General features: G+C 39.9%; 1 protein-coding gene, 3 non-coding genes and 2 pseudogenes across 4 annotated transcripts; 2 read left to right on the top strand and 4 right to left on the bottom strand.

Annotated features, from left to right (window-relative positions):
- Positions 1-13,370: 13,370 nt before the first annotated feature.
- Positions 13,371-18,345, top strand: LOC126792111 (AUGMIN subunit 2-like; annotated as a pseudogene).
- LOC126792983 (small nucleolar RNA snoR77Y) lies at positions 14,193-14,274 on the bottom strand. The gene has a single exon (XR_007671975.1). It is a non-coding gene; the product is annotated as a small nucleolar RNA snoR77Y (small nucleolar RNA).
- On the bottom strand, positions 14,321-14,467 carry LOC126792988 (small nucleolar RNA snoR2/U65). The gene has a single exon (XR_007671980.1). It is a non-coding gene; the product is annotated as a small nucleolar RNA snoR2/U65 (small nucleolar RNA).
- Positions 18,346-46,635: 28,290 nt separating the features above from the next.
- Positions 46,636-66,284, top strand: LOC126792813 (aspartate carbamoyltransferase, chloroplastic-like; annotated as a pseudogene).
- LOC126793009 (small nucleolar RNA R71) lies at positions 57,681-57,787 on the bottom strand. The gene has a single exon (XR_007671996.1). It is a non-coding gene; the product is annotated as a small nucleolar RNA R71 (small nucleolar RNA).
- Positions 66,285-66,956: 672 nt separating the features above from the next.
- On the bottom strand, positions 66,957-71,315 carry LOC126792810 (4-coumarate--CoA ligase CCL1-like). The gene is made up of 5 exons (XM_050519291.1): positions 70,207-71,315; positions 69,243-69,441; positions 68,192-68,399; positions 67,993-68,095; positions 66,957-67,396 (listed from the first exon to the last, which is right to left on the bottom strand). The coding sequence occupies exons 1-5, from the start codon at positions 71,206-71,208 to the stop codon at positions 67,277-67,279; spliced, it is 1,632 nt and encodes a 543-aa protein (XP_050375248.1). The 5' UTR covers positions 71,209-71,315; the 3' UTR covers positions 66,957-67,276.
- Between the last annotated feature and the right edge of the window lie 774 nt (positions 71,316-72,089).

The raw sequence follows: 72,089 nt of genomic DNA, 5'->3' as shown, positions 1-72,089 counted from the left end.
GATTCCTTCACCTTGTAGGATTAACCTTCTCCTATTAGGATTACAGTTTCCTTGATCAACTAGGCTTCTTGTTTTCTGCGAAGAGTAGAAAAGTTAGAAATAAGGAGAGAACTAGAATAGGAAAGTTGAATCCTAGTCGAGCAAGGAATTATATCTCAATATGGATTTCTAATATTTAGCACGTTTTCATCAATAAATCACACATATTCGAGTTAAGCTATTTTTAAACACTTATCGTCAAAAAATGAACTAAAACACACTAAATAAAAAGTAACAAAGAATAAAAATATGGAATATAATCATTAAGAACGTCACATTTTGTGCTCCTATCATCGTGTCCTTGCTTCCCACATCATTTGGTATTAGAGCGGGTTTGCTGCTTCCTCAATTTTACCTTCATCTTATTATATTTGGTCCATTCTCGTTCTCCATCATATATTCTTGCATGTTCGAATTTACTTTAATTAAGTGATCATTTGTTTTTGTCAATTGGGTGTACAACTGTATGTTGTCGGCGTCGATAGAATGCATTAGTACTCTAATAAATTCTCCTTGAAAACCAAGTATGCACATGTTAGCCAATCTTAGTGCTTGTCAAGACACAGTGAAGGGCATATATCCTGGCATGACGATGGTTGCAAGGATTTGATAAGGAAACTGCCATAATGAACACTATAAGAGGCAAATTGATCGTCGAGTGCAAGATTCTGTCTATATATTGTTAAATCTAGAAATTACAGGTACGTATACGCCTATTAATATTCCCATTGTTTGCATATATATATGAAGGAAGTTTGTGTGATTACACGTACTACTAGTGTTAGGAAATTCGGGTTACCTTCCAAATTCTCTAGCCTAAGACCGAAACTGATTGAAGACAATAAACAATAACAATACAAGCGAACACAAGAATTAATAAGGTTCAGTAAAAAACAGTTGACCTACGTCCTCTGATGATGGTGATGGTGGATCCACTAAACAAAAAGAAGATTACAACTGAAGAACAATTTGATTTTCCACACACTTAAATAATTTCTCTTCTCACAACCTAAATTCTCATAGCAGAGAAATCTCTAAATCACCCAACTCTCAAAGCTTATATCTCTTTAGATATCTGAACTCTCAATTGATCCACAACAGATCATACTCGTAGAATTCCTCTAAACGCAGAGCCTCTCCAAGTTTTATACTCACCCTTGACATCTCTCGTCCCTAAACCAAGAGATACAATCTCTTAGAATGATTGCCTCGACTATGTCTCTGATGTACTATTTATAGATTTTACAATGTGTCAAACTTATAATAGTATTAAGATTCATAATAGGAATTTTAAACCTTCATTTCTAAGAAAAACTCTTAAGAATCCTAGATACACTAGAATAGCTTACCCAAATCATTCAGAAGTAATGACTAGTGCTTGCAATGTCAAATCATGTGTTCATAATAAATATGCATTCTCTTTAAAAAAAATGAATCTGCATGTGTTACGCTTATATTCTTACTTATGCATAAATATAATGCATAATGCATGGATGGTAAAGTGAATTGTGCTCTATACGTACATACGTATGTACGTACGAAAAATGTTCATGCTTGTTAGTTTGTTTTGCTAGCTTTCGTGTCGTGAATGATGAGCATAATGTGGGGGTGAGAACTGTTGCTACCACTATTGAAATCTTGGTACATTATGTGGGGGTCATATTTACTTAGCCTAAATTGTTTTCTGTTTTTATTATACGTTTTATATATTTGATAATCTATCTTAAGCATGCAGAAAATTGAGAAATGTACTTAGTGAGAATCAAAGTGATATGGTTAACACAAAGTTATATAATACTTCAAGAAAGAGATCCTCCCGTACATTCCTAAGGCATATTGCTATATTAATGTGCAAATAAGGAAAGGTATTTACTTTGAATGAGTATCGAGGGAAGAAAATTCCCGCGGAGTATTGTCACATGTACTCTTTGAGAACTCTACTAAGTGAGAGTAGTTGTGAGCCATAACTACGAGGGATGGGCTACTCTCTAGTAACTCTCATGAAAAATCAAGATTAAGTGCATGGCCATAAATAGCACTAACCTGCGCCAAGTTTATGTTTCGATTTTCATGTGTGTGATAATGTGTAATCTGATCAAAAGGGGTCTTGTAATAACCCAAATTTTTAATTTTTGTATTTTCTCGGGAATTATTAGAATGTTGATATGTGTAAATTGTTATTTCACGAATTATATTTAGTCATTATTTGAAGTGGAATTAGTTTTGAGTTTCTTAGACTCAAGGGTTGACTTTTGACTCATTTACGTATATTTGAAAACTTTTTTTCACGGATTGTAGAGCTCGGCGATACGAATTCGTAGATATGTGGCACGTGTGAAACGAATATCGTCTGAGAAAGTTACAACCAACTAAAGTTTAGCTTCTGATTTTAAAAGGTTATAAAAAGGGAAATTTTGTGGAAACCCTAAAAAAATTATATCATATCACAGCATCCACATTTTTTTTCATGGTACTGCTCATCTTCTTCCCTAAAAATTGCATCAAACTCTCTCTTCTTCGTTCTCCTCCGTCTAGCCACCAAATCAAGTGTCGTTTGTTCCGCTAGTTTCGTTTCGTCATCATCTTTCCACTGATACAGACTCAAGCAACGTGCGACTATGTGAAGAATAGCAACCACTGCAAGTTACAGCTCGAATTTAAGAGACAATGATTGTGTAGGAGTTGGAATTTGCAGATATTTCCCGGCCACTTCCTGACCAATTTGGAGCTCGTCTTAGGTATGAAAAATGTACATCTCATTGTGATCAATAAGTTCCATTTTAGGGTCGTGAGATTTTGAGCAATCTTGAGTTGGCAACTTTTGTGGGCAGAGCGTGGTCCCATCCGCAGCTGTTCTTGAGGACGTTTCTGGTCGAGTTGTGTAGTTTTGGTTCATGTTCGTGTTCTGTGTGATGTTGGCAATGGGTAGAGGTACTGCAATTTCATGTTTAATTAAAATATGGTTAGGGGCAAGTGGAGTTTACTTGGTTTAGATTTGTCAGAAACCATGTATGTGAGCTTGGCAAGACTTACTTTAGGTCATGATGAAGGTATTGGTGAGGTTGGGAAGTTGACAAATACTTTGGGAGTTGTTAGAATGAGAGTTAGTATAATTGAATTTGCTTAGATTATATTTTTACTAAATGAAGATTTTTCCACTTAGATGATTAAGTTGGAAGCTTGTACTTGACTTATTGATATAGAATACACAGCGGGATTAAAGGTGAGTAAAAATCACATCTTATGTGTTCATCATGAACAAGACATTTTATGGTTACAATTGAATGAGAACTCTTTTGTGCAAAATAAACATTTGTTCTAAAATTATATGAACTTCATTGTCAATGGTTCATGGATAAGTCAAATTGTTTCTTTTTAAAATGAGTTTTAGATTACTTGTTAATTGTGAACTATTGTTAATGTTGATTGAGGAATTGCTAATGATGGAGGATGGGACCGGGAAGAGAATAAAATGTACATTTCATTAATTTTGGTTTTTGGATGAGTTATTTGTTATAATGTGGGTAGTAGGTGGAGTCGTGTGTGACTGTTGTTGAGTCTTGTTATCTTGACCAAAGTGGTGATTGCCATGTAGCCAACTATTCATAGGGTAACGATGAGTCTTATTAGGCATGCATTCCAAACCACCCATTGGCCGTGTTAGTAGGGAGGATTAATTGGAACTTTAGTTGTGTTGCCAACTATTCATGGGTTAACGATTGAGTTACTGTAACTCATGAATATTTTATTTTTGTGTGTTGTGTTGCCAACTATTCATGGAGTAACCATTGAGTTGCTATAACTCATGAATAGTTTATTTTTGTATTGAGTAAATCCTTATGTCTATGCATTGAGGACATTGAACTTATTAATTGTGTCACTTATTTCCAGTTTTTGATATCATTTTTTTTGTTAGTTATTGGATTATTATTGTGATATTATGTTATTTATTTTTACTCATACAAGCTTCTATAAGATTACCAGGTTTGTTATCTACAATCTCGGTGCATTAATTAATGGTGCAAGAGATAATGCTGCATGTGATACTTAGCAGGGTTGAGACGAGGTTTGAGAGCGACAACGAGGTGTTGCTTAGCTTAATTTATCGTTATTAGTTTTGGTAAGATTCATAAGAGCTTTATAGACTCCATTTATTACAATGTGTAGATAATGGTTATGTAATTTCGATCTAAGTTGAGTCATATGTTTGAACTCAGTTTTGATACTTGGTTACTGTAAGATAATTTCAAAGTATTTGAGATTATTTTTAGAGTTTTCACAGCTTTGAATTTGAATTTGTATCGTTCAAAATTTGGGGTTGTGAGAGGTTTAGTTCAAGATATAGTTCACTATGGTTCATTCGGATGATAGTTGTTTACACTAAGTGTAGGTTCAAGTCCGAAAGACACCTACATCTATTATGTGGTATAAAAATTGCCCAAATTTCCTTTTTTTAATTCGTCCATATTTTTATAACTTATGAAGTTTTGAATCTTTGTGGGGTTATTGGTTTTTGTTTAATAATATAGATTCAAAACTCATATTTATTTAAATTGAAGAGTCACATCCTTTCTAAGAGTTGTGAAGAGTTCTATAAATACTTAACTCTAAGACAAAGAGATATAGAAGAATGTATTATATATTGCTCTCATTCTCTTACTCTTCATCTGTGGGCAATACGATAAACACTTATCACTCCGTCTACTTTTTAGTAGTGTAAAACAGATTAGACACTATATGAGATTACTAGAGTTTTATCTTGGAGTTTGTAGAAAATCGTCAATACCGGCACGAGGAGAGACATCTATGGCTTTAGGACAATGAGTGCCGTGACTCTCTTGTACTCACATATTAATTCTTCAATTCTCTTCTCATTTAATTTATATCATGTGTGTTTATATTACATGAATGCCTACTTAATTTAATTACTTAATTATACTTATTATTATGATTATGTGTTGAATATTTCCTATACAGTCAACATGATGTGAGATCATTTTATTACATTATTTCTATACATATGAATATCTAGCATACGGTTTTTTTATCTGACCACCGTACTTTGATTTACTACCTGAAATACATGCTTTTACAATTCTAGATCCACAACCAAAGTCTTGAATTAGATCTCCCAAGCTACTGTATGACATAGTACTATCTTACTTCCAGATTTCTTGATTGGGAAATTCAGCATAAGTTCTTCTCTTGGTCTTGGATGACTGTACATGAACATGGAAAGATAAAACAGTCATCCAAATGGAAAGTTTTTCTCTCAACATAACTTTGGACTAATCTGAGTTTGTTTCTCTTTACACTACATATTTAGGCTATCAAATGGTTCTCTACTTTGCTTATTGTCATTGATGAACACTCACTGAATTACAAGGATATTTTTTTTTCTACCAACAAAATTTGACTCCTACTGTTATAATTATTTTATTTTGCTTTTTGTATTTTGGTTATTGTCATTGCGATTGACTATAAGGGAAATTAGTAAGAGTGTTGTTAGTTATTAAAATTTGTGTATCCTATCGTGAAGTTTTGATCTTCAATATAATGCAGTTGAATGACTACTACATATTTCCATTTGACAAGACTGAAGACCCACCCCAAATTAAAAATCTTGAATGGAACCACATATCGCGGGAGAACTCTAAGAAAATCGAGCAATTAATATATTCTTCCTCCCCAAATTTGTCTTAAAAGAAAACTGAGGTCGGTGGTTTTTACTGCACCAAACACCGGTCCCGAACACGTGAGTTAAATGTTATAAAGTGGAATATAAATAAATAAATAAATTGCTTCTAAGTTCTTCTTTCTAGGCTCGTCCAACCCCGACTCAGTAAAATCTAAACTTCTCTACAAACAATATTAGAAATAGGTGGGTGAGCAAAACCACGTGCTCAGTGAGTATATCATGTAATATGTCAGTGAAACAATATCATTTTTACACATGCTATAAAATAATATATATATATTGTATACACATCGATCACAATAATTCATCACATTGCACAATCCCTTCTTATTGGATATCCTTTAATTTAGTGAATCTCACGGGCACCTAATGCACACAGCTCTATACTCCATGTGTCACATCATTACTTTGACATAACCAATCAAGAAGTTCACATATTCTATGATTTGTCACAAAATAGATCCAACACATAATATAATTATATAAATTTCACATATTTCGCAAATAAACATGCTTCACTTAAAAATAGAGAGATATTTCATAATAGATTTAAAACATTTTTTTCGACTATTTTAAAAGAATATAAGAATATTTGAAACACATTACATAAATCATTCATCTCGGCACGCTACCTAGTGTACCGAACATAAATAAATCTCTAAATTGAGCCTTCTAGAAACACTGTTGGATATAACTCAAACTTCTAGGATAGAAAGAGGACGTCGATATGAACTCGTAGCTACTCACGGGTTCAGAATCGGAATTATTGATCAAAAATTAGAATCCGCCAAATTTTAAGAGTAAAAAAATTGAAATATAGAAACTCTGAGAGAGATTTTTTGTGGAGAAGAACTGAACCGGGTCCGCATTTATAGGCTTAGTTCATCACCGACGTAAAGAGTCGGTTTAAAGAATAGGACCAATGGCGGGGAGACAAGTATCAAGATGGAAGAGATGGATTCTTCTTCCAATGCGACATGTTGCGACCTGGATAATCCTTACCTCATTATCTAAGACGGGTTCAAGAAGAAAGATATATGTTGCACAACTTGCAACACATACATGTGCTGATCTTGGGCTCTAAGAAATGAGCAACTCCAGCCAATGACAAACTGACAAGTCAAATGACTCAAATCTTATCCTATTTCAACACAATGTTCAGAAAATTGTTAAAAATAGTTTGGTGTTTCAGGATGAAATAATTGTGTTTTATTGAATGATATGTGAACCTATATATAGGCATTATAAAACCACAATCCCGTAGGATTCAGAGTCCTAATCTATTACGGAGATGCTAATCTATCTCCTAATAGGAAACCTATTAGGCTAAGACACACACAAGGGTAAAATAATAATTCTCTCGGAATACTCCCCCTTGTGTCGCATGCCTAGGTTACATGGTGCACACATCGTTGTCTCGGTAAAAACCTTGTCAAGCAAAATAAAAACCTCTTGGGTAAAAACAAAAGCTTGATCGAAGGGAAAAAGAGCACAACGCACCGTCTACATTTGATAGCATTATGTGAGGTAGACTCCCCCTGAAGTCTACAAAACAACTCCCCCTGATTAGTGCCATAATCATAGAGTACAAAGAACAACGTATACAACGTTCATTACATGCTTCTCAAACGTAGTCTTGGGCTAATGATTAATCATTAATCTAGCTACACATCCTTAGATCATACATGCTATACTTAGCCAAACTTACATCTTAGGAAACAAGATTGCATAACAACTCAAAACAAGAGTTTGCAATGAAAATCAGATTCTCAGATAGAATGACCTTCACTCACTTAAACGGCCTTAACTTCTTCGTCAAAATAAGTATCAGCGAACCGTAAAATGTTCTGGAAAGTAGACACCCGTGGCTTTCCAGTGACATAAGGTTAACAACCTAATCCAATCGGAGCAGTTCACAATGCTCTGTCGAAGTTGACTGACTTGCAAATTTCCGGACAGAACTGTCCTACTTTGCTAAAACGGCCATAACTCACTCAATATGATAGATATGAATGAATGGTTTGTGTCCCTGGAAAGTAGACACATAGGTCTTTCCAACGGTACCAATTTCACCATATTTCATCGAACGAGCTGTCTTATAGGTCTCGTTGAAGTTGACCTACAAAACTAGACAGATTCTGATTTGTCACATTCAATGTGTCTTTCACAAAAGAATGGGGGAATGGACCAATGAAGGACTAATTTTGGTCCGAGACGGAACCGTACGCATCCTCTACGCTACCAGTGTCAACTACTACACCAAGGCGTACGTTGATGTTGCTAGAGCTGCTGGCGGCGATGGTGTGGATATGATTTGTGTTGGTTCACTAAGTGTAGAACTAAACCCATGCTAAAGAAGCAATGCAAGTCCAATGACGATGCATAGGCGCATAGGTAATCACGTCATAATGAAAGCAATAGTGTCCCAACAACACTTATATATATGAATCTATAGCTCATTGAATCTCTTCATCATCTTTACTTAGACGGAATAGAGAATCAAGAATTAGCTTTCATATGAACACATGTGGGTATGAGTTCTTGCAACCGATTGTACTACGTTCTCTCGAACGTCGCAATTTGATTACATAAGCTCTCCGTGGTCTGGAGGCATTTAAAGTCCCTCGAGCACTCTCATATCTATGTCAAGATCCCTTTACAGATATTCTATAACCACTATCATATACTGCAAATCAGTTTTCATGGACACTACTACTGATCAAGTAGCGGAAAACAATTATGTCCATAACGAGAGAATATAACTCATCGTAGTCAAGACTAGGATAATGAGATAATCTTTGCGCCATAAGTCCTGCATATATCGCATGACTTCATCTTTCTCATTACACTTACGAACAATGATCAACATAACAAGTTTAGTTCAGCCTGTATTGATTCTTTCCACTTCGGTCAAGTTGCTCATCGTTAATACTTTACAACGGAATAAGAGCATAAGCGAATACATCATCAATCATGGGAGATCAATCCATTAAACACATGTGCGCGCTGTATATGATCAATTTGTGAGAATTCTATTCTTCTCTAACATCAACAAAAGGAGTCTGTAGCGTCCCACAGAAACATAGTTGATACACATGTTTAGAGAATATCTCTTGATGATGGGCAAAATACTTGTGCCTACGCACTTCGCTTCTTTCTGGTTTTGGCTCCAGAGAATAATGGTCTCCCCCTCATCTAGGTAGGAGCCAAGACCGAAGCTATGACCCTTACTAGTCCATCTTTGCGTTTGCCGCCCTTATTTTGTGGTGCAATACCACGGGCGCAGACAACACCACAGCGTATGATGGTGCCATCGCCGGCTTCCTTCCCACTGTCAGGGATGGTGCCAACGGTGCTAGGACCAGGTCGTATGAAATTCTCTCATATTCTCAGAGTTCCAACCTTACCGACACATCACATCATTTATGTGCGATCTCGTCATTTTCGCAATATCGGTAAAGTCATTGAGCATCGAATCTTTGACTTTCTGGAGGTAGATAATACGTTGCACATTTTGCTCACTTTGAGTAGTGCGGGATCTTAATGAGACATAGTGCCACACCACGTCAATTCCTGGCGTTAAAACCGGAATGGGAGCATTCCATATCTCCCCCTAACGACGGGAAGTATGTCTCATCGAAGTGACCGTCTGCTAATATCGCAGGATAGAGATCAACGGTTGTAGATTGGAAATAGCGGACAAGTGTTGGTGATTTATAAATCATAACCAACCAGAATACTTAATCGTTTCAAGTAGACCCATTGATATAACTACAATAGAGGCACATAAACAACTTTAACCAAATAGGCGTTTAATGAAAAGAACGTTGGGATTGTATCCATTAACCATCTGGTACGCACTAAACGCTTGGCAAGTTGTGGGTCTAAAACGAATAAGTGTCGCTGCATGTAACATCATTACTTATCCCCATGCAAAAATCGGCAGGTTAGTACCCATAACCAAGTCCGAGCTCTGCTAGATCGTGTAGTGAATGAACATGAGGAATAATATGTTCAACGACGATCCCAGTAGACATGCAAAACGAAATCATCAAAGTTGTGGAGGTGAACTCTCCAACGGTATCCAATCAAATAGATTTGAGAGGATGGGAAGGGTGGTGAGCCCTTAGTATATTGATCATAGCTCAAAACTTTAGCGAATGCAGCGTTTCTTGTGGAAAGCAAAGCGACATGTGACCAACGCGTCGATGCTCTTAACCTATACCATAAAAATACCGAAAAATGTCCGCATTCAGTTGGATATGGTAGAATAGTAATTCTCCCGGATCATTTGGAATTCCAAAATATTATCCGAAAATTACAATGGATTTGTGGCGAGACTTACATTCTAATTATAAAAAGAAAAATAAAATATGACCAACTTAAAAAATCGGGAGGTTACACCATGTCCCTTTCATCATTTTGATCCTTTTTTTTTTATAATCTCAAATCAAAGGTCCATTTTCAGTAGGTTAGTATATTGAATGGTCCGAAATAAAACCAACTTAAAACATTATTATCATTTAAAAAAATTATGGATAATAACAAACTAACTTCATGATTCTGAATATGCGAAATCATGAAAAATAATATTATAATCCTTCCACCGTCCAATAATCGGTAACTTTTGGGTTGGGGCGTCCCATCCCTCCCCTTTATTTCACCCTAACACATTTCCAAAGTAAAAATCAACGATACAACAAGAATGTGAACAACCCTATTTATTCCATATAAATAAATAGAATAAGGAAAATCGTATCACCATATGCCTCCTAGGTTAGGGTCGGAGCATTCCAGGTTCTGTAGCATCCCGCGCTAAACCCAACAAATTGATCATAGAGGCGAATCTGACCTAATTGGTCAAGTTGTCACCTCTCACCATAATTGATTCAATATTTAGGTATGTTATTCCAGATTATCTCTACAAAATTTCACCTAATTCGGACATCGTTAAGGTATTGAAATTAGATTAAATCAATGAATGAATTAAAACTGTTCAACGTAAACCGTTCGTGTAAATCTCAATTTTGAAAGCTCAAACCATTGTCAAATTGGATGAAACTTTGTAGAGATGATCTTGAATAACATACCTAAATATTGAATCACTTATGGTGAAAAAATTTGACCGAAAAGTGTGCCAAAATTGGAATTTCACTCTAAAATTTAAGAGTGAAGCTTCACTCTAGATAGGGACTATATATATATATATATATATATATATAGTATAACGTCCTACAGCTCTCAAATAGTCCACCATATTGGCGAATTTGATTCAAGATCAAGTCGTGATCTTACAAACCCTACCGATTGTACGGACGAATTTCTTCATACAAAAGCCGAATTCAAATTTCTACTAAAAAAAAAGGAATTCCATACCTAATTTCTTCATATTACTGTAATATTTCGACTTATATGAAATTTAAGACCAACAAATAGTCTTAAGGAATATCCAAGAAGGGGTTTCTTGTTGATGATGGTGACGTATTGCCTGAATGATATCTCTTTCGCATATTTCAAATACTTTTACAGTGCCAATCTTTTTGAAAATAAAATTAGATTTTTCATTATTTATTCATTCAAAAAATTTTATTTCAAAATATATACAGATATTTTAATTAATATATTTTCAATCAACACTGTTTTTTTTTCATGAAAAGCAAACATGAGGTAATTTTCAGTCTTTCATTGAAGCTTATATGGTCCACGGCCGTAGAGCTTCACGATGTGAATTCACCGTGTGTGTGATTATTGTTTAAAAACAAGACGACGCGCCCCATCATCTCCATTGTTCCCTCTTTCATCATCTCAGTCTTCACCCAATTCTTCTCTGACGTCCCAGCTATCACATTCACTAGATTACAACATAACCCATCTTTCTCATCTGACTCGAATCCCGACCACGCTGGAGTCCTCTTGGAGTTGGGATAAACAACCTTCCTCTTGGAGTCCTTCAAGAGCTCTTAACTTCTATCGCCTTGTCTTGAGGACCAAGTCATCGGGAGAAGGCATAGCTGCAACAGAAAAGCTATTAACATCATCCCACTAACAATTACTTGAAAGTTGGACATAACAAGAATCATATGTCCTAAAATGAGAACAATAACCATCACAATAGAGATGAAGGGAAGTACATCAGGGTGTTTCTTCACATAATAGAGCTGACATCCCACAAAGACACATGGAAGGGTATTGGAAATCAGAATTATAATGATGTGTTTGGATGAAATAATCTTATTTGGATGGAAATGTTATTTTCATGAGAATCTTATTCTAAAAATTGAGAATTTTTTTGTTTGGATACTATTTCCTAGAATTTAAAAAATGTTTAAAATTATATGTAAAAGATTGTGAATTGAAAAATGATACCTATTTTTCATGAAAAATAAACAGAGAAAACAAACTTCAAATCCCTTTATCTTTTCCCATATAATTTACAATTTTTTAAGAATTAGGCCCCAAATAGAATAAATAATATCAAATTTCTAAATTTAATAAAATTCCTTATTGTTTTTTTCTATCTAAACATAGCATAATATTCTCTGAGTCCATTCATGAAATGTGCTTTGTCGCTTGCCTTTCTGTAATGGAAACCGAGTATAACTCCGTAGGCTCAAAATAAAAAGGGTCTGATTTTGTCCTTGTGCTTTCAATAGCTCCATGACAATTCTTTGTTTAGTGACATCCAATGGAGAAAACTGGAGATTAATATTGATATTTGATAGCACTGTCCAGCGTATCCTTTTCCATCAGTTCTGTCTTGGGCTACTAGTTTTGTAGCTGAGCAAAGACGTCACTGGGAAGTTGAAGAATCTCACCATCAATAAAGAACTCCAACATAGCAGAAAACCCAGATTGAGGTTTGGATAAAAAACTATCGAATTGAAAAAATAAATACATGTGCATGTAGGCCTTGCAGAGGAGGTAAAGATTATTACCTCATGCAAGAGAATCAGTGGCCGGCAGAAAGGGTTTTGGTTGGAATTGCAGAGAATAGGGGTCGGGTGCTTCTCCTCTGATCTGTTTTCTAGAGTGGATGTATGGGAGAATTGAAGACATCTATTTGCGTTGAGGAGTAGTTTTTGAGTTTGGTCCGTCGCCAATTGGTGGCCGGACGCAAAGCTCTGCCAAGGAAAAGACAGAGCAGAGAGAGGCACAAGAAATCTAAAATTTGGTCTTTCTCTTGCAAGCTATAAATCTCACGCGCAAGCTTAATGATATTTTTTACTGAACCAATCACTGATTGCCACATCACTAATTTACTGGCCGTGACCCAATCACTAATTTACGGCCGCAGAGGAAATAATTTTCGGCTAAGATTTGGAATAATAGTTCTGAATTCAAGTTGAGTATGTTTCACCTCTTCCTCGGAGAATGACGATCTCACGGTTCTTGCGAATTGAATCATCCATAAATGGGGTTCCAATGTCCACTTAGTACAGTGTCGGGACGATTTTGCCCCGAAGGTTTTATGATATTACGGATTTGCCACTCAGTTCAGAGTATACGTATAAAATACATTTTTTTCTTTTTCTTTTTTGTTCTCTTCGCTCTCGCCCGCAAGAAAACAAGCGGGGAAAAAAAGAAAAGAAAAAAGAGCCTCTCAAAAATGCGGATGCCACGCATCGTGCTTCTCCTCAAACACTCCTTCAATTGGTGCATGCCGTAATTCTCAAGGTCTACTTCGTTGCTCGATTGCCCAAATCCCTAAAATCTATTTCCGAGATTGAACTTCTGTGTGCATTTGTAAGTTCCTCTTCTTTTGTCTGTTTTTATTCTTCAATCGTGGATATGGCTGTCACTGTTTTCATTCATATCTCGCAATATTTCTCTGTAATTTTTGGGTTTGTTCAGTTAATTTGGATTTAGATTTCGATAATTGCTGAGGTTTGGGATGCGATTGTGCAAGTGTTTTTAGAATTTAGATCATGAATAGTGGGAATAGTTCTTATTTGTTGATCTAATTATAGGTCGGTTGTTCAAACTTGAATGTTCCTATTTATATAAAATGGATGGCATTTATTTTCAGAATGATATAGCTCACATTGTCCCTCTACAGTACAATTATATGAATGCCAATATGAACTTATGGACCCTCAGGCGAGTACCTTTTGAATTATTATTTATGGTCGAGTGTAACTAGGCAGGGAGAAGAGAAACCTAATTGGAAAGTGCAAACGGAAACCTACTGGATGTGAGAAGAGAAATCTACTTGATCAGGGAGAGGTGAGAAGACAGTGTAAAGGGCATAGAAATTTGTGTTTCTTTCTCCAGACTATGTTCATTAGGTCAATATAAGATCCATTCCCGGTTAGTCTTTAGTTATTGCTGGAGATAATTGGGAGTTGGGTTGAAATATCTGAGTATAAAAGGTCATAATATTTTACTCTATTAAGTAAACAATTAGCAAGACCTTCCGCACGTGCGAAGCGCGTGTATGAAGGCTAGTATTTGGATCCTGAATCCTCAGAAAGCCAGTAATGTATCATCAAAGACATCAGTCGGTAATTTGCAACTGAAAATACAATCCTCATAGGCTTCAATCAGAACAACACAAACATCTAAGAACAAACACAACTCGTATCAAGATGTAATCGCAGTAAATCAGCCCCATGGACCAGATTGTAAATAGGATCCACAGGTTCCTAGCAGAAAGTGAAAGATTTCAATCTCGGTTCAATCATAGCATTGTTGGTCATGGCACTTTGGCTACCGTCGATGTGGCATCGAACCATAAACACATCAAAACACTAAATTAAGAACACACTTGAAAATAAGAAAATTGGCTTGTGACTTTTGTATGGAATTTGATATCAGTTGCGTATTAGGATTTTAAGATGGTAAGAAGTTATCTTCTTGAATGAGTTTCACAAATTTGCCTGGTAGAAAAACTAGTATTTCTGATCCGGCTACTTTAGCATGGCATGAACTCTTAGTTGTTCCTCTCTTTGGCCAAGTTTTGATGTTGCACCTGTACAGCTTTGGGTTGAAAACTTAGGCCTATAGTTTAATGGCTTTGAAGTTTCTGTTATTCATGTCTAGTTACCTTACTCAATTACGAATCCCACGCTTTTAGTTATCTGTTACAAAATCTCTTACTATGAATTTGTAATGTTAAACATTGTGCTTAATTACTTGATTTAATTCATATATTTGTAGTTATGGGCAGAAACTACTTTCTGGAAAATGTAACAATCATGCACCTACTTCCTCAGGAAAGCCTGAAATAATAATTAACGATAGTTTATTTGATCTAATGTGGTAAAGATAGTGAGACTAGAGAGGAGAAGAGGGTTTTATATAGGGAGACCCTAAACCCTAGTTGAAGGTATGGGCCTTATTTTGGTGGGTCAGTTAAATATGAATTGGGCTTTGAAAACAGGGGTTATAAAATTGGGCCGACCCGGCCGGCATAAGAGTCATTTACAAAGTTCAAAGCTTTCTGATTTTGAAAATTTCTGATGCATTTTGGTATTGTGGGTGAAGGAATGTCGATGGGGAAGGAAAGCACTTGGGTGGGGAAGAAGCCTCTGAGACGCATTGGAGGAATGTCCGATGCTCTCTCTATTGCTTCTGATCTTGGCTTCTCAGTCGCCGCTGCTCCTACTCCGGTAAAAATCCAAACTTTAACTTTCTACCAAGTCAATTTTGTGTCATTGCTCATTTTGAATCAGAATTAGCTTTACCAATCTCAGTTATATCAAGTCAATTTTGATCTTTTAAGTTACATTTCTGTGTTTCTGGGTTTGATTTTGAACACCCGGTTTAAATAGAACAATGCTTTGACCCAAAGGGTAGGATGGTGTTAGTTAATCGTGTTTGATTTTTGGTTTAATTGTAATGTGGATGGTTAGTGGGTGGATAGTTAATTATGGGTTGGTGGTTGTTTTGATGCAGGAAGAACTTCAGAACTGGTCGAGTACTGGTCAGAAAGGTGATGACTTGATAAGAGTTCTCAGGGAACTTACCACTGTGCAAAGGAAAATAGCAGATCTCCAAGTTGAACTTCAAGGCAGAAAGGTGAGTTGTTCGAGTCTCCTTTCTGTCCTGTTTTTTATTTGAGTTGCATGTAGGTATCTAATCATGAAGTAATAGGGATTTCTGATCTTTGTTTTGTATTTTTATGATTCTTTGAACTGACATTGGGGTTTTGTTGTCTTTAGGATGACAAGAATGTTTCACATTTGACACACGTGAGTGAAATGGAGATGAAGTGCGAAACTCTATCAAGGATAACTACAATATTAAAAGATGTCATTCAGAACAAGGTAAACTTATTGCATTTTGTGTCCTGTACATTGCTAGTTCTATACCTCTATTGAATGTATATGTTGAAGACTCTTCTGCTATATTCATTTGTCCCTGACAATTATGTTGCTTAATGTTCTATATATCTAAATTTTGATACGACATCTAATAGATGGACTTGTGCATTCCAATGTTGCTAAGAACATATTTGGGTAAATTCTTTGTTGGTTAACATGCACCACTAAGTTTTATAATCTCTCTGAGGTATAATCGAATTGGATTTACTCGTCTCATGTTGCAATTTAAAATTAGGTACTGTTTGCTTATTCTAGTGTGTCGGTGTTTCATAAATGTCTGTATAAAGTTCATGGGGGTAAACTTGCAGGCAATGTCTTCGATATATGGTGAGGACGTATGTTGAATATTCACATAAGCTTTTCTAATATGCACTGACTCAGGGATAGACATGTCACACAAGAAGCCTTAAGAACTTCTCAGCCTTGTGGCATAATCTTCTGTTCTTTATCAGAGTTATCTTACTAAAAGATGACATTCTCAGCCATTTGGCTGATGATAGCATAGTGAATACATTTAAAAAGGAGTTGAAACTGTCAATATGTTAAATTTACCCTTTGACAATAACATCTCTTCTGAAGTAATTAAGGCCTGTCCTTTCAAGACTATGTTCTCAAAGATATGTTTGGGATGGTAGTATCGCAATTATGTTTGATTAACATGTAGTTGTTGTCTAGAAGTTAAGTAGGATGGGCATACAATAGCAGATTTACATTGTCTATCCTTTGTCGAGCTTGTAGTTGTTGTCAGCAAGTTATGCTCTCGAAGATAGTATGTTTTTTGTTTTGACATTATTAGTTGACTTCATCTGTTTGTATCTCAGTTCTACTGTATATTGTTTCCATGTTCTGACCGGATCGTATCATTGCTCGTCTCCAACAACCATACTCACTCGATTGCATTCCAGTTGAAGCGGAATATCAGGTTTTTTCCCCTCATGTCTTCTGTTGAATTACTCATTCAAAATGGGAGTTTGTATATGTTTACAGTATTATACATCTTCACTACTATTTTACTTGGGAAATCTTATATATTTGCGTCATTCCGAACATTCTTTGTCACTAACATCATTCCCCATAGGGTAAATCATCAACTATTTTCATAAATTACTTATCTCACGACTCTACTCATAATATACATATATATATATACAAGGTTTTTCAGGTGCGGACGTCCCAATTCCGGCGATGGCAGGCCGCAACGGCGGGGCGCACTAGCACAGCTTCACTACCCACCTCCCGGCGATCCCGTTTGTGCCGGCCGGAGCTCCATCGGCGACCCACGACGGCCAGAATATGTAAAAATCAAGTTTCTAGGCAGATTCCGGTGATTTTGCTATTCCGGCCTCCGTGGGTCGCCGATGGAGCTCCGGCCGGCACAGACGGGATCGCCGGGAGGTGGGTAATGCGGCTGTGCTGGTACGCCCCGCTGTTGTGGCCTGCCGTCGCCGGAATCGAGACGTCCGCACCTGATCACCATTGAATATATATATATATATATATATATATATTTTTTTTTTTGTAATATTAATCTTAGAAGGCAAATGAAGGATATATTTGCTGACAATAAAGAAGATTTTGTTGGAAATCTCATTTTGTTTGATAGAAGTTTTCTTAATGCTTCTTGTGGCACATCTGCTTGGTTTACGCAAAAACAATTCTCTGAATTACTGATGAAGGCTGCTAGTGATTATGGACCATTAATAACATCAGTTGCCGATTTCCAATGGAGCCAAACATTTAAGGAGCCTCCTTCAGTATGGGGGGTATGTTTGTAGAACATTATAATATTGTCTATTCATCCAGATTCCGTAAAGCATAACTTTGTTTTTTTTTTGTTAATATTATGATTCAAACATATTTGTTATTTGAGTTTAGTTCACGTGTGAGTGTGTCCTTTACATTTTCCTTGAGTCTTGGTCTTTATTTTTCTTCAATTGCAGGAAATACTTCGTCCAATTCCTGTTGCCTTAGCATCATGCACCTGGTTTTTTGAAGCAATGTCTGCTATGAGGGAGTCGTTTGCAACACTTCAACAACTCAGAGTCGGTCATTCTGATACCCCTTCACCTATCACACCAGCCAAGGATTCCAGAAGAGTACCAGGGGTTTCCGATTGTGTAACTCCACCTCCTTTGAAAATTGAACCTAGTTTTGATGACCTGGCTATCAAAAGTTCAAGTAGGCTGGATATCAAGCATCAAGAAGCAGAGGATGAAAGTGAGCTGGACAGCTCTAACCATAGGGAGATTGTCATGGCCTCCTTCAGTTAAAAAGGCCACTACTTGAAAGCTGACTCTTTTTGTGAACCATTATATGTTTGTTTTGATGTATAATATAGGTCGTATAATGCAGCAACCTTGGGTATACTTCTATATTGATTATACTACCTTGAAGTTTTGAACTTGTAAAACATTAGTTTGTGCAGTAATACAAATGTTCTATCTGAATTGTGCCAAAGTAACCAAATGTATTGAATATCTAGTTTCACCAGTAAAACCGTTAACATTTGGTTGTGCTTGCAGAACTTACATTAAGACACCTGCAGTGGATTCCTTCAGGACCAAAATCTGGCACTTCTAGGTATTACAGTTTGCTTCCTATGGTAGTAACTAGTAAGGGCAAAATTTCTGCAGTGGTTTCTCTGTTCATAATATCTAGGTTCTCTCCTTGGTTTACAGGTATACCTCTTCAATAACTGGCTTTCGGGTATGGTTCCCGCTTCAATCGGTAACTGTCATCTTCTTCAAACTCTTGATTTGAGCAACACAATGCAGTTTTAGTGGTTCTATTCCTAGTCTTGCAAACTCCACTAGCTTGTTTATGCTTGATTCGAGCTTCATTTCATTTTCTGGTTCGATCCCAACTAGTCTCACTAGGTCAAGTTCCCTAATCTTTTTTGCTCTGCAAAACAAAATCTTTTCTTGTTCCGTTCGAAGCACGTGGGGTGGAACAAACAGGACTTCCCAGCTTAAGTTATTGACTATTGACCATAATCTCATCTCTGGAACTATCCCAAGCTCTCTGAGCAAGTTGGATTTTCTTGAAGAGATTTCTCTGAGCAATAACCAGATTACAGGAACCATACCCAATGACCTAGGAGAGCTCACAAGCTCCAGAAGCTATACTTATCCATCAATGACATCAATGGAAGCTTCCTACTAACTTTTCCAATCTGTCCTCAATTGTGACATTAAATCTAGAAGGCAATAACCAAATCCAGAAGTCTTGGAGAAAATGCAGAAGGATCTGAGGAGTAATGAGTTCAGTGGTCATATTACAGCTTCTATTGGGAATATATCTGGGATTAATGATTTATCCAAAAACATTTTCACTTAATTCCTACTTTACCTGCCTAGCCAATCTCACTTCCTTCAAGGTTTCTTACAGCAATCTGTCTGGCTTGGTCCCAAGGGAGAGAAGCTTCTTGTCTTTGATTCCAGGCCTAAGGGCAGTCTTCCATAATTTCTTCATGGTAAGTTAACTGAACTAGCTCACGAGTTTTCTAGAATAGTCTTGAATTTTCAGAGTTCAGTAGAATTGTTTCAAAGTTCAGTAGATATTTAAAAGTCTACATTAGGTCTTCAATTTCATGTGCAATGTCTATTAAAATATGCAGCTCGTAGATCAGGAGAACATCGTACCTGCGTATTTGAATTTGAGCTTGTTATTGTTTTCTGTTGAACCACAACTACAAACAGGTTGTGGTGTTAACAAAGAAGATGCTGAATCAGAAGCTTAAGCCAAAAGGCTTCTGTATCAAGAGCAACCACATATATTAGTGAAACCATCGTTGTCCTGTCCAACCTATCAAACCATCCTCAAGTATTGTGCAATTGAGAACCGAGAACCAGACAACACGAAAGAACCATTGTTCAACTTGATCGATCAAACAAACACAGAATGGAAGAGAAACAGTGGAATCTGGATAGTAAAGATGTTCGGGCAATGTCGCTCCAAACAAACAGAATTTTTTCTCTCTTTGCTCAGACCAGCAACAAACTTCCGGTTTTGCTTTTACATACAATTGCCCTACATCCATACATGCCACTTGATCGATCACCGTCACAAGCCCTCCTATTCTGCAACATGTTTTATGACTAGATGCGATAACACTAGCATAACCAAATATATATATAAGAACCTTTTGCACAACCAAATACGTACAATGTACATTGCCTTTCGTTTTCTTATATTTTGAAGTTTGACATTTTTCAAGTTGAATGACTCAACTCTAACATATCTGATCCCTGATGCTAAAACAACAGTGACATGATTCAGAAAAGAATAATTACCCGTCGATGCTCAACCTCACCCACAAGTTAACCGAAATAACAAAATAAGTATTCCCTATGGGCTGGCCAGTTAATAATATCACTGTGAATGCATAGGAAGCATGTCCATTGTAGATAGTCCTACAATCTCTACTCCAGATATAACATAAAACAGAACCTCAATAGTAGGCGCTACAAAGAATTAGAAATTAGAAAAGTGATGAGCCTGCGTACAGTGAAACCTCAAGTCTTTAGATCATCAGACATTGCTGATGATAATCTAAATGTAGCTGTTGAAATAATATCCTAGATGTAGCTGCTTTTGCAGTATTTGTTCTGGGGACGGCCACCTGCACATACACTAGTTCTAGTTCTTACTTCTTAACATATGATGCAGATATAATGCAAGCGTACACCACATGCATCATAGATAGCGAGAAACATTATAAGTTTATAACAAATGTTGAAAAGAACAGGAGAGAGAAAGAACCTGTTGGTATTCTAAACATGAGACGTTATACCAAATGTCAAAAACTCATCCTCACAGTTCTCTACCATGCTCCTGGTATAAACATGAGACGTTGAAATTGCAACCGGACTGGATGAGGATTCGGCATTTGGTGAAAGCAACGTATCAGCTGCAAGTTCTTCATCTACAACGGATCTACTTGGGGTCATCTTATTAACAGGGAGATAATGCGAGGAATTGGAAACAGTAACCTGATTAATCTCCCCAGGAAACCTGCTGCTTAAGGTACGTAGGAGAATGGTTATCTACAGGTGAAGTTGTCACGATCCGAAATTTCAAGTATGAAACTCAAATTTCGATGTCATGAAAAACTCTAAAACAATCTCAATAAATCGAAATCATTTTAATGTCACAGTTGATCATTACTGAGTTCATAGTACAACTCAGTTAAATTGATTATTACAAACCAAATTTATAATTCATGCATTATATCAAATAAAAATATAAAAATCCTCTCAATCCTCACCACAAGATAAAATAAAACAACTCCAATGCCTTTAGTGTTGTCCGTCCATTCCGCTAATCCACACCTGCGGAATTATCCCCTACACCATCGAATTAGTGCACCGGGATTGTAAACACAAACTCGGTAAGCTTTGCAGCTCGTATGAGTAAAACATTAATATAACTCGCATAAAAATATATACGAAAATACATATAGCATCAATCATAAATGCACTCATGAGTCATTGGACGACCCATCTGGTTGTCCAAAATCAACAGAAATATATATGCTCATGAGAAATCGGGCAGCCCCTCTGTTTATCCAAATGCATTTATAATACGGGTACTCATGAGCGCTGGTACACCTCTGTTACCCCTCATATTAGTACGCCGCCCGACATTGGGCAACCACTTGCTACCCAATATCCAAAATATAGGTACTCATGAGCGTTGGTACACCACTGTTACCCCTCATGTTAGTACCCAACAGACAGACTAGAGCTCTAACTGAATCGTACCTGTCGCCCGTCCAATGCTAGGTTCCGACATGCCAACACGTCCGAAGACAGATCCACAGACCACAAAAACGTTTTAACATAACTCAAGTTAAAACCACGTACAAACAATCATCACATGATATTGTACAAATCAAATTGACATGCTCAAATAAATAAATATCAACGCTATAATGAACTCATTCGCAAATGGAAATCATGATAGTATATATTATAGCAAACCATATATATGTACTTATTTTACCAATTATACACATACACAATCCAGTATATTATATACATATCATAGTTCATTCATTTTAATTAAGCGCAATCATGAATCTCCGCTAGAGTAGATTCGTGATTGTGAGATTTTACTCACCTTATATTCCTGAGCGTAATTTCCACGATTCCTAACTCGAATATTTTACTTGTTGTGTCGATAACCTAGAATATATAAGTAGTGAAAATTTAGAAGCGTTAAGTAAAACCTTAAATGCCGAAACAGTAATAATGTTTTACTGTTAAGCAATTTCTGGTTTTTACGAAATTACTGTTCACGTAATTACCATTCACATATTACTGTACAATACGTATTAATTACGTATTCCTATACGAGTACATACTATTTACATATTTCTGTACATGTACATATTATTTTCGTATTCATGTTCATCAATGTACTATTCTAATTTACCTATTCAGAAATTATTTTTACAATTACTGTACGTAAAATAATTTTACATTCACCGTACGTAAAATAAATTTACATTTATTACTGTTGAAAATCAATGCTCACGCGCCGCCGCACGAGGCGGCGCGTGGGGTGCACGCTCCAACTCCGGTGACCGCGCCGTTCACTGTGGCAGCGCATGGGGCCCACACGCCACTTGTAAAACCTGCACGTAACTCGCCACCACCACCCCCAAACCCCTCCATTTTCTCTCCTCTTCCCCTCCACGGCCGAAGGCCGCCCAAAGCACTACTCACCTTCCCTCACGCGCCGCCTAAGGCGGCGGTATCCCCACCTCCCCCTCCTCCTCCGATCCTTCCTCAAATTGACCCAAAATCCATCAAACAATCAAATTCAACCATCAATTATATCAAATCATACCTATTTCGTACGTTGGAGCCACCGGAACTTCAAGAGGGATGGATCGCCGATCGTGGTCGATTTCTCAAGGAAGAGGAGCGGCGCGATTCCGAGTTCCAATCTCCAAGCAAGCGGCTTCGGTGACGAGCATAGGTGGTGGTGAGCCGGTCTCCGTGCATTGGTTTCGCCGGCGATGAAGCTAGGACGGCGGATGGAGTCGCGTGAGCCTCGGGTTGTCGCGCGAGCTTCACTGCGGCGAGGGGGACCGCGTCGAGTTCGGGGTTTGGAGTGGAGAGCCTTGTGAAGCTTTTGGGCGAGGCGGTGAGAGCCAGGACGGCCCAGGAGAGGAGATCGCCGATGATGGGTTTTCTGATGGAGAGAGAGAGAGGTCGGGGAGAGAGAGAGAAGAGGGAGGCGGGTGAGATAGAGGGTTTCCGAAAACGGAAACCCTAAATCTAAAAATCTCCTTTTTATACCCACTTCCAAAATCGGAAACTAACTTCCGTCGTTAATAACTTTTACGTACGACGTCCGATTAGAACGCGTGACGTGCGACGAACTCGTATCGACGAGCTCTACAACTTTGGTGAATGAAGTTTTTACAAATGAGCAACGGAGTAAAAGTCGATTCTCGCGTCACAGAAATGTAACGTTTTTCTAAATAAGATTTCCGACGACTGTTTCGTTTTCGATTTGACAACGTCGCGAGGCGAAACATTGCGGTTTATTAATAGTACAATGTTTATTAATTCTACAAATTCAAATAAATCGATCTTGAAAAATTGGGTCATTGTAATCTACCCCACTTATAAGAATTTCGTCTCGAAATTCAAGTGCTCTAGTCAACAAACAATTGCGGATATCTTGTCTTCATGTCCGACTCTAGTTCCCAAGAGGCATCGCCCTCATCATGGTGACTCCACAACACTTTGACTAACTCCACTTCTTTCTTCCGGAGTTTCTTGGTTGATCTATCCAGAATGCGAACCGGCTCAATAACAAATGTGGCATTTTCCTTCACCTTTATGATTCCATGATCAATTACATGCGACTCATCCGGTACGTACCTCCTCAACATGGAAATATGGAAGACGTTGTGAACGCCCGACATGCTAGTAGGCAAGGCTAGACGATATGCTAGTTCTCCTACTTTCTCAAGAATCTCGAAAGGCCCAACGTACCTCGGAGCCAACTTTCCTTTCTTGCAAAATCTCACTACACCTCTCATATGTGAGACTTTTAAGAATACATGATTACCGATTTCAAATTCAACATGTCTTCTCTTCAAGTCTGCGTAGCTCTTCTGTCTACTCTGTGTGGTTTGGATCTTATCTCGAATGATCGAGATCTTCTCTGTGGTTTCTTAAACCACCTCTGGGCCCATTAATGCTTCATCACCATCTTTGGCCCAACAAATAGGTGATTTGCATGGCTACCATAAAGAGCCTCATAAGGTGCCATGTCGATGCTAGAATGGTAGCTGTTGTTGTAGGCAAACTCTATCAACCTCAAGTGATCCTCCCACCTTCCTTTAAAATCCAGTATACAAGCTCTCAACATGCTCCATCACCTGATTCACCCCTTCTATCTGTCCATCAGTTTGAGGATGAAATGCGGTACTCATATCCAAGGTAGTACCCATAGCCTTCTGCAAACTACCCCAGAACTTCGATGTGAAACGTGCATCTCATCAGAGACAATAAAAACTGGAGCTCTATGAAGTCTCACTATCACATCCACATATAGCTTCCCTAGCACGTCCACCGAATACTTCATCGACACTGGAAGAAAATGTGCTGACTTCGTCAATCGATCGACAATCACCCATATTGCATCGTGACCCTTCTTGGACTTAGGCAGTCCAGTCACAAAATCCATAGATATCTGTTCCCACTTCCAAAGAGGAATAGTCAATGGCTTCAACATGCCCGTAGCTCGTTGATGCTCTGCCTTCACCTGCTAACACGTGAGGCACTTGATACAAATTCAGCCACATTTTTCTTCATCCCGTTCCACCAGAATTGCCTGCATAGGCCCTTGTACATCTTGGTGTCCCTGGATGAACGGTATAACGAGATCGGTGTGCCGTGCGAAGGACCTCCTCCTTGAGATCAATACAATCTAGAACACACAATCTTGTCCCAAACCTCAACCCTCCATCGGGTCCAACTCTCCACTCGGAAGGACATTCATCAAGCGTATCTACTACAAGGTCTGCCAACTTAGCTTGTGAGAATTTATCTTGTGCCTGACCTTTTATGATCCTTGAGATTAATGTAGGTTGCACAGAGACACTACCAAGAAAGACCTTTCTCCTCCGGATGGTACCAAGTCAAATTCTGATGCAGTTTCGACTATAAACCATTCTTGAACCATAAGAGAAGCTATCACACCTCTCGGTTTCCTGCTCAAGGCATCAGCCACCACATTTGCTTTCCCAGGGTGATACTCCAAGGTGAAGTCATAATCCTTGAGGAGTTCCATCCATCTCCTCTGTCTCATATTCAATTCTTTCTGTGAGAATAGATACTTCCAACTCTTATGATCAGAAAAGAGTTAAAATTTCTCACCATACAAGTAATGTCTCCAAATCTTCAGGACAAAAACGACTGCCGCTAGCTCTAGATCGTGAGTGGGGTAGTTCCTCTCATGGATCTTTAACTGTCTAGAGCCATATACAACAAATCCTCCATGCTGTATCAACACACAACCCAAGCCTTGGAGCGAAGCATCACTATAAATGACATAACCGCCCCCACTAGAGGGAATTATCAACACTGGAGCTGTGGTCAAGCTGGTGTTTAGTTTGTTGAATGCCTCCTCACATGCTTCTGTCCACACAAACTGAACATCCTTCTTGGTCAACTTTGTCAATGAAGATGCAATACTAGAAAACCCTTCAATAAACCTCCGGTAGTAACCTGCCAAACCCAGGAAACTACGAATCTCAGTAGGGTTCTTCGGGCGACTCCAACTCTTCAGTGCCTCCACTTTTGACGGGTCTACTAATACTCCATCTTTTGAGACTACATGACCAAGGAACTTGACTTCTTCCTTCCAGAACTCACACTTCTCGAGTTTGGCATACAATCTTGCTTCCTTTAAGGTCTGCAACACCGTTCTCAGATGCACCACATGCTCTTCTTGAGACTTGGAGTATATCAGAATGTCATCCACAAACACTACAACAAACTCATCCAAGTACGGGCTAAAGATTTGGTTCATCAAACTCATAAAGACGGCTGGTGCATTGGTCAGGCCAAAGGGCATGACCACAAACTCATAGTATCCATACCCGGTCCTGAAGGCTGTCTTCGATATATCTTCTTCCTTCACCCTGAGTTGATGGTAACCGGATCTCAAATCAATCTTAGAGAACACCGTAGGTCCTTTAAGCTGATCGAACAAATCATTAATCCTAGGCAAGGGATACCTATTCTTGATGGTCACCTTGTTCAGTTCCCTGTAGTCCACACATAACCGCAGAGAACCATCTTTATTTTTCACGAACAGAACCGGTACACCCCAAGGTGAGATGCTAGGTATCCTTGGTTCAACAGTTCATTTATCTGCACCTTCAACTCTTTAAGCTCGTTTTGTCCCATTCTATAAGGTGCCTTTAACACTGGTGTCATACCAGGTACCACATCTATACAGAAATCTACAACTCTACGAGGAGGTAACCCTGGTATATCCTGAAACACCTCACTATACTCCGATACTACTACAATGTCTATAATAGTTACCTTCTGGTCTATAGATTTCGCATGTGCCAAAACTCCGGTTCTCATGGTATTATCTGACTTAAGGCAATGATAACGAAACACTGGTTCTCCGGGTTTATGGAAGAACACCACCATGTCAAAGCAATCAATCACTGTGTGCTGAGTTCTCAACCAATAAATTCCTAGGATCACATCATAGGTGTGGTCCGGAATCACTATCAAAGAAGTAAAGAATTCTCTACCTCCAATCACAATAGGACAAGCCTTGCAGATTGTCTCCAGTTCAAGGTACACTCCAAGGGGTGAAGTGACACATAAAGAGTTTCCAAGAGGTGTGGAATTCAATCCTAACATCTCCACTACCGCACTAGCAATAAAATGAATGTGATGCTCCCGTATCAAACAATACTCTAGCAAGGTAGTCAAAAATAGATAAAGTACCTTCCACTCTTGTGTCTCGCTAACCCACTGCAAACACCCTAGCTTGGCCTGCTGGTAACTGTCTCTGCTGATGTTCATGTCTACCTTACGGAGGTCGGGTACAGTCTTTGGCGATATGTCCCACTTGTCCACACTTAAAGTAGCCTGTTCTCTTTGACTTCGGACAAGTTGTGGCGTAGTGCCTCTTTTCGTTGCAAACCAAACACCTTACTGATGCCAGTAGTCTAACAGGTGCAGTCATAACAGATGGAGACGATGCCTTAGCCGGAATCTGATAATAGGGTCTCGGCCTCTTCCAAGATCCACCCTTCGGTCTTGAGGGCCCACTACCTGAACTGATTACCTTGCATTTTCCTCTAGTATCTCTATTTTCCACATCTCCTTCGCGAGTCTTATTCGCCTGTTCCAAATTCAGGACACTCTCATACATCAACTCCTTGGTAGACAGACAAAGTGCTGATATGATAGTCTTGTACTCTTGCTTAAGTCCCCGTAGAAACTTCTGGGCTAAGGAGGTTGCACCCAGTGGTCTGACAAACTGATAAAACTGTGCAAATCGGGCATCATACTCCCTGACAATCATATCTCCCTGTACTAGCTCAAGGAACTCAAGTTCTAGATCCTCCTGCACTGTAGCTGGAAAGTACTTTTCTCTAAAGAGTGCCGGGAAACCATCCCAGGTCAAGGTAGATACATCCACAGTCCGCCTTGTGCTCTTCCACTAATCCAGAGCATCATCTTTTAGGAAGAATGTGGCTATCATCCTCTTCTCTATCTCAGAGCCTACCATCATCTCAAAGTAGGTTTCCATACTCTCAATCCAATGATCTGCTACCATATGATCCAGGCCCCCATGAAAAGATGCCGCTGACAGACCACTGATGTCCTTGATCAGCTTAAGCACTCGACCATCGTCTCTAACAACAGTCGCGGGGTCAACCTGTTCTTCCTGTGATGCCGCCACCTTATAGAGGTTCTCCACATTGCGGACTCGGCCTCCAGCCCTACCTCGGCCTCGACCTCTCGCCCGTCCTCGGCCCTTCTCCAAATTCATCACATTAAAACATTTAATCACTTAGTCAATACATGTGAAGTCTTGAATCTGAACAAAATAGATTCAACATATATTAACTCAACATTTATGAAAGAAGGTAAATCATCGAAGTATTGTCACAATACTTACTAGATGACCAAACCCTAAGGTGTGGCTCCAAACACTCTTGCGTACCCAGTGACATATCAATACCGAGGAGCATGTGATAGGGGCCCACTGCAGTTGGGTCATCGCTCCTGAATGATAATGATAAATCGCCAAATACACAACTTAGACTCTGATACCAACTGTCACGACCCCAACATTTCAAGTATGAAACTCAAATTTCGATGTCATGAAAAACTCTAAAACAATCTCAATAAATCGAAATCATTTTAATGTCACAGTGGATCATTACTGAGTTCATAGTACAACTCAGTTAAATTGATTATTACAAACCAAATTTATAATTCATGCATTATATCAAATGAAAATGTAAAAATTCTCTCAATCCTCACCACAAGATAAAATAAAACAACTCCATTCCGCTAGTCCACACCTGCGGAATTATCCCCTACACCATCGAATTGGTGCACCGGGATTGTAAACACAAATTCGGTAAGCTTTGCAGCTCGTATGAGTAAAACATTAATATAACTCGCATAAAAATATATACGAAAATACATATAGCATCAATCATAAATGCACTCATGAGTCATTGGACGACCCATCTGGTTGTCCAAATTCAACAGAAATATATATGCTCATGAGAAATCGGGCAGCCCCTCTGTTTACCCAATTGCATTTATAATACGGGTACTCATGAGCGCTGGTACACCTCTGTTACCCCTCATGTTAGTACGCCGCCCGACATTGGGCAACCACTTGCTACCCAATATCCAAAATATAGGTACTCATGAGCGTTGGTACACCACTATTACCCCTCATGTTAGTACCCAACAGACAGACTAGAGCTCTAACTGAATCGTACCTGTCGCCCGGCCAATGCTAGGTTCCGACATGCCAACACGTCCGAAGACATGTCCACAGACCACAAAAACGTTTTAACATAACTCAAGTTAAAACCACGTACAAACAATCATCACATGATATTGTACAAATCAAATTGACATGCTCAAATAAATAAATATCAACGCTATAATGAACTCATTCGCAAATGGAAATCATGATAGTATATATTATAGCAAACCATATATATGTACTTATTTTACCAATTATACACATACACAATCCAGTATATTATATACATATCATAGTTCATTCATTTTAATTAAGCGAAATCGTGAATCTCCGCCAGAGTAGATTCGTGATTGTGAGATTTTACTCACCTTATATTCCTGAGCGTAATTTCCACGATTCCTAACTCGAATCTTTTACTTGTTGTGTCGATCACCTAGAATATATAAGAAGTGAAAATTTAGAAGCGTTACGTAAAACCTTAAATGCCGAAACAGTAATAATGTTTTACTGTTAAGCAATTTCTGGTTTTTACGAAATTACTGTTCACGTAATTACCATTCACATATTCCTGTACAATACGTATTAATTACGTATTCCTGTACGAGTACATACTATTTACATATTTCTGTACGTGTACATACTATTTTCGTATTCCTGTTCATCAATGTACTATTCTAATTTACCTATTCAGAAATTATTTTTACAATTACTGTACGTAAAATAATTATACATTCACCGTAAGTAAAATAAATTTACATTTATTACTGTTGAAAATCAATGCTCACGCGCCGCCGCACGTGACGGCGCGTGGGGTGCACGTGCCACTTCCGGCAACCGCACTGTGGCAGCGCGTGGACCCACATGCCACCTCTAAAACCAGCCCGTAACTCGCCACCACCGCTCCTAAACCCCTCCATTTCCTCTCCTCTTCCCCTCCACGGCCCAAGGACGCCCAAAGCACTCCTCACCTTCCCTCACACGCCGCCTAAGGCGGCGGTATCCTCACCTTCCCCTCCTCCTCCTATCCTTCCCCAAATCGACCCAAAATCCATCAAACAATCAAATTCAACCATCAATTACATCAAAACATACCTAGTTCGTACATTGGAGCCACCGGAACGCCATCGGAGAGGGATGGATCGCCTATCGTGGTCGATTTCTCAAGGAAGGGGAGCGGCACGATTCCGAGTTCCAATCTCCTAGGAAGGGGCTTCGGCAAAGAGGATAGGTGGTGGTAAGCCGGTCTCCGTGCTCTGGTCTCGTCGGGGATGAAGCTAGGACTGCGGAGGGAGTCGCGCGAGCCTCGGGTTGTCGCTCCAGCTTCACGGCGGCGAGGGGGACCGCGTCGAGTTTGGGGTTTGGAGTGGAGAGCCTTGCGAAGCTTTTGGGCGAGGCGGTGAGAGCCACGGCGGCCCAGGGGAGGAGATCACCAGCGATGGGATTTTTGAGGGAGAGAGAGAGAGAAGAGGGAGGTGGGTGAGAGAGAGGGTTCCGAAAATGGAAACCCTAAATTTAAAAATCTCATTTTTATACCCACTTCTAAAATCGGAAACTAACTTATATCGTTAATAACTTTTACGTAAGACGTCTGATTAGAATGCGTGACGTGTCCAAGAACTCGTATCGACGAGCTCTACAACTTTCATGAAGGAAGTTTTCACAAACGAGCAACGGAGTAAAAATCGATTCTCGCGTCGCGGAAACGTAACGTTTTTCTAAATTAGAATTCCGACGACGGTTCCGTTTTCGATTTGACAACGTCGCGAGGCGAAACATTGCGGTTTATTAATAGTACAATGTTTATTAATTTCTACAAATTCAAATAAATCGATCCCGAAAAATCGGGTCATTACATCCACGATTGTGAACTAGAATCGTTTACTTGTTGTGTCGATCACATAGAATAGATAAGAAGTGAATTTAGAAGCGTTACGTAAAACCTTAAATGCCGAAACAGTAATAATGTTTTACTGTTCAACAATTTCTGGTTTTTTTTCAAAATATCTGTTCACGTAATTACTATTCACATATTATTGTACAAATACATATTAATTACGTATTCCTGTACTCGTACATACTATTTATGTATTTCTGTACGAGTACATACTATTTACGTATTCATGTACATTCATGTATTATTCCATCGTAAATACTGTCTCAGTAAATAATGATTACCGATTTACCCTTCAGAAATTACTTTTATAATTACTGTACGTAAAATATAATTACATTTACTGTATGTAATTTACTTTTTACCTTCACCGTACGTAAAATAATTGTACAAATTTACTGTTGAAAATCAGAGTACACGTGCCTCCCACAGTTGTAGCGCGTGGGGCTCACGCGCCACTTCTAAACCCGGCGCGTAGCTCGCTACCGCCACCCAAAACTCCTCTATTTTCTTCCCCTCTTCCCCTCCACGGCCAAGGCCACCTCCTGCGCCCTTCACGCTCTCTCACGCGCCGCCTAAGGCGGCGGTGCTCCCTCCACCTCCTCCTCCTCCGATTCTCCTCCAAATCGATCCAAAACATTCACAAACAACCACAATAATCACATTAAACTAACCCTCACCTCGATTGAACCTTGAAACGGTCGGATTATCGTCGGAGAAGCTCGAGATGCCGGCGGTGTTGACTTTTCAGAGGGAATCAGCTACAGCTCGGATTGTGTTCCCATTCGATTGTAGAAGGCGCCGGAGGATGAGGTGCGGTGGAGTGGAGCGATCGCCGGGTACTTGCGTCGCCGGAGGAGCAGCTCGAACGGCGGAGGAATCGCAGGCCTCGGGTTGTCGTGCGAGGGCTCACGGCGGTGAGGGGAGGCGTGTCGACCTCGGGGTTTGATTTGGAGGGTCGTGCGATGCTTTAGAGGCCGGCGGTGAGAGTCACGGTGGCTTGGATCGGGAGATCGCCGGAGGCAATGTAGAGAGAGAGAGAGAGAGAGAGAGAGAGAGAGAGAGAGAGAGAGAGAGAGAGAGAGAGAGAGAGAGAGAGAGAGAGAGAGAAATAAGGGTTTCCGAAATTGGAAACCCTAATGCCAAAAATTTTCTTTTTATACCATTTTCCAAAATCGGAAACTAACTTCCGTTGTTAATAACTTTCACGTACGACGTCCGATCAAAACGTGTGATATGTGCACGAACTCGTATCGACGAGCTCTACCACTTTCGTGAAGAAAGTTTTCAGAAATGAGCGATGGAGTACAAGTCGACTCCTGCGTCACGGAAACGTAACGTTTTTTCCTATTAGATTTCCGAATACAGTTTCGTTTTCGATTTTTACGACGTAGCGAAGTGAAACAAAAGTGATTTAATAAAATTACACACTTATTAAAGTCTAAGAATTCAAACAATTGATTCTGAAAAAATTGGGTCATTACAGAAGTAGATCCACAAGAATCATCCTGGAAATTAAGACGATTTGTCATTAACAACCATGGCACTTTAATGAAAGTAAGCTAAAAGTTAGCAGCACTTGTACATTCTACAATTCACGATATGGTATTCAAGAGGAAAAAAAAAAGACAAAGAAGCTATTTTTTCAAGATAAAAGATGGGGTAACACAACCCACCTAGAAATAATATATTGAATAAAAATCAGGAGATAATGAACGGCAATACTACTGATTTTAAACCTGTTTTTAATCACCCACATTTTTCTGTTGTCCTGTCACTTGAGCTACTTCTTCTCCAGAACTTGTCTGATCTACCCAATCATTCGAGGCCTGTGGGGGAGTCTGATCATCCTCTGACTCTTCCTGGTGTGTTGGCAGTGGGTGCTGGAGACATATGAAACAAACTATTACCACTTGAGGCTGCACTTCCACTTCGATTGGGAGGAACATCCTTTTGGCTGCTATGAAACCTATGGTCTCTCAGAAGAAATTTCAACTCCGCTGCAGTAATATTAGCAGACGATGGTGCAAGTGTTGCCGGCTTGTATTATGATCAATACCTAGTTTTAAGAATTTCTGTGACCATGGACAGTTAGCTTTAAGAATTTCTCTCATGCATGTTCTTTTTGAGTGTCAACAAACACAAATATGCAACACCAGAACTGAAGTGACATAATACAGATGGCCCTGTAGTCTTGATAACATTCAAAGAACATGATATACATTTTCCAAACTCAACTCAGTCCAGTTCTTTCCATTCATTGAAACAATAAGTAACAAATATTAAAGAGTTATAACAAAAATCCTTATAACAAACTTTTTCTAGGAAGCACTATCAGTGAAGGCAAAGGATATTCCGGACCATGCATAAACTTTAGGGTTTCCAACTTTCATTTTCTACAATTTCACTTTTTAGCAATTTATTTAGCAATCTCCGATGAGATTTGTTGAATTTAAGCAAGCCGTCAGGCACTCCGACCCAATCTAACACTCGGAACCCTCTAAGCCTAAACAGGCCCTCAAACACACAAATGCCGCCCAGAAAACACGATAATTAATTTGAAGGAGAGTCTCGTATCCCCAGGTACTGGAAGCCCAACTTGGGGGAATCTCTGGTCGGACTACCGACCTGTGGCATTGTGTATTAGACTATAAAGCTGTTAACTTTAGAAGAGTGGCTTCTTTTTTATTGCTGCAAGCTTTCTGTTTTATATGTTTATTCTGTAATTTTAGCCTTCAGATGAACCAACACGTTGGGTAATCATAAGTTTGATCATAAACCCGTTTGCATGTTGTGAGTTTGTTGCACAAGAATAAGGTAAGTATTTTACTTGATCACTTAATAAATCTATACAAGATCAAACTGGCCTATATAAGCTAACTGTTAGCCTCTTAGTGCCGAGTATGCCTGGGCACGGCATGAGCCTTGAGCCATGCCTGGGCAAGGCACGCACATGTGAAGTCTAAGCATGTGCAAGATCAAGCAAGGCCAGTCAGTGGTTGGATGTTAGCCTCACTAGCAGATCAGTAGCAGAGATATTAGCCTCACCAGAAGACAGTGCAGGCATATTAGCCTCGTTAGCAGACCAGTGCGGGAGTATTAGCCTCACCAGCATACGGCAGGCAGATTAGCCTCGCTAGCAGGACCAGTGTGGGGGTATTAGCCTCGCTAGGACTGACAACCAAGACCAGCATTGAGAGTAGGCAATGCATGGCAAGGCGCGGACAGCAGGGTGGTGGCGCGCAGGGGAAACAGTGGCAGACAAGCATAGGCAGCAAGCAAGCGTGCATGCAAATCGATAGCAGAGGTTGCGACACTTGGCATGCAGGGGCATGCATGACACATGCACGGGAGTTACCAAGCACTATCCAGTTAGTGGGCGGTTACTACCCACTGAGCAAGTGGAGGGGCAGTTATCAAGCATACATGGCAGTTACGAAGCATTATCAACTAATGGGCGGTTACTAGCAAGTGGGGAGCAGTTACCAAGCATGATAAGGCAGTTACCAAGTAGTGGGAAGTTATACATGCTTGGTGGGCAGTTATTCCTGCAAGGTGGTTACCAATGCTTGAAGATAGGACCAGCAGTTACTTGCGAGATAGTGGGGTGTCATGGAAGTTACAAGGCTTGTTTGGCAAGCATGCAGGCTGCCACATAACCCTAGGGCGGTTGGGGGTGTTAACCGCCATGCACAATTGTAGTGCAACAAAACCTAAGCCAATGGGGTTGTCATTGGAGAGGTTGTTAGTTGGTGTTTTGTGAAAGCAAGACATACGAGAGTAGTGCAACATAGGCATAGGAGAGAACTAGGCAGATCGAGCATGTTCGATTGCTAAGGCTGAAAGTCTCTTGTACTCTTGTATTCCTTTAATAAAGTTAAAGGTTGGGGAAGGGTCCCCGTAAACACGAGTGTCTTGTGAGTGTGTGTGTTGAATGTTTGAGTGTGTATGTTGAATGTCCAATTAAGAATTAGAATCCGCTGTGCAACTCTAGACAAGTGTGTGAATGTAAATAGGGTGGTTAGGTAGGAGAGGCTATCTAACGCCATCATAGGGCAAAAAGTTTAATACTAGACTACAACCCTGTGACAATTTGGTATCAGAGCGCAAGTTTGATTACTTGAGCTCGGTACTTCAATCATGCCCACAAACAATGTAACATTGTCGGAACACGGAGCGCAACTCGATGATTTTGTTGGTAATCCACGGACAGAGAGAGCAGTTTCCTTGTCAGTGCAGTGTGCACAAATGGAGCAGACCATGCTCGAGACGGATGCGGAGTTCAAGCGGTTCATGACGGAGCTAAATGGCAAACTATCTTCTGTCATGGAAGAAGTTGCCCACTTGACCGTAGAAGTGAAGGACACTGAAGAGCTAGAGAACGAGATCAATGTTCTCGACAAGGCCCTCAACAATGAAAGTTCTTCTACATCGAGAGTTAAAGTGCCGGAACCGAAGCCTTTCAATGGTGTGCGCAATGCCAAAGAATTGGAGAATTTACTTTGGCACATGGAGCAGTACTTCACTGCTGCTCATATCCCCATCCAAGAGCATGTGTCCATTACAAGCATGTATCTTGCCGGAGATGCTAAGTTATGGTGGCGGACTCGTGTACAAGATGATGCAAATGTGGGCAGACCAAAGATCAACGAGTGGGAGACGCGAAAAAGGGAATTGAAGGGTCAATTCCTACCTTGCAACGCCACTTGGGTTGCAAGGGACTCACTCAAGAAGCTGAAACACACAAACACCATACGAGAATATGTCAAGGAGTTCAGTTTCTTGATGTTGGATATTTCAAACATGTCAGAAGAGGATAAGCTATTCAACTTCACGTTCGGATTACAACCCTGGGCGCAGGCTGAACTGCGGAGGCAAGGTGTAAAGGATTTACAAGGAGCCATGGCAGTAGCGGATGGCTTAGTTGACTTCAAGTAAGGACCTGTTTCTTCTACAAACTCAAAGAAGATTTCCGAAAACAAGAAGGGCAAAGAAAGCAGTTCCAGACCGGGAAAGAAGTTTGATAGTAAGAAGAAAGGTATCGGGAGTAGCAAAAAGAATTTGAACCAGTCCTATAATAGAGATAGGAGATCTACTGCTGGTTGCTTCCTATGCGGAGGTCCACATCGTGCAAAGGATTGCCCGAAGCGAGAGAAACTCAATGCCTTGATTGCGGAAAGCAGTGAAGATCGTAGCGGAGATACTACCACACTCTTATCACCATTACAACTTCTCAATGCCATGACAACCGAGAAGGAAGGTCCACCAAAAGGACTCATGTATACAATGGTAAGGGTAAATGGCACGGAGACACTTGCTATGTTGGACACGGGAGCATCAAACAACTTTGTCACTGTAAGAGAGGCAAGTAGGTTGTATCTGAAAGTAGAGCAGAATTCTTGAAAGCTAAAGGCAGTAAACTCAGATGCCAAACCAGTTCAAGGTACCGCAAGGGTGACTTTGGAAGTTGGTGATTGGGAGGACGAGTGTGGCCTGATGATTGTCCCTCTAGACGACTTTGATTTGATCCTTGGGATAGACTTCTTCGTGAAGGCTAAAGTAGCGGTGGCCCCCTACTTAAGTGGGTTCTTCATACATGATGAAAGAGCCCCATGCTTTGTTAAAGCATCGTTTGCTGGTCGCTTGCTGGACAGCAAACAAAAGAAGAAAGTAATGTCGGCCCAACAATTTAAGGCGGGATTGAAAAGAGGGGAACAAACTCTCGTTGCAGCCTTGATCGAAATCATACCGGAGCAGTTTGTCGAAGTTCCCGAGGAAGTTAGGGAAGTTTTGGAAGAGTTCAAGGATGTGTTGCCCAAGGAGTTGCCCAAGACACTTCCTCCCCGTCATGTTGCTGATCACAAGATCGTGTTGGAGCCTGGTGCAAGGACCCCTGCACAGGCCCCCTACAGAATGGCACCATCGGAGTTGGCAGAATTGCGGAAGCAATTAGATGAGTTGCTAGACGCTGGTTATGTGAAACCATCGAAGGCGCCTTATGGAGCCCCAGTTTTGTTCCAAAAGAAGCAAGACGGATCTTTGCGCATGTGCGTGGACTATCGCGCACTCAACAAGGTGACAATCAAGAACAAGTATCTGAATCCAAATGTGGCAGATTTGTTCGATCGATTGAGCAAAGCATCCTACTTCACAAAACTGGATCTGCGAGCAGGATATTAGCAAGTCAGAATTGCGGAAGGAGATGAAGCAAAGATGGCGTGTGTGACTAGATATGGGTCATATGAATTCTTAGTGATGCCTTTTGGCCTCACCAACGCACCTGCTACATTCTGCAATCTCATGAATGACACGCTATACGAGTTCCTCGATCTCTTTGTTGTAGTATACCTCGATGATATTGTGATCTACAGCGAGTCTTTGGATGATCACCTTGATCACCTTAGACAAGTGTTCTCTCGGCTTAGAGAACACCAGCTCTTTGTTAAGAAAGAAAAGTGTGAGTTTTGTCGCCAAGAAGTTATGTTTTTGGGACATTGGGTGAGCAAAGCCACATTCGAATGGATGAACGGAAGACCAAGGCCATAATAGATTGGCCTGCCCCTACCAAGGTGCATGATCTGCGTTCATTTCTTGGTTTAGCAAACTACTACCATAGGTTCATCAAGAATTACTCAAAGAAAGTAAGTCCCTTGACGGATCTGCTGAAGAAGGATCAGAAATGGGCATGGACGGAGGAGTGTCGGAATGCTTTTGAAAAATTGAAGGAAGCAGTCACTACGGCACCCATGCTCAGTCTTCCAGATTTTGAGAAACCTTTTGAAGTACACACGAATGCCTCGTACCGAGCAATTAGAGGCGTGCTTGTGCAAGAAGGTCATCCATTGGCATTTGAAAGCCGAAAGTTGAAGGATGTGGAGCAGCGTTATTCAACCCATGAAAAGGAGATGGTTGTTGTTATTCATTGCTTAGATGTTTGGAGACATTATTTGTTAGGAACGAAGTTCACGGTGTTTACCGACAACGTGGCTAATACTTACTTCAAGGCTCAAAAGAAATTGACTACGAAGCAAGCAAGATGGCAAGAGTTCCTAGCGGAATTTGACTTTGAATGGGTACACAAGCCAGGGAGGCAGAATGACGTAGCCGACGCTCTCAGCCAGAAGGAGGTGCAAACATATGTTGCAGCCCTTACAACGGTACACTCAGATTTTCTGGAACGAGTCAAAGAGCAAGCCAAGGTTGATAAGTCCTACACCAAATTGCAGCACGATGTGAAAGACGGTTTGGTGTGAAGGTATTGGCTAAGTGAAGATTTGCTTTATGCAAAGGGCGGCAGATTATATGTTCCCATCGGAGGGGGACTTAGAAATGAGTTGATGAAAGATACTCATGATCCACTGTGGGCTGGACATCCCGGAGTAGAACACATGCTAGCACTACTCACTAGGTCATACTATTGGCCTAAGATGGATCAAGATGTGGAGCTGTATGTCAAAACTTATGTTGTATGCCAACAAGACAAGTCGGAGAAGAAGAAGGTTGCGGGACTGCTGCAACCCCTGCCTATTCCTGAAAGACCATGGCAATCTGCTTCCATGGATTTCATTGGCGGTTTGCCAAATGTAGATGGAATGTCTTCCATCATAGTCGTTGTAGACCGATTTTCCAAGTATGCAATTTTCATACCGACACCACAAGCATGCCCAGCGGACACGGCAGCTGAGCTTTTCTTTAAGTACGTGGTGAAGTATTTTGGGATGCCCGAAGACATAATCAGTGATCGCGACACTAGATTTACTGGTAGATTTTGGACTTCGTTGTTCAACATGATTGGTACGGAGTTGAAGTTCTCAACAGCCAATCATCCTCAAACGGATGACCAAACGGAGAGGATTAATGCCTTACTTGAAGAGTATTTGCGGCATTATGTGACAGCAAGTCAGCAGAATTCGCTCAGTCTTATGGATGCAGCCCAGTTCAGTTACAATCTGCGCAGGTCTTCGTTGACTGGTATGAGTCCGGCAGAAATAGCATTGGGGCAGCAACCCCAAACACCCGTTGAAGTGGCTAGGCAGAAGGCAGGAGGTCAATGCCCTACTGCATACAAGTTCGCTTGGGAAAAGCAGGAACTGATTAAGCAAGCCCGAGATAGCTTGGCAAAAGCTCAAAGACGCATGAAAAAAAGTGCGGATGCAAGTAGGAGGTCACTTGAGTTCAAAGTTGGTGACATGGTGTTATTGAAATTGACACCACAAATTTGGAAAAAGATAAATTCCAAGGCTGTGCACCGAGGCTTAATTCCTAAGTACGATGGTCCATTTGAAGTGGTGAAGCGGGTTGGAAAGGTGGCTTACAAGTTGAAGCTACCCGAACGATTGAAAGTTCATCTTACATTCCATGTAAGTTATCTAAAGCCTTTTCATAAAGATTTAGTTGATACGGGACGTCAACAAGTGAAGAGAGCACCTCCAGTTATTCGAAAGCAATTCGACAAGCAATTGGAGAAGACACTTGATCACTGGACCTTGGGGCAAAGTAACAAGAATCAGCGAACCGACTTCATAGTACAATGGAAAGGAAGCAGCACGGAAGATGCAACATGGGAGAGGGATGTTACCCTATGGCAGTTTGAAAATCAGATTCAAGCCTACCTCAAAAACCAATCGATGACGAGGACGTCGTCCAGCTCTGGTGGGGCAGGTTTGTTAGCCCCTTAGTGCCGAGTATTCCTGAGCACCGCATGAGCCTTGGGCCATGCCTAGGCAAGGCACGCACATGTGAAGTCTAAGCATGTGTAAGATCAAGCAAGACCAGTCAGTGGCTGGATATTAGCCTCGCTAGCACACTGGTAGGCGGAGACATTAGCCTCACTAGCTAACAAGATCAGTAGCAGGGACGTTAGCCTCGCTAGCAGATCAGTGGCAGGGATATTAGCCTCACCAGAAAACAGTGCAGGCATATTAGCCTCGTTAGCAAACCAGTGCGGGAGTATTAGCCTCACCAGCATACGGGCAGGCAGATTAGCCTCACCAGTATAGGTGCAGGCAGATTAGCCTCGCTAGCAGGACCAGCGTGGGGGTATTAGCCTCACTAGGACTGACAACCAAGACCAGCATTGAGAGTAGGGAATGCATGGCAAGGCGCGGACAGCAGGGTGGCGGCGCGCAAGGGAAACAATGGCAGACAAGCATAGGCAGCAAGCAAGCAGGCATGCGCGCGCGTAGCGTGCATGCAAGTCGATAGCAGAGGCTGCGACACTTGGCATGCAGGGGCATGCATGACACATGCACGGGAGTTACCAAGCACTATCCAGTTAGTGGGCGGTTACTACCCACTGAGCAAGCGGAGGGGCAGTTATCAAGCATACATGACAGTTACCAAGCATACATGGCAGTTACCAAGCATACATGGCAGTTACCAAGCATTATCAACTAATGGGCGGTTACTAGCAAGTGGGGAGCAGTTACCAAGCATGACAAGGCAGTTACCAAGTAGTGGGAAGTTATCCATGCTTGGTGGGCAGTTATTCCTGCAAGGTGGTTACCATTGCTTGAAGATAGGACCAGCAGTTACTTGCGAGATAGTGGGGTGTCATGGAAGTTACAAGGTTTGCTTGTCAAGCATGCAGGCTGCCACATAACCCTAGGGCGGTTGGGGGTGTCAACCGCCATGCACAATTGTAGTGCAACAAAACCTAAGCCAATGGGGTTGTCATTGGAGAGGTTGTTAGTTGGTGTTTTGTGAAAGCAAGACATATGAGAGTAGTGCAACATAGGCATAGGAGAGAACTAGGCAGATCGAGCGTGTTCGATTGCTAAGGCTGAAAATCTCTTGTACTCTTGTATTCCTTTAATAAAGTTAAAGGTTGGGGATGGGTCCCCGTAAACACGAGTGTCTTGTGAGTGTGTGTGTTGAATGTTTGAGTGTGTATGTTGAATGTCCCATTGTAGCTCATAAGAATTAGAATCCGCTGTGTAACTCGACACGAGTGTGTGAATGTAAATAGGCTGGTTAGGTAGGAGAGGCTATCTAACGCCATCATAGGGCAAAAAGTTTAATACTAGACTACAACCCTGTGACACTAACTAAAGTACATTCGGCGACAAATATTTCCTTGATTTCCTCCTTGAATCACGCCCGTAATTTACGGTGTTAATCATGCTAAAGTGGAGTTAATCATGCTAAAGTTAATCACACTAACACTCTCTCTCAAGTTGGTGCATATACATCAACCATGCCCAACTTGCTAAGTGAGTCATAAAAAGTTTTCTTAGACACTCCTTTTGTGAGCATATCGGTAAGTTGCTCTTCTGTAGGAACAAAAGGAAAACTAATGATTTTCGTGTCTAGATTCTTCTTTATAAAGTGACGATCAAGCTCCAAATGTTTTGTACGATCATGTTGCACAAGATTCTGTAAAATATCAATAGCTGCCTTGTTATTACAGTACAGCTGCATAGCATACTCATGCTTAAGACCCAAATCTTATAGCAAATTTCTAAGCCATAATAATTCGCACACTCCTTGAGCTATACCTCTGTATTCTGCTTCAGCACTAGACTCAGCTACCACCTTTTGTTTCTTACTCTTCCATGTAACAAGATTACCCCCAACAAAGATAAAGTACCCTGATGTGGATCTCCGATCTGTAATATTTCCAGCCCAGTCTGCATCTGTGAAACCACAAACCTCAAGGATATTACTGTGATTAGAGAACATTACTCCTCTCCCTGGTGCTGACTTCAAGTACCTCAAAATCCTCACAACAGCATCCATGTGGTCCACACTGGGATTATGCATGAACTGACTCACTACACTTACTGCCTACGCAACATCTGGTCTGGCATGTGATAATTAAATCAGGCGTCCAACTAGCCTCTAATAACGAGGTTTTTTAGTACGCACTTGATCTGGATATTCTGCTAACCGATGGTTCTGCTCTATAGGAGTATCAATGGGAGTGCAATCCAGCATACCAGTCTCCGTTAGTAGATCAAGGATGTACTTTCTCTGACACAGATAGATACCATCACTTCCCCTCACAACCTCCATGCCTAAGAAGTACCTGAGTGTACCTAGGTCTTTCATCTCAAATTCTGTGGCTAGTTGTTTCTGTAATCTATCCACCTCAACAGTATCATTCCCAGTAACTACCATATCATCAACATATATAATTAGGGCTGTTACCTTTCCTTGTTGATGACTGAGAAATAATGTGTGGTCTGAATTACTCTGTCTGTAGCCAATTTTCCTCATGAATTGTGAGAATCTTCCAAACAAAGCACGAGGTGATTGTTTAAGACCATACAAAGACTTTCTCAATCTGCATACAGAGTTACTTGGAGAAGCGGACGCATATCCAGGCGGAAGATCCATGTACACTTCTTCTGTAAGTTCTCCATGGAGGAATGCATTCTTAACATCAAACTGTCTAAGTAATCAGTTTAAGTTAGCAGCACAAGAGAGCAATACCCGAATAGTGTTTATATTTGCAACAGGTGCAAATGTCTCATCATAGTCTATGCCATATGTCTGGGTGAACTCCTTTGCTACTAGGCGTGCTTGATACCGGCTCACTGACCCATCTGGATTATGCTTCACTGTAAACACCCAACGACATCCCACAGTCTTCTTGCCATTTGGTGGAGAGACAAGTTCCCAAGTATTGTTCTTTTGTAATGCTTCCATCTCTTCCTCCATTGCTTTCCTCAATTTTGGATCTCCCAATGCATCATGTACTTTGTTAGGCACTGATACAGTAGATATTTGATTCACAAATAATTCATATGACTTAGACAATCTTTTGGTAGACATAAAATTTGCCACAGGATACTTAGCTTTAACTTGAAGGGTAGGTTCATATTTTGTTGTTGGCTGACCTCGAGTAGACCTATTTGGCAAGATATACTGTTTACTATTAGCTTCACTAGTATCAGTCCTGATAGAATGACTAACCTCAGATGAGTGATCTTTCATACCAGGAGAGCATTGGTCAGGTGTAAAAACAGTAGTATGGGAGACATGAGGGGCAGTTGTGTTGTCATCTTCTGGTACCTGAATCTCTGGAGTGATGACACTGGAATCATCTGATGGTGGGTGTGTAGTTGACATATTAGTAATCTCAATCGTATTTGTCACCATATCTACTGGTGTACTTGTCTCCCCCTTGCCAGGATACAGCTCTTCAAAATACGAATTCTCCCCCGGAAGAGCAGTATCGGAAGAGGAAAAATAGCTCATGTCCTCAAAGAAAGTAACATCCATAGTAACATAGTACTTCCTGGTAGGAGGATGATAGCAGCGGTACCCTTTCTGATGTCCTCCATATCCAACAAACACACATTTAACGGCTCGGGCATCTAACTTAGACCTCAGGTGTTTTGGCAGATGGACAAAAGCAACACAACCGAAAACACGAGCCTGAAGATTATGAAAAGAGGGTAAGGAGACATGAGATGCAAGCACCTCATACGGTACCTTTCCCTGAAGGACACGAGAGGGAAGACGGTTAATGAGGTGGGTGGAAGTTATGACAGCATCACCGCAAAGGTACTGAGGCATATGGGCACTAAAAAGGATACACCGAGCCATATCAAGTAAATGATGATTTTTCCTTTCAGAAACTCCATTCTGCTCAGGTGTGTAAGGACACGTTGTTTGATGAACAATTCCGTGTGTGTTAAAGAATTCCTGAAAGACATGATTCACATATTCACCTCCATTGTCATAACGAAGAACTCTAACTGTGGCATTATATTGTGTTTGGACAGTGTTATAGAAGGCTTGAAAAGCTGGAAAAATATCATCTTTAGTTTTGAGGAGAAGAATCCCCGAAAAACGGGTGCAATCATCAATAAATGACACATAATACCGCATCCCTGACACAGTAGACACTTTGGAGGGTCCCCAAACATCATAATGAATTAATTCGAAAGGGAGAATTCGTTTATTAGAAGTACTAGGGGGAATAAGTAGATCGATGACTCTTACCCAAAACACATGTCTCACACCGTAAAAGTGACTCATCCACACTAATGAACAAAGTAGGCATAGATTTTTTCATAACACTAAAAGATGGATGCCCTAAGCGACGATGCCATAACCAAACTTCACTTAGCTTGTCAGAAGTGGAGATTAAAGCGGTCTGAGACTGTGCCCTTGGTTTCTCCCCAGCATATGTCTGATCCAGATGAAACAACCGGCCCCTCAAATACCCCCTACCAATAAACTCCCCGGTGAAAAGATCCTGAAATATCACATACATAGGAAAAAATGTCACAGAGCACTTAGCGTCAGTGTTCAATTGGGGAACAGATATCAAATGATGAGATAAAGCAGGTACATAGAGCATATTTTGAAGCTCTATTATGGGAGTAATACGAACTGACCCTTTTCCCTAATACGGGGAATGCCTCACCGTTAGCATTAGTAACATAGGTTACTAGTGGAGGAGACAATACGGTAAAATAAGATTTGTCATAAGTCATATGATCAGATGCACCCGAATCAATAATCCATGTATCAAAACCAACAAAGTTAGAAATATTTAAAGCCATACCAATTTTTCCACGACCAGCTATGGATGCGGTAGGTATTGTTCTACATGTTGTATGATTAACATGTCCAACCACACCATATATATCAGATTCCTGGATGAATTGAATAGTTGTTTTCGCCTTGGGACGGGAAATAGGCCTCTTAGGCCGAAGATGTGGATACAGCTTCCAACAGGTCGAACGAGCATGATTAATATCATGGCAATAAGAGCAAGGAGGGCAAGGCTGATTCCCGAAGCCTGGTGGCAGTCCTCGCTGATGAAGTGGAGCTGAAATGGCCTGCTGGAGGGATGGTTCTGGAGATCTAGCACGAACGGTAAGGCTGGAAACTTTAACTTGTGTTCGAAGAAGGCTTTCCTGGTGAGATTCATCCTTACGGATATATGTGAAAGCTATAATTAAACTAGGGGGCTCGGCTTATCGGAGCAATTCCCCTTTCGCACCATTATGTTTGGCATCAAGACCTTTCAGAAAATGGTGAACTCGTTCAAGCTCCTTCTCACGTTGGTACCAAACAATATCCTCCTGATGTTTGATCATGCAAGGACGTTTCACATCAATCTCAGCCAAAATATTTTTTAGTTAGGTGAAATATTGCGCCACTGGTTGCCCATCTTGTTGCATCGCCAAAGCGGTGCACATTAACTCATGAACCTGTATGAAATCAGAGTCATTAGTATATAAGCCTTCAAGTGTCAGCCATATTGCCTGCGCAGTGTCACATGCCTCCACCAGATCAATTATCTCTTCATTCATAGCTTTCCATAAGACGGACATCACAAAGCCATCATCATCATCCCATTTAGTGTAGGCAATAATATCATCTGTACTAGGAGCCTTAGTTACTCCGGGTCGAATCCAGGTCGGGTCGGATACGGATCGAATGAGGGCCGGGCTGGGCGGGTCGAAGTTGGGCCGGGCGGGTCGAAGCTGGAGGACGCGCGTGTTCGAGGAAGCGGGTCGGGCGTCGAGCAGTGATTTCGCGGCGGCCAGAGGGAGCGGTGCAGCGGTGCCGGGGTCCAAAGAGCGGTGCCTGGCGTGCGACGGCGAGATCAGTGCATGACGTCAGGCGGTTGCAGTGGCGAGCGTGCAGTGGCGGCAAGAGATGACGACGCCGGAGAGGAGATCAGAGACCGCTTCAAGGATGGCGAGGAGCTCGGCGGGGTACTGGGCTGATCGGCGGGGCTCCGAGTCGGGGTATTCCAACTGCACGGGCTAAACCAGTGGGGCAACGACGTCGGTTGGTGAAGTAGTTGGACGGTCCTACGTCAGAAACAAGAGGCTTCAACAATCACGGCAGCTTGCTTCAAGAACCGGAGGCTCCGCGTCTCCGTGTTAGCAGCTTGCTGACGTCGCCGACGGGTTGTGCTCCGAGTGAGGGTGACAGCAAGCTCGGCTTGGCGAGCTCGCACCAAAACTGCAAGGAAAGAACAAGCCCAGAAAAAACAGAGTAGGGCTCTGATACCAACAAGAATAAGGTAAGTGTTTTATTTGATCACTTAATAAATCTATACAAGATCAAACTGGCCTATATAAGCTAACTAAAGTACATTCGGCGACAAATGTTTCCTTGATATCCTCCGTGAATCACGCCCGTGATTTACGGAGTTAATCATGCTAAAGTTAATCACACTAACAGTTACATAGTTACAAAGAGCACAAATGGTCTGAGGTTGTATCTGTAAACTGATGAAACAGTTTGAATTTCTGCATTGGATATATTATATTCTTTCTGTTTAGGTGTTTTTGGAGGTTTATGATGATCCTTGGGATTCCTTGCGTTTTGATTGTTGTTTTTTTTTTCTGCTCAAAACCTTTGTCATCTCCACAAGTCACCGTCTTAATATCAGAACTGATCATTGGGGAAATGTGCTTTCTGAAGAATTCTCATAATTTGAAAACTGGGCTGATTTCTTTTAGTTTCCTCTGTTTTGTAACTACTAACTATGTGTACAACAGACAAGAAGTACTAGCCAATTACTTATTTTGCTTCAGCTTGCTTCAAGTTCCCATCGAGGTAGTTTCACATATTGAAAACCCCAGTGGTGTGCCGGCGAGTGCAATTGTATTACATGAATTGAATTTCCAGTTTTATGTTACATGCAGAGAGGCTTCAGCTTGCTTCAAGTTCCCATCGAGGTAGTTTCACATATTGAAATGGCTACATCGCCATTACTGTTTTCATATTCATCTCCAGGGATCATGTCATTTCACAAAACAACGACGTGCTATAGAGATTTCAGGAGCACTTATGTAGATGTCATCTGTAAACAATCTGGTTACTCCTACTCCATGTACCTACCACAGTCGAGGCTGTTACCCAGTGGTACGTTATCAAATTTTGAACAGGCTACAAAATTGTCACAGGAGAATACCATTGTGTGAAATGCATTGAGAATTGAAAATTCATCTCCTTTCAAAAGGGATGAAGTTTCAACTTGATGATATGATTGAAGCTCAACATTTTGATAGAGATATTCTCAGTGCTATTTTTGGAGTTGCACGCGGGATGGAGTATATCGAGAAGTACTCAAGGGGAAGCCAAATTCTCAAGGGTTATCTTATGGCTACACTCTTTTATGAACCATCAACAAGAACTAGACTTTCATTCGAGTCTGCCATGAAGCGGTTGGGAGGGGAAGTTTTGACGACTGAAAATGCAAGGGAGTTTTCTTCAGCAGCTAAAGGAGAGACTCTTGAGGGTATCCCTGTTCTATTACAGTATTACTTACCCGATTTTTAAAGAGATGGTTTTACTACAACTAGGTCATGAATCTAGTGGCGCTTCATTTTCAGATTCTGTAAGAACTGTTGAAGGCTGCTCGGATATAATTGTAATGCGTCACATTGAGAGTGGTGTAGCGAAAAAGAGCTGCAGCAAGTGCTGGCATTCCTATAATTAATGCGGGAGATGGTCCTAGACAACATCCAACACAGGTATGCTGAAAGTTGTTTATTGTTGCCATTGATTGAGAGAAAGTGAATTTTAAAGGCTCAAATTATGTAAAAAATCTGTATGTATAGCCAAGAAAAACTGGCTGTGTCATTCTTGTGTTTTATTTATGTTTATGTCCTTTATATGTATTGTAGAAATCAAGAGCCAAACTTGGCAACCCTTTAATTAGTTATAAGAGAGGTAAGTTAGAAAAGAAGAAACAATTAGGTGTTGATGTAAACCCTACTATCTATATGATTATAGATGCTGATTTGTATGCGTGTCCATGTCAATGACAAATTTGGCTTTGTATCTGAGGCATTCTACTAGATAGTTTGGTTTAGTTTTGGTATCCTTCATCCAGATTAATAAATTAAATTTGATTGTTTGCGCCTGCAGGCTCTTTTAGATATCTACACTATTGAAAGAGAGCTAGGAAAGCTGGATGGAATTAAAGTTGCGCTTGTTGGTGATCTTGCTAATGGAAGGACAGTGCGCTCATTGGCATGCTTGCTTGCTAAGTATAACAATGTGAAGATCTATTTTGTATCCCCTGATGTAGTTAAAATGAAGGTAAATATCCAGACAGGATATTTTGCATATCTTTCAGTTTTGCTGAATTTATCAAAATATGGCCATGGAAGGAAGTCTAGTATCGAACCCGTGATTTTGAGTCTAACTGATTTTTATATTCCATTGACAGAATGATATAAAAGATTATTTGACGTCAAAGAAAGTTGAGTGGGAAGAAAGTGCTGATTTGATGGAAGTTGCTTCCAAGTGTGATGTTCTTTATCAAACTCGCATCCAGCATGAACGGTTTGGAGAAAGAATCGACCTCTATGAAAAAGCTCGAGGCAAGTGCATTGTTGATCGTCATGTTTTAGATGTGATGCAGAAGCATGCTGTGATCATGCTGATAGGAGCACAAAGTGTGACGTTCTTAATGTATATATGTCATATTCTTATGCTTTGTTACTTCTTATTTAGTTGTTTTAGGTTCATATTTGTCATATGTATGTTCTAAGTAGAGCTATTTCGAATTTAGATAAATTGATGATGAGGACTCGACTAGGACTCTACTTTCCTATTTTCATTATTTCCTATTCCCTAATCGTCGATTTGTTTTCAGGAAAGACAAATCATATTTGGAAAGGAAGAACAGATGTCGAGATGCATTCCTAGTGAGACAAGGAAATCATATTCGAGTTGAAGAAGGAGAAGAGGAGGCCGGCCTAGCTACTCCTAGTTGGACCAAGAATGATGCCGTGCAGCCCTTATGTGGTCTCCCTATTGGACTTGGTTTCATACATCAAGTTGGATATGGAGTACATGAATCAAAATCCATAACAAAGAGGATTTCAGCTTCCCAATTGGTTTCTATCTCCTAAATGGGACGGCAAGAGGCTTCAATAAACTCCTATATATAGAGGCTCAGCCTCCCCATATATTGATCATCAACCTTGCACACAAGCACCAGCCATAGCACTGCCGAAACATTCTTCCTTCCTCCAAGAAATCCTAAAACCGAAATTCATCTTTTTCCACCCTTTGGATTCGAAGCAAGTAGCCTAGGATCTGCGTTTGCTTGGAATAAACCCTGTAGGATTATTTCAAAGTGTAACTCTATGATCTTCATGTTTTATTTCGGTTTTATGTGTTCTTGTTCTTGGATGATTTCTGTTTTTGTGTTGTTAAAATTCAATTCAATCTTGTTTATGAGATAGTTATTCTTTCGAATTGTGTATGAATTAAAGATTTCGATTTCTTTTCAATGATTTCTATTTTGATGCCGTGAGTTATTGTTTTGTGTTCTTGATCAAATTTCGATGTGTTCTTATATTGCATGTGTGATTAAGACAAGTAGTTGATGTTGCATATGTTAATCATTCAAAGTTAGTAACGATTATGATACAAGTAGTGGAGTAATTGTTCTTTGGTTTTTCCACTAATTTTTGATTCTAAGTTTGGCAGTGGATAGGTACTTAAGACATGTTGATTTCTCTATGTGATATGTAATTGCATGATGAATTGGTATGTTAGATTTCGTAGCAAGACAATGTTATAAAAATCAATGATATATTGCATATATAATTTAATAAGCTGAATTATAAATAATTATAAATCAGAAATGAAGAACACGAAAACAAATTCAACAAAAATACCGAACGATTTGTGATGGAAGAACTAGTCGAGACGTGTGTGATACCACACTGTCCTTAAGACGTTTACGCCTCCTCTACCGGTGCAAGGATGCTTGGCGCTTGTCTCCCAGGATATAACGACTAAACAATTCTAGAAAGTTGCACTACTAACTAGAACCCTCAACGAACTCGAAAGTTACCTCTATCTATCACCATAGAAGAACTAAGAACTTTGAGAGTGGGAGAGAAATGTGTTTTCGAATGGGATTATTTTACACTGAAAGGATGGTGGCTATTTATACTGTGAGGATTTGCAATCAGCAATAAATAAGATGGCGGTTATAGAAATCAAAAGATCATAACATATATGAGTTACATATGTTACAAACATTGATTTCAATTATGTTATAATTCTCCATAACACACAATAACTCAGTTGTTACAAAAGAAGAATTTGAACAGTCAAGAGAATTTGAAAAGTCAAAACCGAATTTTCGGAAATGCAAAAAGAATCTGCGTTCCGACCCTCAATTCGGTGTTGCATTCGTGTCCGCAGGTCGCACGAGCATACACGATTTTCCCTTGCGACCTAGGATTTGCACCCCCCCTGCGCGTGCGCGAGAGGGTATAAGGGGGCTTACACACTTTAAAATCCATACACAATGGATTCTATATAAAGGCTTTTCAACACTTCTCTTTTCCAATGTGGGACAATTACATTTCCCTCATTCTAAGTAGCCATCTTTGAGTGACAATTTCTTATTCACCCACAAACCAAATTACACAAACAAACATATGATCTTGTAGCCCTCATTATGGAGAACTCAAATCTATGTTCATCTTTGATTAATTATAAGTTTAACTTAATTTCATTAATCAATTAAAATTTGGTTTTAAATGGTTTTTCCAACCATTTTTCCAACAATTCCCCACATGAATGAAATTGGCCACCAAAGACTCGATAGAATTTGGTGATAGATTTCTACGGTTGAAACCTGCATAGGATAGGTAGGTTTGACCCTTTGAACCTTCCCTTATAAAAGTATGCTTACTTTACTAACTAAATAGTAGACGCGATGTCTTTGAACTATTCGTCATTTGTGTAAATGATAACATACTTTACACAGGAGTCTCCCTGGTACACTTCGGTTCTCATTTTTGTGCCCATTTTGGCCATGGAACACACGCCTGGTTCTGCAAGTAGTTTGATAAGAGTTATGCCCTCATTAACTCCCCTAGAAGCGGCCCCACTTCTCTCTTGCATAGGTGATCTCTTAATTAAGAGTAACCCGCATTACTCTGCTCGATTTCTCAACGCATAAGAATCATTAAAAGTTTTAACTTAACCTCATCCTTTACGGGTATCACTGGTTTTTATCATATGAATGGACTTGGGGAACTCCCCACAGTGATCCAAACTAATCTCTACAGTTTGGTTTTCCCTTTTGAACCTAGATCTTGGGATCTCCAGTCAGCTAGGTTGGGTATCCACTGTAGTGATTTTTAATTTCCAATGGGCTTTAGTCCCATTCCCTTCGATGATTTTTCAACTAACTCTCTGTTTAACCCTTTAGTTAAAGGATCAGCAATATTATCCTTAGACTTTATATAGTCTATAGAGATAACTCCAGTTGAGAGTAGTTGTCTAATGGTATTATGTCTTCGACGAATGTGTCTAGACTTACCATTATACATCTTACTCTGTGTCCTGCTAATTGCAGATTGACTATCACAATGTATACTAATCGCAGACACAAGTTTTGTCCATCTAGGAATGTCCTCTATGAACTGGCGTAGCCATTCTGCTTCCTCCCCACATTTGTCTAGTGCTACAAACTCAGACTCCATTGTGGATCTAATTATGACTGTTTGTTTTGAGGACTTCCAGGACACGGCTGCACCCCCTAGCGTAAATACATATCCGCTAGTAGACTTTGAGTCTTTCATGTCAGATATCCAGTTCGCATCAGTGAACCCTTCTATAACAGCTGGGTATGATGTGTAGTGCAACCCGTAGGTACGAGTATACCTTAGGTATTTGAGTACTCTTCCAATCGCTTGCCAATGCATAGCTCCAGGATTACTCGTGTACCTACTTAGCTTATGAACCGCATAAGCTAGATCTTGTACAACTTGTTAAGTACATTAGACTCCCAATTATTCTTGAATACAGTAATTGAGAAACACTTTTACCTTTATTCTTGGACAAATGTAGATTCAAATCTACAGGAGTTCTGACAATTCCAGAACCTTCCTTGTCAAATTTCCCAAGAATATTGTCCACATAGTGTGTTTGACTCAACACTAGCCCTTCTGATGTTCTCGTAATTTTGATTCCTAAAATGACATCAGCAAGTCCCAAGTCTTTCATGTCAAACTTAGAATTCAACATGTCTTTAGTAGACTTGATCATCTTATCGTTGCTCCCAACGATAAGCATATCATCCACATACAGACATAAAATGATATATCCATTTTCAGTGTCTTTGATATATACACACTTATCACCTTCATTTATTCTAAATCCACTGGTGATCATGGCATTATCAAATTTCTCATGCCATTGTTTTGGTGCTTGTTTTAAGCCATATAATGACTTAACCAATCTGCACACCTTCTTACTCTGAGAAGGAGCAGAAAAACCTTTTGGCTGTTCCATGTAGATTTCTTCTTCTACATCTCCATTTAGGAAAGCCGTCTTTACATCCATTTGGTGTACTTCAAGTTTGTGCAACGCTGCACTTGCAAGTACCATCCGTATGGATGTTATTCTCGTCACAGGAGAATAAGTGTCAAAATAAACCAAACCCTCATTTTGCCTATAGCCTTTAATAACAAGTCTAGCCTTGTACTTGTCTATTGACCCATCAACTTTTAATTTCGTTTTGAAAATCCACTTGGAAGTCAAAGGCTTACATCCAGGTGGCAAATCCACTAATTCCCAAGTGTGATTTTGCATGATGGAGTCAACCTCACTTTTGATTGCTTCTTTCCATAGAGGACCATCAATAGAGCTAACTGTCTCTTTGAAGGTATGGGGATCACCTTCAACCATATATGACAAGAAGTCAGGTCCATAGGACTTTGCGGTCCTTGCCCTTTTACTTCGTCTAGGTTCAACCTCAAACTCAGATTCGGACTTGGACTCAGATTCTTGATCCTGAGCATCATCAGTTTCGGCTCGGTTGTCTTCACGTGCCCGTTTAGAAGAATTAAATTCCTCTCTAGACTTCCGTGGAAATAAATTTTCAAAGAAATATGCATTTCTCGATTCCATTATCGTATCCTTATGAATTTCAGGAATATTCGAATCGTGGGCTAGGAATCGATAAGCCGAACTGTTATGTGCATATCCAATAAAGATGCAATCACTGTTTCAGGCCAATTCTTCACCTTTTAGGTTTAGGAATTTTCACTTTTGCCAAACATCCCCATACTTTTAAGTATTTGTAGGATGGTTTTCTCCCTTTCCATAACTCATATGGAGTTTTCTCTTCTTTCCTTTTGGGCACCTTATTTAAAAGGTAATTTGCCGTGAGAATCACGTCTCCCCACATGTTGGGTGGCATCCCAAAACTGAGTAGCATAACATTCATCATATCCTTTAGAGTATGATTTTTGTGTTTTGCTACACCATTTGATTGTGGTGAATATGGAGCAGTCCTTTGATGTATAATCTCATTCTGAGCACAAATCTCAGCAAATGGCGATTCATACTCACCCCCTCGGTCACTTCTTAGTGCCTTAATTTTCTTGTTGAGTTGATTCTCAACCTCATTTTTATTGAGAATGAATTTCTCTATGGCCTCACTTTTGCATTTTAGCAAATACACATAGCAATATTTCGTGCTATCATCTATGAAGGTAATAAAGTATTTATTATTCCCTCTAGATACCGTAGATTTTAAATCACACACATCTGTATGAATCAAATCAAGGGGTTCATTGTTTCTTTCAACACTTTGGAAGATGATCTAATCAGTTTTGTCTCTACACAAGTTCACACTTGTGCATGTTAATTGACATATATTATATTCTTCACTACCATAAATTAGGAAGACTCATATAGGTGTAATAACTAGTTTTTGACAATAAACAATCCACCACCCATGACTCTATGTCAATTTCAGACAAAACACATTTGTCAACACGGAGTTTTATACTCATAAAACCCTTAAGAACATACATCAATTTATTCGATAATTTCAGTTATGTTCTGTTCTACAGATCAATCCAAAAACTTGGCTTGGTCATACCATAGCTCTAAGTCATTTAGTCCCCAGTCATAATCACTGACTTTTTCCATGCTATCATCTGATATCACACAACAGAGGTTCATGTCTGCAACATCCTGAGTGACTGCCTCAATCAGGTTTGCCTCCTTCCTTTTATCCCTCTTTGGTTTGTGGCAGTCGACAGACTTGTGACCAGTCTTGTCACAGTTGTAGCACTTGCCTTCAAACCTTGGCTTCTTGGAGATGCCTCCTTTCAGCCCCAGTTTGGACCCATGATACTTGCCTTTCTTGTTTTTGGAACCTTGACCATGTTCCATCATGTTTGCCTTGGCAGAGACATCATTGATCCATCCTTTCTTTTCGGATCCTCGGTTGTCTTCCTCAATGCGAAGTCTAACCTCTAGATCCTCCATGGTCATTTCCTTTCGCTTGTGCTTCAAATAATTCTTGAAGTCTTTCCAAGCAGGTGGTAACTTTTCAATAGCACATGCCACTTGAAAACTTTCACCTAGTTGCATTTCTCCAGCGTGAATCTCATGCAGGATTAGCTGAATCTCAGAGAATTGACTCATTACAGTTTTGGAATCCACCATTTTATAATCAAGGAAGCGGCCCACGATAAACTTCTTGGCGCCGGCATCCTCGGTTTTATATTTTTTTTTTTCCAAGGATTCCCATAGCTTCTTTGCCGTTCCCATTCTAATGTACACATTGTACAATGAGTCGGCTAGACCATTCATGATATAATTCCTACATAAGTAGTCAGAATTATTCCATGCATTCACAATAGCAATCTTTGCTTGATCGCCATGGTCATCTTCCTTTAACTCAGGAGCATTCTCCGTCAAAAATCTTGCAAGATTCAGAGTGGTCAGATAAAACATTATCTTTTGTTGCCACCTCTTGAAATGCAAACCGTTGAACTTCTCAGGTTTTTCCCCATGGGATACTGAGACAGGTACAACGGGAGCAATAGGCACAGTTGGCACCAAAGGTCCCTTGCCATTTCCAGAATTTTCTCCGTTAGTCATTTTTTAGAAACTGAAACACACACACAAGGTGTAAGTTTACTTGAAAAAATTCAGATAAATATCGAATACAAATTATATAAGCAATATCAAAATAAACGTCTTAAGATTGTTATAAAAATCAATGATATATTGCATATATAATTTAATAAGCTGAATTATAAATAATTATAAATCAGAAATGAAGAACACGAAAAGAAATTCAACAAAAATACCGAACGATTTGTGATGGAAGAACTAGTTGAGACGTGTGTGATACCACACTGTCCTTAAGACGTTTACGCCTCCTCTACCGGTGCAAGGATGCATGGCGCTTGTCTCCCAGGATATAACGAGTAAACAATTCTAGAAAGTTGCACTACTAACTAGAACCCTCAACGAACTCGAAAGGTACCTCTATCTATCACCTTAGAAGAACTAAGAACTTTGAGAGTGGGAGAGAAATGTGTTTTCGAATGGGATTATTTTACAATGAAAGGATTGTGGCTATTTATACTGTGAGGATTTGTAATTAGCAATAAATAAAATGGCGGTTATAGAAATCAAAAGATCATAACATATATGAGTTACATATGTTACAAACATTGATTTCAATTCTGTTATAATTCTCCATAACACACAATAACTCAGTTGTTACAAAAGAAGAATTTGAACAGTCAAGAGAATTTGAAAAGTCAAAACCGAATTTTCGGAAATGCAAAAAGAATCCGCGTTCAGACCCTCAATTCGGTGTTGCATTCGTGTCCGCAGGTCGCACGGGCATACACGAGTTTCCCTTGTGACCTAGGATTTGCACCCCCCCATGCGCGTGCGCGAGAGGGTATAAGGGGGCTTACACACTTTAAAATCCATACACAATGGATTCTATATAAAGGCTTTTCAACACTTCTCTTTTCCAATGTGGGACAATTACATTTCCCTCATTCTAAGTAGCCATCTTTGAGTGACAATTTCTTATTCACCCACAAACCAAATTACACAAACAAACATATGATCTTGTAGCCCTCATTATGGAGAACTCAAATCTATGTTCATCTTTGATTAATTATAAGTTTAACTTAATTTCATTAATCAATTAAAATTTGGTTTTAAATGGTTTTTCCAACCATTTTTCCAACAGACAAGTAGTTAAGCTCGAATATATCCATGTATTAGGAACCAAGTAGGAACTTGATGCATGATCGAACTTAGTTTGGAATCTTGATACCTACGGCATGAACATGAATAAGAAGGGAATTCGATGGCTTTGTTCTTACATGATTTGTTTGGTAATTGTTTATATGTTGGTTGGTTGATCATATGTATATATTAGTTTAGATTTTATTTACTGTTTTTATAACTCAATCCGAATCTAAATCAAACTATTTATATCTCTATGAATTCGTGTTAATTGAAGTGATCCTAAGCCCTGTCTGGATCCCCGGTTTGTGAATGATACCCTCTTGGTTTATACTACTAATGATGTGTACATGGTTAAATATTGATGTCGAGTAATCGAGCACTCATCAAATGGCGCCGTTGCCGGGGATCCATAAGAGATGGATCCCTAACTTTTAATGTCGAATTCATTGTTCATATTGTACATTTGTATATTCTTATTTTGTTTCATTGTACATATAGTAATATATCTTAAGTTTTTGTTTTGATACTTGAGTGAATGATTGTTGTAGGTTGTAAATCGAAAGGAATAGGTAAAGTCCCTTTTGTTAAGATTAGCCTTAACCCTTCATGCTAGCTTTCGAGTTTGCATGAGGTCGAGGGCGGCTTTTATAACACTTGGAGATTTGTCTAACACACAAGGTTAAGTCCAGCTGAGTAAGGGGCACGCTCTCTTATTACTCTGGTGCATGTGAACAAAATTGGATCTCAGAGAACTACTGACTGACATACATCTCGGTGATGGAGTCGATAGAGAGTTTGCTCTCCGTAGTTCAACAAATGAGTCCTACCATGTTCACTATCTCTAATTGAGCTACAAGGCCTTCTGAAACAAAGACTTGATCTTGTGTCTAGGCATCCATACTTAGGCCGCACGTCCACCTTGGTTTACAACTTAGAATCAATCGATCGTTCAATCACTGAAATAGCAAAAAGAACTTGTGAATTGTATGAACTTTTGTAAACGTATAGAACTAACTCTTTGTAAACTTGACATCATAGTTGCCGTACCCTTCCCCATAAGTGTGCGTGTATATGATTAAGGGAAGGCACGATTTTTAGGTGTTCATTGTGTATTCTTCAATGCTAACTCTTTAACTTATACGAACTATGCATGTCCGAGATATCTAAGAAAACACAAGAGCTCAAGGATCGAATTCAAGCACTTCGAGATTTAAACAACTCTTTCACAAGTGGACCTTTAAATTTCGAAACATCTCCAAGCAATTCAATCTTAAACTCTTCACCTAGATCAGAAGAAGAGGAGGATCTTTCCTTTCCCTTCATCTTCAATTCAGAGATAGACACAATTGCGGACCGTGACATAATTCTTGTTGGTGCTCCAATGGCACTCAAGAATGCATTCATTCCCACCACCCCTGAATCACCTTCATGCATTGCTTTCACTCCACCTGATGAAGCTAACTTCTCCATTCCGGTTCAATTGCTTGGGCAGCTGCCTAAGTACTCTGGTTCTTCAATGGAAGATCGTAATGTTCACCTTAGGGAGTTCTTGGACATTTGCAAGCTCCAATCGATTCATCACCTTTCTCAAGAAGGCTTGAGGTTGCTTTTGTTTCCATTTACCCTTAAGGATGATGCTAAGCGTTGGTTGTACTCTTTGCCTGCAGGAATCATCACTGCATGGGACGAAATGACAAGGAGGTTCTTGAAGCAATTCTTCCCAGCTCAACTCACGAAAAGACTTAGGAGGGAGATTCAAAACTTCACTCAAAAAGATGGTGATTCACTCTATGAGGCATGGGAGGAATTTCAAGAACTACAAAGGAAGTGCCCTCACCATAGTATTTCCTTGGATGACTTGGTGCAATTCTTCTATGAAGGACTCGACACCACCAATAAGAGCATGGTGGACTCGGTATGTGGCTGCACATTTATGAACAAGAGCGGTCAAGAAGCTTACACCTTGATTGATGACTTGGCTGACAACAATTGCTAATTTAGTTCCAAGGAGAAGAGAGGAAGCAAGAGCCATGGGGTGTATAATGTTGATGCAAGAAATCAGATGGCTACTTTAGAAATGAAGCTTGACGTTCTAGTCAAGACATTCAATGGTTCGAGCATCAACAATCAAGCATGTGGCATTTATTCTTTTAAAGATCACACGACTGAAAATTGTCCAAATGGTGCAATGACTGAAGAAGGGTTGAACTTTATGGGGCAACAAAGGCCTAGGTACGATCCATACTCGAACACATACAACCCTGGACTTAGAGATCATCCAAATTTTCGTTGGAGCAACAATGCTCAACCGTCCAATGCTCAAGGTCAAGGACCTCGTCCTTCAGGTTTGTTTGTGAGGCCTCAGGTACCTCAAGGTTATGTTCCATTTAACTCTAATGTTCATGGTTCGAATAATGCATCTTCACCTAACTATGATGAACTTTTGAAGTCTCTTGCTCAAGGGCAACAAAATCTAAACTCTGCTAGTCAAGCTTTAGTTACAAGTCAACAAGCTCATTCTAAGGACATAACCGAGCTTAAGAAGCAGATGGGACAAGTGATCGACTTCATGGGCAAGATCCATGAAGGAGGGAATTTGCCGAGCCAAACTGAGTCTAATCCTAACATGAAGACCATAATTACAAGAAGTGGGAGGATCTTGGATGCTCCATTGCAACAAAAGAAGAAGGCCATGCCTTCTAAAGGACAAGAGGTCGAGAGTTTCAATGTCAAGGACTTAGAGAAGGACCCTGCCTCCTCTAAGGAAAATGATGACGTGCCTCTACCCCATGGAGATCATGCCGTGCATGACAAAGGTAATGATCCTAACTCTAGTGGTTTGGTTTCAACTAATGATCTTCCTTGTGTTCCCTTCCCTAGTAGATTTGCAAAGCAAAAGAAGGATGACTCTGATCAAGCCATGCTCGACATTTTCAAGAAGGTGGAAGTGAACATGCCTCTTATTGAATATATACAACAAAATCCTAGGTATGCTAAGTTTTTGAAAGAATTGTGCACCAACAAGAGGATGACTCGAGAGAAGGAGGTTGTCACAATGAGTGAGACGGTTTCTGCCGTGCTCCAAAGGAAGCTACCACCAAAGCTTAAGGATCCAGGGAGTTTTTATATCCCTTGTACAATCAGAAACATGACATTTGAAAAGATAATGCTAGACTTAGGTGCATCTATCAATGTAATGCCATACTATATCTATGAGGACCTAGGTCTAGGTGATTTGAAACGTGACAATGTTGTGATTAGATTGGCTGATTGTTCCAACAAAGTCCCTTTGGGATATGTTGAAGATGTTCTTGTGCAGGTTTCGAGCTTAATCTTCCATGCCGACTTCTATGTCATTGACATGGAGCCAACTGAGGCAGATGACAAGGAGGTCCCTATCTTGTTGGGCCGTCCCTTCATGAGGAATGCACGAACAAAAATTGATGTGTTTAGTGGATCACTTACCTTTGAGTTTGATGGTGAAGTGATTAGCTTCAACATCTTTGAAGCTATGAGGTATCCTCTTTCGGAGTTAAGTCATTGTTTTTCAGTTGACATTCTGGATTCCCTTACAGATAACTATCTAGATACCTTGACAAATGACGAGTTGGCACTCACCATTGCCCAAGGGGCCGGATTTACAAATGATGGCTTTAACATTTCTGAGTTAGAAGCTAATGATGCCGTGCCATCCTTCATTCTTGAGAACGTGACCTCTCTTGAGGTTGCACGTGAGGTAAGCTATGTTTCTCCTAGTCCAATTCTCTTAACTATTAACAAGAATCTTCCTTCTGTGGTGCAAGCTCCGAAGCTTGATCTTAAGGTTCTTCCAGACCACTTGAAGTATGCATTTTTGGGAGATGAGGATACATTGCCCGTGATCATTTCCTCTGCACTCAACAAGGAACAAGAGGAGAGATTGATTGAAGTGTTGAAGAGGCACAAGATGGCAATAGGATGGACCTTAGCCGACATCAAAGGAATTAGCTCTACCATGTGTGTGCACCGAATTGTGCTTGAAGATGGTGCCAAACCAACCAAGGAAGTTCAGAGACGCCTTCACCCACCAATGATGCAAGTTGTCAAGGATGAAATCACTAAGTTGCACGATTGTGGCGTGATCTACCCCATCTCAGATAGTAGGTGGATCTCTCCCATTCAAGTTGTGCCAAAGAAGTCAGGCATCACGGTGGTGAAGAACAAAGATAATGAGTTGGAGCCTCAAAGGACAGTGACCGGTCATCGAGTGTGTATCGACTATAGGAAGCTCAATGCTACAACAAGGAAGAACCACATGCCATTGCCATTCATTGATCAAATTCCTGAGAGGTTAGCTGGTCATTCCTTCTATTGTTTCCTTGATGGATATAGTGGATACAACCAAATAAGTGTTGCGGAAGAAGATCAAGAGAAGACTACATTCACATGCCCTTTTGGTACGTTTTTGTTTATCGTCGCATGCCTTTTGGTTTATGCAACGCTCCAGGTACGTTTCAACGTTGTATGTATCACATTTTCTCTGAGTATATTAGTTCTAAAATTGAAGTTTTCATGGATGATTTTTCTGTCTATGGTGAAGATTTCGAAACTTGCCTAGAGAATGTTGAATTAGTGCTTAAACGTTGTGAAGAAACTAACTTGGTTTTGAATTGGGAAAATGTCATTTCATGGTCACGCAAGGCATTGTCTTAGGCCATATTGTTTCATCTAGAGGAATTTAGGTTGATAAGTTTAAAATAGATCTTGTGCGTCACTTACCCCTCCCCACAAGTGTGAGGGATGTTCGATCGTTTCTTGGACATGCAGGTTTCTATCGTAGGTTTATCAAGGACTTTTCCAAGATTGCGAGACCAATGAGTTCATTGCTTCAAAAGGACGTTCCCTTTCACTTTGATGATGATTGCAAGCTTGCATTCGAGACTTTGAAGAAGCTCTTAACTTCAGCACCTATCATGGCACCGCCGGATTGGTCCTTGCCATTTGAGTTGATGTGTGATGCCTCCGACTATGCAGTTGGAGCCGTGCTAGGGCAGAGGAAGGACAAGCAGCCCTACGCCATCTACTACGCCACACGAACACTCAATGATGCTCAACAAAACTACACCACAACTGAAAAAGAACTTTTTGCCGTGATCTTTGCTCTAGATAAGTTTTGTTCTTACTTACTTCAATCCAAAGTTATTGTTTACACTGACCATGCAGCTTTGAAGTACTTAATGATGAAGAAGGATGCCAAACCAAGATTGATTCGATGGATTCTTCTACTTTAAGAGTTCGATCTTGAGATCAAGGACAAGAAGGGAAATGACAATGTTGTGGCGGATCATTTGAGTCGTTTGGTGAGAGATGCCGAGCCCTTAGCTATCCAAGAGAGCTTTCCGGATGAGCAACTCTTTCGAGTTAAGGTAAGTGAGCCATGGTATGCAGATATTGTGAATTATCTTGTTTCTAAGCAATTTCCGGATACTTTATCGCATGCTCAAAAGAATAGACTCAAGGCATTAGCTAAGTATTATGTTTGGGATGAACCATACTTGTGGAAACATTGTGTTGATCAAATCATTAGGAGGTGTGTCCCTGAATCTGAACATCATTCTATACTTACTTTTTGCCATTCTGAATCTTGTGGAGGACATTTTGGTTCACGTAGGACTGCTCTTAAGGTGTTAGAATGTGGTTTCTTTTGGCCTACGATTTTCAAAGATGCATATTATTTTTGCATGACTTGTGATAGATGCCAACGCATGGGAAACTTAGGATCTAGGGATCAAATGCCTATGACACCGATTATATATGTTGAAATATTTGATTGTTGGGGTATTGATTTCATGGGACCTTTTCCTAGCTCTACTGGTTTCTTGTACATACTCGTTTGTGTTGATTATGTTTCGAAATGGGTGGAAGCAAAAGTCACCCGGACTAATGATTCTCGAGTTGTTGCAGATTTCCTTCGTTCTAACATTTTCTCTAGGTTTGGTATGCAGAGAGTTATCATTAGTGATGGAGAATCTCACTTTTGCAACCGGACCATTGAGGCGTTGTTGAAGAAGTATGGAATCAAGCATAAGGTTGCTATGCCTTATCACCCCCAAACAAGTGAACAAGTGGAGCTATCTAATCGTGAGATCAAGAGAATTTTGGAGAAATCTGTTGGACCATCACGCAAGGATTGGTCTCAACGATTGGATGATGCTCTTTGGGCCTATAGGACGGCATACAAGACTCCTCTTGGCATGTCACCATTTCGATTAGTCTATGGCAAGGCGTGCCATCTTCCTGTGGACCTTGAACATCGTGCATGGTGGGCTGTGAAGAATTTTAACATGGACATTGATGAGGCCGGATTGCATAGGAAGTTGCAATTGCATGAGCTTGAAGAGATTAGAAATGAGGCCTATGATTCAGCAATGGTTTACAAGGAGAAGACTAAGACATTCCATGACCGCATGATTAGGAAGAAAAACTTTGTCGTTGCGCAGAAAGTTCTTTTGTTTAATTCTCGACTTAAGTTGTTTCCTGGTAAATTACGTTCTAGATGGATAGGTCCTTTCATTATTACTAAGGTTTTTCCTTCTGGTGTTATCATGATCAAGAGTATGGTGGAAGGCACCGAATTTCAGGTCAATGGACATTGCTTGAAGCCTTATTTGGAGAATATGGAGAATCATGTGATTGAGGAGACGTCTCTCCTTGATCCTACGGCAAGCAAGTGGTGCTTTGGAGATAGTCTAGGCTACAGACTCTAAACTTAAGCCAATGAAGGAGCCATCAACGAGTGTTTGCATTTTCTATCCATTGTCTCTTTTAAATTCTCGTTGCTTATCATATTGTACATTGAGGGCAATGTAAGTTTTAAGTGTGGGGTGGGGTATACATCATTCGTTGTATTCTATTGTTTGATGTTTATGTGTTTCGATTTTGTTGTTTTGATTTTTGATTTTTAGTGTTATTTTTGGTATTATTTTTTGATTTTTAAGTTGTTTTGTTTTTGTTTTGAGTCCTAGGTATGCTTTTGACTGTCTAGGATGAGTTGATCTTTGAATTTATGGTTGATAGATGATCATGATATTGAATTGAACTTCATTGTTATTTGATGGTTAATCGATGTGTAGATTTTGTACGAACATGTAGTAGATGAGGATTTTGAAACTTAGGTACAAAATGAGCATGTTCTTTACTTGTTTGATTCATGGAACCTATGTGAGATTCGAGCCATATACTTGTGCCTTTCTTTGGAGAGTTTTATTCTATCGTTTCTTGGCTTTATAACCTCATTACATCTATTTTGATCAATTCATATGCCATAGAATTGCAATGAACTAAAGAATGCTAGAACTTACTTTGTGAAACTTTCGAAGCTTTATGTCATAATATACTCTGACTTTGAAAAGGATTGTTGGATTTTTTTAGGATTTCCACCACTTAAGCCAAAAAGCCGTATTCCCTATTTGAGCCCTGTTTGGGACACCTTAGTGTTAACCCCTTTGAGCCTACGTTAAGCCTTTTCTTTCATTACCAACATGTTATATCCTTGCTTAGTATAGTTATATCTCTATCTTGTCTTTGAGGCTTGGCAGAGCCGATTTTGGATATAATATGGAGTGATGATTTGATTCAACTGTGGGGTTATACTATTATATGTATGTTATGCCATGAAAAGAGTATGAAAAGAGAAAAATGAATGATGCCGTGTGAAAAGAAGAAGAGAAAAAGTATATATGCGCACGGCAAGAAAAGAAAAAAATGAATGAAGAATGAAAAGATCTCGGCATACATCTTGTTTATGTGAACTTGGAGTTGTGACGTATTTGTTAAAGGCTCAATGATATTATATTTTAGCCTTTGTTCGTTTTCACAATGTTTAAAGTGAAAAATGGGTCCAACATGATGATATTTGGCCCTTGTTTTATGGAGTATAGCGACATAAGGTGGATGGTTTGCTATGCTAAGTCTTGAGGATGACCTTGGTGATTCCTTTACCCTGAAAAATATATCCATGCCGAGCCTAACCTATCCCTTTTCTAAAGATTCACATGATTCTTAAAATGAGTAGCTCTTGATCTGTGGAGTTTGTTTCATGAGTAAGCATATGGTTTGGGTTCATTTGTGCATATGATTGGTATCTTTCATGAGGTTTTCGATTTCACTATGTTTATAACTCTTGTGCGTGAAAAGCTTTTAAGCATATGCCATGTTCTTGAGAGAAAATATTTGGAGTGCATATCCTTTGTGAGTTGAATTTGAACTTGTTTTGGACATGTCGAGCTTAATTTCACCTTTGTTTCTGCCATGTCTTACTTGTTGAACGAAATCTCATGTTTATTAACCATTGAATTCATCTTATCTTTTTCAATTGAATGTTATTCTTGATTCTATGAGTTTGAAGATCTCTGAGACAAAATGTTGAAGGCATTAGTATGTGTGTCGTTAGTTTTGTTGCTTTGATTTTGTTTTATGTTTTGATTTCCCTTTTTAGTGTTTGCTAAGGGACTAGCAAAGTCTAAGTGTGAGGTTGTTAATAGGAGCACAAAGTGTGACGTTCTTAATGTATATATGCCATATTCTTATGCTTTGTTACTTCTTATTTAGTTGTTTTAGGTTCATATTTTTCATGTGTATGTTCTAAGTAGAGCTATTTCGAATTTAGATGAATTGATGATGAAATTGTGCTAAGTGTTAGAACTCCTTATTGAGTTAGGATTCCTTACTCGACTAGGACTCTACTTTCCTATTTTCATTCTTTCTTATTCCCTAATCGTCGATTTCTTTTCAGGAAAGACAAATCATATTTGGAAAGGAAGAAGGGATGTCGAGATGCATTCCTAGTGAGACAAGGAAATCATATTCGAGTTGAAGAAGGAGAAGAAGAGGCCGGCCTAGCTACTCCTAGTTGGACCAAGAATGATGCCGTGCAGCCCTTATGTGGTCTCCCTATTGGACTTGGTTTCCTACATCAAGTTGGATATGGAGTACATGAATCAAAATCCATTACAAAGAGGATTTCAGCTTCCCAATTGGTTTCTATCTCCTAAATGGGACGGCAAGAGGCTTCAATAAACTCCTATATATAGAGGCTCGGCCTCCCCATATATTGATCATCAACCTTGCACACAAGCACCAGCCATAGCTCTGCCGAAACATTCTTCCTTCCTCCAAGAAATCCTAAAACCGAAATTCATCCTTTTCCACCCTTTGGATTCGAAGCAAGTAGCCTAGGATCTGCGTTTGCTTGGAATAAACCCCGTAGGATTATTTCAAAGTGTAACTCTATGATCTTCATGTTTTATTTCGGTTTTATGTGTTCTTGTTCTTGGATGATTTCTGTTTTTGTGTTGTTAAAGTTCAATTCAATCTTGTCTATGAGATAGTTGTTCTTTCGAATTGTGTATGAATTAAAGATTTCGATTTCTTTTCAATGATTTCTGTTTTGATGTCGTGAGTTATTGTTTTTTGTTCTTGATCAAATTTCGATGTGTTCTTATATTGCACGTGTGATTAAGACAAGTAGTTGATGTTGCATATGTTAATCATTCAAAGTTAGTAACGATTATGATACAAGTAGTGGAGTAATTGTTCTTTGGTTTTTCCACCGATTTTTGATTCTAAGTTTGGCAGTGGATAGGTACTTAAGACATGTTGATTTCTCTATGTGATATGTAATTGCATGATGAATTGGTATGTTAGATTTCGTAGCAAGACAAGTAGTTAAGCTTGAATGTATCCATGTATTAGGAACCAAGTAGGAACTTGATGCATGATCGAACTTAGTTTGGAATCTTGATACCTACGGCATGAACATGAATGAGAAGGGAATTCGATGGCTTTGTTCTTACATGATTTGTTTGGTAATTGTTTATGTGTTGGTTGGTTGATCACATGTATATATTAGTTTAGGTTTTATTTACTGTTTTTATAACTCAATCCGAATCTAAATCAAACCATTTATATCTCTATGAATTCGTGTTAATTGAAGTGATCCTAAGCCCTGGCTGGATCCCCGGTTTGTGAACGATACCCTCTTGCTTTATACTACTAATGATGTGTACAAGGTTAAATATTGATGTCGAGTAATCGAGCACTCATCACATGCACCCTTTGCCTAGACTCGATGAGGTAATCAATTATAATCTTTTTTTGACCCATTTAACAGGCGCTTCCTATTCCAAAAAAAAAAAGAGACTAATGCTTATTCATCTATCAATTTGTTAATTTTATCATCCTCTATGTCATTCAGATTACTTTGGATATTCATGAGGATCCGAGAGCAGCCTACTTCAGACAAGCAAAGAACGGCCTATACATTAGGATGGCCCTATTGCAACTCTTGCTAGTAGGGTGGTAATGGAGGCTTCTTTTAAGTTTTGTTTTCAGTCTGATCTATTAAACTTAATTTCCTTGGTCATTTGGTCGAGCTTGTTTGCAGAATCTAAACTTGTTATTGGTAGGATGGTAGAGGGAAGATGTAGTTTGGAAAGTTCTGGCTCTTTCTTTATTTTGTTGGGTTTGGACTTTGGACAAGTTTTGGTTACCAAGCAGAAAAGTTGTTGATCTCATATACAAGCGGTTTCTCTTGACTAATCTTTCTAATGCTTTTCTGAAGTCAGATGATTGTTATAATTGATGAACAGATTTCATGAGAGCAGTGGAATAGTTAAATCGACTGGTTAGTACAGTTTTCACTTTGGATTGTGATTAATACGTGGGAGGGTTGTCTTTGTTCTCTTGCTGTTAGTATTTGCGGCTGCAATCGTGTAAAGCTTCATTTGTTCTGATATTTTGGTTGAGACTATTGGGAAATGCTTGAATTCCATGACCATATATGAGGTCTTAAACAGCTACAGGCTACAGCCATCGGGATTTTGGCTGGGTTTGATGCTTCACTTGTTTATCAGGAACATAATCCATTGACATGGAAAAACAGAGCTTAAAACTGTACATATATGTACAGAGTAGTAAGAAGCTGAGCCAAAGGGCTATAATTTTTTTGAACAAATATATTACTCAACATAAAGAGTTGCAAACAAGTTTTTAGTCCAATTGATCCAACACCCTATACATAAAACAAATTTGTATAAAGCCTATGACTTCCTCTCCCTTTTTCCTTAATTTGTCCCGGAGAGGACGATTATAGATACATACAGACTACAAAGGCTTGAAAAATCAGCCCATGATAGAATACAGTTGGAAATGAATCAATTTCCTTCCATCTTCATTTTCCCTTGTCGATATCGGAAAATTAGCCGACAACATTGATACATAGGCGTTTTTGGCCTTCATCACACTTAGATAATCTGATGTTACTGTGTTTGTAGTAACTTTTCAGTTGCTGGAGCCCTAATTGGCTAGACCTGCAGCCAGTCTTGCTCTCAAGTCTTTTCTCAATATTTTGCCAGAAGGAGCTTTTGGGATTTTGTCTGTGAAGAAAACCCTACTTATTCTCTTGTAGTACACCACCTGCACACACAAAGTTAACATTTAATTGAGGACTACTAAAATCTTGTACATTAGTTGATCATATATGTACCCGATTGATATATTAGCCATTCTTTTAACTAATACATATCTCATTCAGAATCACGTAAACGCTTTCATGATGATCCTGCCGGCCACAGTTCTATCCAGATGATTGATCAATGGACTCAAAATGATTAAGATTGGTATAGGTTTTGCCATAATGTACAGAAAAATTTGGTCAAATCAGGTAACACATGAACCTATGAACAAAGCGTGCTTCAAGGCTATAATGTCAATCCAACACTTTGGTGATGAACTAGTATTGGCTAACTTTGCGTGTCTCTTGAAAGTGAAATCATGATGATAACAGTATTATAAGAAGGGTATTCTAGTATTCTACTACATCTTTGATCACTCACTTCTTTTTCAGAACAAAACCTGCTGTAGTGTTTGCATGAAACATCATTTTAACCTATGCCACATGTGAGAGTAGTATAGCTAACCCTTCGGCTACTCAATTTTAACATCTTAGGCCTGCCCAGATGCTTTTAACCCCTGCTAATAGATTATAGTTAAATACTTCAAATGGTACGTACCTGTTTTGATATGTATTGCTTAATGTCATCCTCAGAGATCTTGGAACCGTTTGATCTGACAACAAATGCAATGGGAACCTCTCCTGCAGCCTCATCTTTCATCCTGATCGAATACAAATGATCAAGCAAGTTATTAGTACTTCATTTCATCATTTGCTGAATGTTGCGACATGTTATGCAGTAGGGTATTATAACTTACGGTACAACAGCAGCATCGGAGAGGTTGGGATGGGAGATCAACATGGCTTCGAGCTCCGCCGGTGCGACTTGGAAACCTTTGTATTTGATGAGTTCCTTTAACCGGTCTACGATGAAGAGCTCATCGTCAATGTATCCTATATCACCTGTGTGCAACCATCCTTCTTTGTCTATGGTCCTCGCAGTCGCTTCAGGATCATTCAGGTATCCTGCATATCACCAATGATCAACTTGGGGTAATTAGTTAAGTGATATATAAGGATTTAGGTAAAACAAATGTGAGTTTCCACGAGTGAATTTGAGAACTGTGTCTGTGTCCTTAAATTAACTGTTGGACAACGATCGATAGTTCCCTTCTACTAAAAAGAGAAAATTGAAAGTTTACAAAAACCTTCATATAAATGTGACCAAACAAGACCGGCAAGTGTTGTCAATATGTCTTTGTATTCTACCCGCGGGACACCTAAAGGGAAACAACTACTGGTGCAGTAGCCATATATGAGCCCATGCATGACCATGTATAATTAATCCCATAATTCGCTTACCTTGAATCCTTCTAACATTGAATAAGCATCTACACAATACGTCAATACCTCAGCACAAAGTACTTGACAATATTCGAAAATGAATTATGAGTGATGGAATATCTTGTTATTTAAGAAAGAAAGTGAGATTAATTTCAAGTAGTGACGTAGAAGGAGGCTTGATGTAATAGATATGCATGACAAAGACGTTATTATTAGTCAAAGTTTATATTGCTCCAAGCCTCCAATTAAGTTCGAACGAGGAAGACAAAGTCATGCTCCTCGCATATATAACTCCGTCCTCTCTTGTTAATTGTATGAATAAAAATTTATACGTCAGACCGTACAACCATACGAAAGGAAAAAGTCATATAATTCACCAACTTGTTATTAGTAGTAGACTCCATTTTAATGGGTAAGCATAGACATTAAAATCAAACTTCAAATAGTTACATTATGAGCCTACGCAAGAAGTAAACCACTCTAATTATGAAAATGTAGTACAGTAGCTAGATCGATAGTAATTACCTTTCATAATTTGGCTCCCTCGGATGCAAATTTCTCCGGATTGGTTTCGGGGAAGGGATTCATTGGTGTCGGGGTCAATGATCTTCATTTCAGCATTTCTTACCACGGTCCCGCACGCACCTGATTTTATCTCGTAGGGTTCTTTTGCAAAAGCCAAGCACATTGATAGAACTGGTCCAGCCTCAGTCATCCCATAACCCTTTTGGAAATATGGAAATAAATTTTAGAACATAATCCAAAATGAAAAGGAAGCACCATTTTGGAAATCGTTTTGCAACACTAATGGTAAAAATTAGATATTGAGCTTCATTTCACCTATACTACTTATATTCGTGAATTCGTGAATTCTATCGATAGAAAATTGAATACGTCACTTTTCCTTTTTTAAGAAAAATAGATGTGCCTTTCCTTTAATCTTGATTAATGAAAAAAATTGAAATTGTTGTATCCAGGTACTAATTAGATATCAACACTTGCTTAATTTGGTAGAGCAAGATCTGATTATCTCTTTCCTATGAAATTGAAAAACTGAAATGCTCACACTAATCCAGTTGATAATTTTGTACTGAAAATGTCCAAAACGTTATCCTACTATCCCTCCCTAAATTGATGAAAAGGCATATCCCACTTGCGAACTTGGTCATAACACACCATATTGTATAATTAATTTGACTTACGTTCCGTTGAAATTTAAACTCTAGGAAGAAAAATTTCCATTCAACTTCAATGTAAACAATGAATGTATCCTTCGTCTAATTAACATATCTAGTTAGTAACAAATATATAATAGGGCCCTATATAATATCCGAAACAACCCCATGAGATACCTTAAAAACTCTCATTCATTTCTCACCTAGATAGAGTTTTCACGTCCCGCTCAAAGTTATGGAAAGTTAGAAATAAATACTTTAACGGTCGTAAGTTGTAACCAATATGAACGTTATTGACGTTAAAGATTAATTACCTGTCCGAGTTTGGCATTCGGTAGTTTCGCCCTGACAGTGTCCTCGAGCTCCTTCCCCATCGGAGCCGCGCCGGACATCACCATCCGAATCGACGACAAGTCGTAACGGTGGAGATCGGGACTCTTGGCGATGTTCAATACAATCGGAGGCACAAACGGGGCAATCGTGACCTTTTTCGTCTCCACCAACTCCAACAACTTGTTGATCTCAAACTTCTGCATGATCAGAATTGTCGCCCCGACGCGAAGGCCGCAGAGGAAGACAGAGTTTAGAGAGTAAATATGGAACAAGGGCAGCACGCAGAGGATCACGTCCTCCTTGTGGAAGTAGAGGTTCGGGTTTTCGCCGTCGACCTGCTGCGCTACGCTGGTCACCAGACCCTTGTGCGTCAGCATCACCCCTTTCGGCAGTCCTGTCGTGCCGGAAGAATAAGGCAGCGCCACAACGTCATCCGGGTTAATCTTCACCGCCGGGATCTCGCTCTCGTCAGCCGATGTCAGCTCCGAGAAATGCAACACGTCCTCGTCAGACGAGGACGTCTCGTCCACGGACATGACTTTCACGTTGTTGAGCTTGGCAAACTCCTTCACCTTATCGATGTAGGCTGTCTGAGTTATGATCAACTTTGTTTTAGAGGCAGTGACTTGCTTGGCGACCTCGGCCGGAGTGTAGAAAGGGTTCGCGGTGGTGATGATGGCTCCGATGTAAGAAGCACCGAGGAACGCGAACGCGAATTCAACGCAGTTTTGGAGAAGGAGCATGACTACCTCGCCTTGCTGAATGCCTAGATTGTCTAAACCGGCGGCGATTCTGCGAGAGGTGAGCTCGACGTCTGCGTAGGTGAAGGTATCGCCGGTATTGCCGTTGATTAGGCAAGGACGGTCATGGAACTGTGAGATGTTCTCGAAGCAGTAAGTGTGTAGAGGGAGATGGTTCGGTATGTAAATGTCCGGCAACTTCGACCGGAAAATGAACTCATGATTGTCTTGCTTGTTCTCCATATTTTCCTACCCGGAAACGGGAAATGAAAATAGTGTTTGGATAAGGAGAGAAAGGAGAAGGTAGGGGTTGGGTTGAGTCTAGTTTTCTTGCAGTGTGCCTTCTCCCTGGTTTTGTTTGAGTTTTGGTTGTAGTAATATACAAGTAGGTGATGCTGATATGAAACCGGACCTGTTCGGTATTACTAAATTTCTCAAGGGCAGATACGTTAATTTCGTCGCATAAATAGAAGTACCCTCAACCCTATCGGTAACGAGTCTGTGACCGTAACATCCAACACCCCCAATCACCATTACCCACGCGTACATCACAGTTCTCTTACTAAAACCGCTCCAGGAAAATGTCCACGCGGGGGAAACGGACAGGCTATTAATAATGTGACCGTGCACCGGGTTGTAGAGGATGAGATGTTGGGGGTTGGTGAGGGAGTGGAAGTGTTAAAAGGGGATTTGGTTGTGTGGGGTACACGTCGGTGTCGAAGCCAACAAATTCATGCCACGTAGGAAGCTTCACCTAACGCAGCGTTTTACCGATGTTGTGGTTGGTGATTTTAGCCTTTTAGGAAAGGACAACCGGCCACCTACCACAAATCCCTATCGGAGGGTTTAAAAGGCAAGTTGGAAGTGACGTCAGGTCGCCGTCACTCTCCATTCTCCGGGTGATTAAGGCTGCTGGGAATTTCCCATTTGGCCATTTCAGCTACTCCAAGCCAGAAATTCATTTGGTAACAAAATGTCAAACCTAAAAAGTTGGTGAGCCAAATATGAAAACAAGGGAATAGGCGATTCAAAGGGTTTCCAGATGCAATCTTTCATATATTTCAGGTCAGCAAAGACTAGCGAGTCCATGCTGTAGCTGGCGAGAAATGGACTATTTCCCCGAT

Source organism: Argentina anserina, chromosome 4 (assembly GCF_933775445.1).
Source record: "Argentina anserina chromosome 4, drPotAnse1.1, whole genome shotgun sequence".
Taxonomy (NCBI): domain Eukaryota; kingdom Viridiplantae; phylum Streptophyta; class Magnoliopsida; order Rosales; family Rosaceae; genus Argentina; species Argentina anserina.
The sequence above is the reverse complement of the archived record's forward strand: the minus strand, read 5'-3'. Positions and strand labels throughout refer to the sequence as shown.

Coding starts and splice junctions, on each gene's coding strand:
- LOC126792810 (XM_050519291.1), bottom strand. CDS start 71,208: ATGGAGAACAAGCAAGACAATCATGAGTTCATTTTCCGGTCGAAGTTG. Junction 68,400..69,242: donor AGGGAGCCAAATTATGAAAG/GTAATTACTATC, acceptor GGTGATATGCAG/GATACCTGAATGATCCTGAA. Junction 68,096..68,191: donor TCCGATGCTGCTGTTGTACC/GTAAGTTATAAT, acceptor GTATTCGATCAG/GATGAAAGATGAGGCTGCAG.